The sequence below is a fragment of the Gobius niger genome (genome assembly GCF_951799975.1).
Source record: "Gobius niger genome assembly, chromosome: 10".
Taxonomy (NCBI): Eukaryota; Metazoa; Chordata; class Actinopteri; order Gobiiformes; family Gobiidae; genus Gobius; species Gobius niger.
In genome coordinates, this window is record NC_136861.1 from 35937441 (window position 1) to 36009529 (window position 72089).

At 43.9% G+C, this 72089-nt stretch overlaps 1 protein-coding gene across 1 annotated transcript; it reads right to left on the reverse strand.

Moving 5' to 3' along the window:
* Nucleotides 1-8700: 8700 nt before the first annotated feature.
* On the reverse strand, nt 8701-29751 carry LOC306969144 (carbohydrate sulfotransferase 12-like; the record flags this gene model as incomplete). The annotated part of the gene is made up of 6 exons (XM_079564744.1): nt 8701-8992; nt 9459-9766; nt 11572-11715; nt 12816-12991; nt 13533-13635; nt 29647-29751. 6 exons carry the CDS (start codon nt 29749-29751, stop codon nt 8701-8703), a joined length of 1128 nt encoding a protein of 375 aa, XP_079420870.1.
* Nucleotides 29752-72089: the final 42338 nt, after the last annotated feature.

Sequence of the window (72089 nt, forward strand, 5' to 3'; positions counted from 1 at the left end):
TTTGCCTGACAGAGCGCACGGACAAAGACCAGACGGGGATATATTAACTCGACTAAGGCTAGGTAAGAACATATCTTAGTATGTAAAAACGGTGGCCTATTCCTTTAATTTGCCCATCCGAGTACGCATGGAGTCGTACCACACCTTGAGTTCTTGAGCGGTCACTCCCATCAATTCGGCTTGCTGCTCCCACAAGACTTTTTTTTTCTGCACATCCTTATAGCCTGTCAGACCTTTTGCGTAAATGCAGGGGTTGGCCTTCAGGAATTCGATCACCTCCTCTTTTTGCTCCTCGGTGAGACCCGTTACAGCGCGAGGAGTGATCTTCTTTCGCCGGGTTGGAGGCGGAGCAGACACGTCTTGCTCCGCCGTGCTCTCCCCTGACTCATTGGGCTCTTCTGGCTCCGACTCCCGAACATCAGGAACGAACGCAGGAGGCAGAAAAGTTGGAACAATTTCAGCACCCCGGGGAGCGGCAGCGGCAGGTGCGGTCCGCGGCCTGGAGCGAGATTGGCTGAGTTTGGGACACTTTTCGTTGGCATAGCTAGCTACTGCAGGTACGAACATTAACTTTTCGGCGTAGCGTGTGTTTCTGTCAATTTTGAGCGCGAAAACAGTGATTCTGCTCTACGAATGCTGTACGAATGCTCTCACGCTGCATTACGAAGTGCCACGACTCATCACGAAAGGACACGCTCCGTTGCGAACTCCACGAACAGAGGGTGATTCGTGACATTCGTGGAAGATTTTTTGACAGACAAAAACTTTCTCCACGAATGTCAGGAACTGATGCGTTCTGTTAAGAATTCCAATAAGTTGCGTTAAGTCATGTTACGAATGTCACGAATGACGAAAAAATGACATTGGTAACGCATCGTGCCTATGTGTAAACCCAGCATAACATGATGGTTAGCTAGTATTAGCTAGATGACTACCCTATAGAGTACTTTATTTAAATACTGGCTTGAATTTCAGAAATGAATGTTAGATGCCTTCTATTCTTCTTTTTCAGATATCTAACTCTTGGTGTATTTGTCTCATTCTCCTCATGTCCTGTGTTCTCACCTCCATGTGGCAACATAGAGTTTGTAAGTAGAACTGAAAAGTTGTACACATCAAAATGTAGAACAGCTTAAATATAGTTCATATTAATTTATAGTTCATGTGTAGTTAAGTTGGAAACATTTAGAGTAAGTATAGATAAAAGCACAAATGATTGATTTTTGATACCTTTGTTACCATGGTTTCCGTACACATGTGCCAGTTTCAAAACCAGGAAGGGGGGACGGTTTCATTTAATTTTCCTGTTAACAATGTGAACAGTAAAGAAAGGCAATTGCTGGGTTTCAGGTTCTAGAATTTGATGATGTCACAGGAGCCAGTGGGGGGGCAAGAGCCAGTTTTTCCAATGAATTGCATTACACTTTCACAAGTGGTATCTAAAAAGTCACATGTAACCCAGCATATAAACCTTATTTATAAGAAAAAAATACAGCATCAAAACTGAACTCATATCAAAGTGCCGTCCTGTTCTCTGAAGTCGAGTGAAGTTTTTGTGCGGTATATTTCTTTTACTGTTAGCAGGACCAAACAATGTGGACCTTGACTGCTTGCTGACTGGTCTTGAAACTGGCACAGGTGTACTGAAACCATGTCAACGAAGGTGATCAGGGTATTTCAGAAATGATCTTTTAGGCATGGGCTGCTTACATTTTGGTGGTTAAGGTAAGGGTCACACAGCCCATCATTCTGTTCTCTTTATATTCCAGGACAATGGCCCTCATTTATCAAACTTGCGTACGGTGAAATCAGAGCGTATGTGGGGTGTACGAAAAATTACCGCCTGTTTTGGCATTTATCAATCTGAGCGCACCGTACACCTGGCGTACGGTGCGCTCAAATCCTACACCAAGTCAGGAGGTGGTGCACATGATACACCAGTTTTAACTAAACACTAAACCGCGCTGGGAAACAGTTTTTAGCAGCATGAATTGCACTGCCACACCGCATATAATCCACATTGATGATTTAAACATGAAACAAGGCTACAGCGTTAATGTTTATGGGCAGATTTGATTCAATGTTGCGCTGCATCGACCTGCTCCTCCACGTCACGGGACGAGCTCAAAGGCTCAGCCGGACCAGAGACACTAGAACCTGGACTGCGGGCCATAGAGACACTCATGGTGTTTTTTTTTTTTTACATGTTTTCTTTTTTTAACAAAAAAGACCGCTGCTGCTGCGCAAACTTTGTGTGGATGGCTGCCCCGCCTCACATGCCGCTGCCGTCGGGACACCTTGACTCACCTGTGTCTTCGCAAGGCCCTGCTCCGTGTTCTGGTTGCTTTGAGCGTCAGGTCTTTGGACCGTATTCCGTGGCGCGAGCAACCCGGGTGTCAAATAAATCCTTCGACCACTCCACAGCTTTCTTCGGTCCGGACGGGTTCGTAAGGTCCGGGAGTGGCGCGCGCAGGATCTGCTGACCGCGCGCTCTCCTCTCCTCAGGGGGAGGATTGTCCCGTCGTCGTGCTGTCTTCGGTCCGGACGGGTTAGTTAGGTTCCGGTTGGCTATGAGCTCTCCGCGCACCTGTTCCCTCCGGAGGAAAGCTCTGCTCAGGCCAAAAGACGTGCAGTTCTGCCCCCGGCTCCAGCGCTGAGTCCGCGGAGCTGACCGCTGCTTTTCACTGGTTCAGTTCATGGTCCAGAGTTCGCTCAGACTGCAGCGTTACATCCAGGCTTTCTTCTTTTTACTACACATTATTTTTGTGTGGTTTAATTTTATACCCTTTTTTACATAGGCTATTTAGGCCTACAGCGTATTTAATAAACGTGTTTTTTATTATTATTATTAACCTATATCTTTTTAGTGAATGTGATCTTGGATTGGCTATAAGATTATGTGGGTTTCTAATAGATTCTTTAATTTTTCTCATGCGCAAATATATCATATTTGTTGTGTTAAAAACCATTCTTAATCATTTCCTGGTTGGAGAAATGTTCCCTTTTTGCCGTGTTTCGTGCGTGCGTGCCGCAAAACCCGTGGTTGAGGCCTCCTGATTATGAATATTTTGGGCGTTTCATTCAAATGACGCTGGGATTTCTCCGTGGCATTTACCATCAGCTGCTTTTGCATAAGGAGAGATCTGAGCGTAAAGCACGGGTTCATAAATGCCACGCGCACTCTGGCGTATATCGCAAATACACCTACACGTACACCGTTTTTGTACGCAATGTTGATAAATGAGGGCCAATGAGTCCAGAGAGGCTGAGGCAAACATTGGAGAGAAGACCATGGGCATCTACACAGTCCAAGCAGAAGATCATGGTCCTGATGTTCCAGGTGATGGACACTTTGATGTGGTCGATGTTGTGCTGGAAGGTGTGAAAGTTCTCCATAATCTAGAGTGTCAGCCATGCTTGTGTGATGCTTTATGGATTGATCTATGCACTCAACTTGAGCCATCCAAAAAGACTGAAGAGTACATTTGAGCTATACCAGAAAATCCTGATGGACCTTGACTCAAGCAAGCAAACTCAAATTGCTCCAGTGATTTGACAGGCAATAATGCACTTACACAGCCCGTACCTGAGTTTCCCAGGGAAATGTCTTTTTTTTTTTTTTTCCTTTTGGTGTCCATACCATATTTATCTTGCATTGTTACCAGATTCAATGGGAGCTAGTTATGTGTTAAAAAGATATTTGTTCCAAAAAGGTGCTTCAATTCCTATGAAAGCCTGTCATCACTCAAGTATTTTTTCTTTTTTATTATATTGAAGGGAACTATGGCCAAAATGCCTTCACAACAAGACTCTAGGTTGCATTTTGGCAATATTTTCTCTTTAACAACACCACTTGGCGTCAAATTAGGGTCTGCTTAATGTAAACGTAAAATTGGTATTGTAAATGTAGGTTGTCAGTATTGTAAAGAAAAAGAGAAAACTGTAAATGCCCATAAACAAAAACTGTATTGTAAATGTAAAACTTACATTTTACACTTCTCTATTTCCTTCTTCACTTAAGCCATGGTTATGATACATTTCTTCATCCCCAAAGATCTTTAGTAGATGGGACATCTCGATTGGCAAGCTCTGACAGCCATCTTGTGAGCGGCCATTCTCATTGATTATTTGACTTTCAGGTGCATATTCCTGATCGAACCTTTACGTTCAACATTATTAATAAGAAAATATCTAGAAAATAAATATTTTGAAGTTTGACATGCAAAAATAGCGTATAAAACAGAGCCCAGTGCAGTGTTTTTGGAGGTTAATATTTTCAAAATTCAGGAACAGGAGGTCCTGATAAAGACAGATGCCCTTCTCTGTGTAGTTAGGACTCCAACATAATCCAATCTTATTTTGCTTTTATTTTATTCTTTGACATTTCTGCCTAGAGTTTTTTTTAAAGGGCTTTGAGAACGTCAAACAATAAAAAAAAATGTATGGTGACCATAGCTTGTGAATTGTAGACCTAACTCCTGAAGTGAAGAATGAAAAGGGGAAACGTAAATGTAAGTTTTACGTTTACAATATTTCCTTTGTTCAAGTTACATTTACTGTTTTATCTTCATGTTTACAATACTTACAAACTACATTTACAATAGCTTTTACGTTTATGTTCATGCAGACCCTAATTCGCACGCCATAAAACCATCAGAAACAAAACTGAAAAGACCAAAAGATCACAAGTGGAGTATGGATTGGCTGGATAGGAAGTTTTATAGCATTTTTGCAGTTTTGTACTTTGCTCTGTTGAGTCGAATTATTTGACATTTTAGACAGATTTATTGGACTTGTTTGTGTTTTATACATCCTTTTTTTTTCTTTTTTTTTACAGTTTAGTCACTCCAATGTGGAACCAGCAAGGACTATTAAGGTTAACAGTGGTTGGCCCAGTTCTGGATGGAGGAAAAAGTAGGATGGAGAGACATGAGATGGACTAGAAAGATTTTCTTTTGTTTTTCATGAACATTGAAGTGGACCACAAGGATGTTATGCTCTGTCCTATAACAGCTTCATGTCTTGAACTATTGAGAGGCTTTTTTTGATTAATTTGGTTTATTACACAAGCATAAATAACAATAGACTTTATGTATTTTAGATAATTACTCTCCGTATGAATAATTTAGAGTAATTATACTTTATTAATGCAAAACATAAACTTGAGGATTATGCATTTCAAATAAATAGGCATTATTACACAAATGAATATAAACAACAACAACCCCCGTGAACTGCTACCTTAACGTGGTGGGGTTGTTTGAGTGCCTGAATGATCCAAGGAGCTCTGTTGTCTGGGGCTTTATGCCCCTGGTAGGGTCTCCCATGGCAAACAGGTCCGAGGTGACGGGTCAGACGAAGAGCAGTTCAGAAGACCCCTATGGACGTGACACATTCAAGGACCGTGACATTGCCCGGCATGGCGCAGCCGGGGCCCCACCCTGGAGCCAGACCTGGGGTTGGGGCCCGAACGCGAGCGTCTGGTGGCCGGGTCTCTGCCCACGGGGCCCGGCCGGGCCCAGCCCGAAGGGACGACGACGAGAGGGTCGCGTCCCTACGCCTTCGGGTCGGGGACATGTCTCTCACCGTTGTTTCGGCCTACGGGCCCAACATCGGTGCAGAGTACCCGGCCTTCTTGGAGTCCCTGCGAGGGGTACTAGATAGTGCTCCGACTGGGGACTCCATTGTTCTGCTGGGGGACTTCAACGCCCATGTGGGTAACGACAGGCAGGAGGTCGATGATCGACTTTGTAGTTGTGTCGTCTGACCTCCGGCCGCGTGTCTCGGACACTCGGGTGAAGAGAGGGGCTGAGCTGTCAACCGATCACCACCTGGTGGTGAGCTGGATCCGCTGGCAGGGGAGGAAGCCGGTCAGACCTGGCAGGCCCAAGCGTGTTGTGAGGGTCTGTTGGGAACGTCTGGCGGATCCCTCTGTCGGTGGGGTCTTCAACTCCCACCTCCGGAAGAGCTTCACCCAGATTCCAGGGGAGGCGGGGGACATGGAGTCCGAGTGGACTCTGTTCTCCTCCTCCATTGTCGATGCGGCTGCTCGTAGTTGTGGCCGTAAGGTTTCTGGTGCCTGTCGCGGCGGCAATCCCCGAACCCGGTGGTGGCGCCCGGAAGTAAGGGATGCCGTCAAGCTGAAGAAGGAGTCCTACCTGGCCTTGTTGGCTTGTGGGACTCCTGAGGCAGCTGAGAGGTACCGGCAGGTCAAGCGTGCTGCTCTGCTCTGCGTGCTCGCGGAGGCTAAAACTCGGGTCTGGGAGGAGTTCGGGGAGGCCATGGAGGAAGACTATCGGTCGGCCTCGAAGAGATTCTGGCAAACCATCCGGCGCCTCAGGAGGGGGAAGCAGTGCTTCACCAACACTGTTTACAGTGCGGGTGGGGGGCTGCTGACCTCGACTGGGGATGTCGTCGGACGGTGGAAGGAGTACTTCGAGGACCTCCTCAATCCCGTCGTCACGTCTTCCAATGAGGAAGCAGAGGCTGGGGACTCGGGGGTGGGCTCGTCCATCACCGGGGCTGAAGTCACCGAGGTGGTGAGAAAGCTCCTCGGTGGCAAGGCTCCGGGGGTGGATGAGATTCGCCCTGAGTACCTTAAGTCTCTGGATGTTGTAGGACTGTCTTGGCTGACACGTCTCTGCAACATCGCGTGGCGGTCGGGGACAGTACCCTTGAATTGGCAAACCGGGGTGGTGGTCCCTCTCTTTAAGAAGGGGGACCGGAGGGTGTGTTCCAATTACAGAGGAATCACCCTCCTTAGCCTCCCTGGCAAGGTCTACTCCGGGGTGCTGGAGAGGAGGATCCGGCCGATAGTTGAACCTCGCATCCAGGAGGAACAATGCGGTTTTCGTCCTGGTCGTGGCACACTGGACCAGCTCTACACCCTTCGTCGGGTGCTTGAGGGTTCGTGGGAGTTCGCCCAACCAGTCCACATGTGTTTTGTGGATCTGGAGAAAGCGTTCAACCGTGTCCCTCGTGGTGCCCTGTGGGGGGTGCTCCGGGAGTATGGGGTCCGGGGCCCTCTGTAAAGGGCTGTCCGTTCCCTGTATGACCGCAGCAGGAGCTTGGTTCGCATTGCCGGCAGTAAGTCAGACCTGTTCCCGGTGCGTGTTGGTCTCCTCAGGGCTGCCCTTTGTCCCCGGTTCTGTTCATTACTTTTATGGACAGAATTTCTAGGCGCAGCCAGGGGCTGGAGGGTGTCCGGTTTGGGAGCCTCAGGGTCTCATCTCTGCTGTTTGCGGATGATGTTGTTCTGTTGGCTTCAACGAACCAGGACCTTCAGCTGCTCTGGGGCGGTTTGCAGCCGAGTGTGTAGCTGCCGGGATGAGAATCAGCACCTCCAAATCCGAGGCCATGGTTCTCCACCGGAAAAAGGTGGCTTCCCCTCTACAGGTCGGTGGGGAGTCCTTACCCCAAGTAGAGGAGTTCAAGTATCTCGGTGTCTTGTTCACGAGTGAGGGACGGATGGAGCGTGAGATCGACAGACGGATCGGTGCAGCGTCAGCAGTGATGCGGTCGCTGTATCGGTCTGTCGTGGTGAAGAGGGAGCTGAGTCGGGGCAAAGCTCTCGATTTACCGATCGTTCTACGTTCCCACCCTCACCTATGGTCATGAGATTTGGGTAATGACCGAAAGGACAAGATCGCGAATACAAGCGGCCGAAATGAGTTTCCTTCGCAGGGTGGCTGGGCGCACCCTCCGAGATCGGGTGAGGAGCTCAGTTACCCGGGAGGAGCTCGGAGTAGAGTCGCTGCTCCTTCACGTCGAAAGGAGCAGCTGAGGTGACTCGGGCATCTGTTCCGGATGCCTCCTGGTCGCCTCCCGCGGGAGGTGTTCCAGGCATGTCCTAGTGGGACAAGGCCTCGTGGAAGACCCAGGACACGGTGGTGGGACTATGTCTCCGAGCTGGCCTGGTGTCGCCTCGGGGCCCCCCCAGAACAGCTGGAGGAGGTGTGTGTGGATCGGGAAGTTTGGGCATCTCTGCTGAGACTGCTGCCCCCGCGACCCGGCCCCGGATACAGCGGAAGAAAATGGATGGATGGATGGATGAATATAAATCATTTAAGGTTTATATGGTTGGTTTGTTTTAAAATTATCTAAAAAAAAGTGAATGGGAATTTGTCATGTAATAAAATTACATAAATCTTAAAAGTTCGGGTCACATATTTCTGTGTGTGTGTGTGTGCTTTGAATCACCCACAAATCTCTTATCAGTACGATGATTACACTTTCATGAAATATTGAAGGTTTTCATACCTTGACCAAGGCATTCAACTATTTCACGCTTTCATCAGCAGAGAGATCCTTTTTCTTTCCCATATTGCTTGAAAATGGTGGTCTACTTAATAATGTGGAACGTCCTTTTTCAGTAGTTTTTCCCTTAACTGGGATTAACCTGAAAACTAGTCATCACAGGCGTCTGAGATTAATGTCAGTGATTCAAAGAGCCTGAGACACAATACCAACCATGAGTTTCATTGAAAAAAAAAAGTTTTTTCTTTTTTTTTACCTTTATGACACTGAAATACAATTTGTATTATAATTTGGAGCGCAGTGTAGTTGAAATAATATTTACAAGTCTAGGTTGTGTTTCAAATCCCAGCTGTGACCTCTTCAGTGATTTCCACTACATAAAGGCAGCTGTAGTGATGATTGTCTTTGCAGTTCAGTAATCGCAGCCACCTATGTGCAGACTTTCTACTTTCTCTTGTTAAGCCATTTGAATTGGCCAATTGAAAGGTCAGTTCCACTTTTGTCCAGCAAGGCGTATGGTTTTGCATAGCCAAACAGCTGAAAGTCCAACTCGTAAATCCTGTAGAGCCTCCTCCTGTCCACTAGGGGCACCGCCTTAAACCAGTCCCATAGTTGATCGGTGTCGACTGGAGTTTGAGGTGCAGGCGGGAAGGAGATATCACTGTCTAGCTTTAGCATCTTCAACAGCAAGTCAGCATCTTCCTGAAGAGTCTCCAGATGCCCAATGAAGTCATACCTGGGTATAAACATTCAGAATTACTTTCAGATAACAAATAAGCTTTCATTTATCTCTAAACTCGGTTCCAAATGGATTTTGTCATGTCCTTATGTACTTTTGTGTGTGTCCAGTCCGAATCACGGTGAAATCAATGTAATGGCAGGAGACCTGCAGTGTGGAGCAGGAGACCTACTGTATATAGGAGACCGACTGTATAGATCAGGAGACCTACTGTGTGGAGCAGGAAACCTACTGTACAGAGCAGGAGACCTACTGTATGAAGCACGAGACCTACAGTATAGATCAGGAGATCTTCTGTATAGATCAGGAGACCTACTGTACAGAGCAGGAGACCTACAGTATAGATCAGGAGACCTACTGTACAGAGCAGGAGACCTACAGTATAGATCAGGAGACCTTCTGTACAGAGCAGGAGACCTACAGTATAGATCAGGAGACCTACTGTACAGAGAAGGAGACCTACTGTATCGAGCAGGGGTGGCAGAGGCGGTGAATCTGTCTCCAGTGGGGTTCAAATGGCTCAGTCGTCTCTGTGCGTGGGTCTATCAGATATTGGACAAAGTGTTGGAAGGTGGGTCGGATGCCAGACTCAAAGGCTTTGCGTCCAGTGTGCGGGGGGTGGGGCATGTTACCGTAGCGCTTCAGGATGTCCCGGCCATAATCTTTGTAAAAGTCGTCATTGTAGCGTACAAACTTGTTTCTGTACGCTGAGATGAGGCGCACAAATGGGTCACGCACAAACAGGAACTTAGTGTAGTGCTTCAGCCTGGCCTGCAGGGGGCACATGAGACGTAGTGAGTGTTCAGTCAGCTGTAACTAGTGTGTTTTCTGTTCCATTTGTACTCGGAAGTTGGAATTTCCGAATTGACCATTCCCCGATGTCGGATTTCCCACTGGGAAAGTCGGACGATCCTCACAAGCCCAGTTGGTAAAACAACATGGCAATGTTAGCCGTAAATAAAAACACCTGATGACAATATTTTATAATTATTTCTTGTGTTCCTTACTCTTTAGTTGTCCGCTCGCTGTCTGTCACTCCTCTTCTGCACTAGAGTTGAGGCTCTACGGTCGGGGTGAGGAACCTTTTTCACATAAAGGGCCAAATCATTTTTATATAGTACTCAAAGGGCCTTGCAATTTAGCTACATACATTCTAGAGACTGAGGCAGGACTTATAGCAGGGGTGGCCAACAAGACCTTGATCCGGTGAAGAGCCACAAAGGTTAGTTAGTGAGTTAGTGAGATCCCGGGGCGGTAGTTTATTGTGATTAAATATAATGTGACCGTTTCATTTAATCACAATAAACTATAACTTAATGCCTGTCCTTTTACTTTTTTGTTCAATAATTGTGTCAGATTTAATGGTTTTACTCCTCACCAAGATTGAAATAAATGTATATTAATTATTATTATTTTTAATACTGGGGTGTGTTTGTATGTGGGGCCCTGTCCACTGAGCCCCCTCCTGTGATTCGCCCCTGGCCTGTGCCTCAGTGCCTGCAGCTGCGTCCTGACTGGACTGTGCAGAGGACGCACTTTAACCAGGAGCCTCTGGACGTCTGAGATTGTGTTTTAAGTTGCATTTGTTACAGTTACTGTCACTTGTGAAAGAAAAGTCAATGACTTTGCGTATTTCTACGTTACCATGTCGCGCTTCGCATCATATGCTACATACGTAAGAGCTCCGCTTTTTTCCATTTCCTAATTTTATCTTTTTCTGTGAATATGAGGCCAAATTACATCAAATAAAGAGTAGGCTGATCAGAAACCTGAAAAGCACAGAAGCTAATCCTAGTACCACGATCTGCCTGACTGTTGTTTAACCCACATCCCACTTTGAGTGAGGCTGCACGGGCACCTTTTACACGCCGCCTCCAAAAGGAGACATACAGACTCTCATTCATGTGGATTTTTGGTCAAAGACTGTTACAGTTTATGGGAAATATTTTCCTTTTTTTTTTTACAAAGAGTCGTATGTATGTATGTATTAAACATATCCAATCATGCAAAGAGCCGCACTCTGATTGTCTGACTGATCGCCACCCCTGACTTATAGTATGGAGGATCATCATTTCTGCATATCACACTGTGGAATTTTGTACGTTTGTTGAGGCGTCTGATGTCAGCTGCAGCGATGATGATGCCACTCGAAGCTGGTTGTCCACGTTTGGGTCAGTCTTGTGAAAGCTGCTTGCTAGGCACCCAAACTCTGACGAAGAGCATTCACTTTATCCAAACGCATTTGTAACCTTTTCAACTCGTGGAGTTAAGCATGTTTCGAGGCGTAATGGCGTAAAATTACATGACCCTGATCTAGACTATTATAAATATGAAAAATGCCTCGGGGGGCCGGGCATACGGCCCTGAGACCTGAGGTTCCCCAGCCCTGCTCTACAGTTATAAATGTTTGCTTAGCGATACTAATGTTTCTCACGTCCACCCTGCTATCGATTATACATCTAAAAAACACACCGTTTGGCTCTTTGTCCGATTTTTACCCAATAAAATATTTTTTAAAAACATGTTTCCCAGCTCCGACGTCCGAGGACAAATGGAACGCAGCGTGAATCCCATACCCGTCTCTCAACTCTGGGGAAGCTGCTGAGCAAAGTGAAGGAGCTGTTTATGTGGACAATGTCCCTGTGTATGGTCCTGATGTCCGGGTACGGCTCACTTTGGTTCAGAACAAAAAGAACTCTCTTCCAGTTGGTACATGCCACCTACAGGGGACCAAACACATGATTCAATATTATTATTCGAATAAACATTAAATGAAGTTCACACGGTTGGTTCACATTTGCTGGCACAAGCCTGCTTCCTTCTTGATATGTCCACTTTTTTTTAATGCCACCATCAACCCCGTGAACTGCTACCTTAACGTGGTGGGGTTGTTTGAGTGCCTGAATGATCCCAGGAGCTCTGTTGTCTGGGGCTTCATGCCCCTGGTAGGGTCTCCCATGGCAAACAGGTCCGAGGTGACGGGTCAGACGAAGAGCAGTTCAAAAGACTCCTATGGACGTACAACAATCAAGGACCATGACGTCGCCCGGCATGGCGCAGCCAGGGCCCCACCCTGAAGCCAGACCTGGGGTTGGGGCCCAAACGCGAGCGTCTGGTGGCTGGGCCTCTGCCCACAGGGCCCGGCCGGGCACAGCCCGAAGGGACGTGGGCCCACCCTCCTGTGGACCCACCACCCGCAGAGGGATCCGTAGGGGTCGGGTGCGGAGAGGACTGGGTGGCAGTCAGAGGCAGGTGCCTCGACGACCTGGTCCACATGCGCAGTCCTGGTCACCTCCCGCGGGAGGTATTCCAGGCATGTCCTAGTGGGACAAGGCCTCGTGGAAGGCCCAGGACACGCTGGTGGAACTATGTCTCCGAGCTGGCCTGGTGTCGCATCGGGGTCCCCCAGAACAGCTGGAGGAGGTGTGTGTGGATCGGGACGTTTGGGCATCTCTGCTGAGTCTGCTGCCCCCGCGACCCGGCCCCGGATAAAGCGGAAGAAAATGGATGGATGGATGGATAAACCTAGATGCGCTGCTTTTTTGAAATTCATCCTGATCTTTCGACAGTTTCACTCAAATAAATAAAAACCATAAAGTCACAGCGAGTCATTGAGAGTCATTGGCCTCAAGTCCAAGTTAAGTCTCGAGTCCCAAACAGCAAGTCCCAAGTCAAGTCTTTTTGGAGCTTTGGTCAAGTCATTTGACTCGAGTCTCCCACTTCTGTCAGTTTTACATCTACATTTTCAGAATAATGGGTCGTCGGACTAATGGGCGGACCCGGGAGCACAGTGCTCCAGTGTGTCTGGTGTCCCTCTGACCTTGGGGACATAGCAGTAGATGATGCCGTGTTTATCGTCCACAATCAAGTGTTTGAGCTCTGGGTCGGTCAGTTCCTCCACACCTCTCACTGTTGTGTTGTGACACGCCTCCTGCAGGTGGGCCTTCCTCTGCTCCTGGATCTGAGAACCTGCTGATAAACACACGCCTTCATTCACTGTGGCAAACACGAAGAACCAAAGAATCATTCAAAACAGATGCAAAATATCCAGGATTGCTAATTGATACAAACAAATAAGACTTCACTCGGGAACTGCACAGACTACTCCGAACTACTCCTGGTATTATTATGCCTTACAATATAGTTCCCCTTTTTATCCACTTAGAAAATCCACATTGTTTAATTTTGTGTAATTATACTTTATAGTGCAACACTTCACGTATCCATAGGCCTATTTAAATAGGAAGGCGTGGAAGAGCTTCGTAGCTTCTATCTTCGCCTGGTTTAGTGCTATAGTGGAGGAGAGGCTAAATGCTAACGCCGTCTGTGCTGTGTTTACGTGACTGAGGACACGCGTGAAGACCAGACAGGTACAAATGAACTCGTCTAAGGTAAGGTAAGAACATTATCCCAGCATATAAAAACAGTGGCCTATTCCTTTAATTTTGAGCCTAAGACAGTCTGTGTGGCGCCCTCTTGTGGTTTGCATTTTGAATCAGTTGGCTGATTACTTGATCAGATGGAGGTCAACACTTACGGTCCGGAGGGACAGTCCACAGCAGCCACAGCATACAAGCAGCCACATTTCCCACCCCCACCAGCAGGAGGCGGTACAAACAGGTCTTCTCTCTCATGGTGTTCTAAGACAAAGAAGAAACATAACACACAGAGATTGTGACTTATCATAGGTACAGACGGCATCTCTGGAATCGTACATACAGTATATTGTCATGTTTGAAAACAGTTAAGGGGGAAAACAGTTTGGAGAAAAATCTAAACCTAAACCTGAATCTAAACTTCTCTTATTATTAAAAACTACTTTAAAAAATGCTGAATTATGAATATAGTTTTCTACTAAATAAAGATACAAAGACATGGGGAGGAGCAAAGTGGTTCAACAGCCCATAATACTGTAACAGAATGCTAACATGATGCTACATGCTAGCATCGTGCTAATGCTAGCTTGCACTAGCAACGACTGCCGTCTTTTTTTTTTCGCTTCTACTCGCTTCTACTTGACTTTATTTGTATGTGATAAATAAGTTTATATTTAACCAGAAAATGGCTAAAAAGAGTGAAAAACTGTGTTTTCCATAATTTTCTGTTTTCCCTCTTGGCGAGGCCACGCCCCCTTCTATGACGAGATGCCGTCTGTATAGGGACCATTGAGAGTTTTCCTCTGGAGTTCTTTGGACATCTGTTTAGATCAAGGTGCAATATTTCTTCCAGCTTTTGTCATTTCGTGAGTGACAGAAACATTGAACAGATTATTTTTTGCCAATATAGCCGTGACAACAACATGTTTAAAGGAACAGGCCACCGTTTTTACATACTAAGATATGTTCTTACCTAGCCTTAGTAGAGTTAATATATCCCCGTCTGGTCTTTGTCCGTGCGCTCTGCCAGGCAAACGGAGCACATACGCAGCCTCTCCCACATGTCACATAGCTCCAAAAAAGCTCACAATAGAAGCTACCAAGCTCTTCCACGTGTTCCCTATTTAAATAAAGTTACGTGAAGTGTTTTCATGCGAAGTATATTTACACAGAAATGTAACATGTCGATTTTATAAGCAGATAAAAAGGGGAACTATATTGTGAGGCGTAATGATACAGGAGCACAGCGTCCGCACAGTAACTCCTAAAGACTTCCCCCGCTCACTTCCGTCAATAGAAGCTGCGTGACTTGTACAGAGCCTTTTGCAACAAGCAGAAAATATATTTTGGGAAAGTGCTCATGCATTCCTACCTCATGGTGGAGCTCCTGAGTCCTGTGTCGTCGTCCGGGGTGAGTTGGAAATCTGTGAAACATTACTACACTATATACTTTCTGCTTGTTATCACAGCCCGGTACGATGCACGTAAAAGATATCGTTCACAAGTTATCCACGCTTCTTCAACTGTTCTCTGCTGCTCTACAAGTCACGCACGGACAAAGACCAGACGGGGATATATTAACACGTCTAAGGTTAGGTAAGAACATATCTTAGTATGTAAAAACGGTGGCCTATTCCTTTAAGACGAGTTCGAGCTAAAGCCTACAAACATGTGGATGCAGACAAAAATGTTTTTCCGCATGTACTCTAGATTGGTTCATTGTTAACACATTGAGTGCCAAAAACGTTTTTGCGTTGTTGTTTTTTATTACGAAATTAGACACTCTAATACACCTTTTATTTTGGTAGCTCTGTGATGAACAGACCTGAAATAAATGATGATTAAAAACCTGTGAAAAGTCACAATCTGGACTTTTCATGTATATTATTGCGTTTCTTTTCTTTTTTTTTAGTCCGAGGGGGCGTGGTGTTTCCATAGACATATTATCAATAGACTGTCATTACGCACTCCTTCCCGTTTGAGAAAATAACTTCCTTCAAGGGGGAAATCATGGTGGATTTACAGACTCCTCCTCCCCAGCTCTGATGAAGCATGTTCCTAAAAAGGGCATAAGGGCGGGATCTTCAATGTAGACTCCGTCCTTGTATGACGTGTAGTTTGGTCGTAGCTGCGCAGCTCCAATGCTAACAGTCTGGCCCTCATTAGTATAAAGGATTTCTACAATTTTTCTTACGAAAACCAGCCTGGTTTCTTTAACTGTGCCTAACCCAGTGTTATCACAGGAGAATATCAAGCTGTAGAAAGTTTTACAAAAATAGGCACCAGACTTTACAGTTCAATCCAATGCTATGCAATGTAAAACTAGCTTGTTCTGCCGCCGCTATATGGAGTACTGCAGCAATGGTGGCCCCTAGCGTCGTCGTGGTGAATCTCTGCTACAAGCGGCCATTGGGTGTTGCGCGGCGAAAAGTTGTAAACCCGACACTTCTCTCTCGCTCTCTGGTTTGACGAAGCCGAGCGGCTTCACATGGACAGATCGAAACAGTTGAGATTTTTACATTTCTCTGAGTTTTTAAACACGCAGTGTTTCAAAACGTGTCAACAATGTTGTCGTTGAAAACTGACTTGAAACGGAGATATTTAGGCATTTGCCTCTTCACATAACGTTAGTGTCTGTCCAGAGAGAAAGGAGAGTGTTGTATAAAAGACGCAATATCTCAGTTTGTAGGAAAAAAATCTGTGATTTTGAGCAAAACTAGCCTCTGTTTAGGAACTGAGGCACGTAGAATGAAACGGTTTTCACTTTCAAACGAGCCATAGCATGTGTCCATAGCTATAGCATAGAATTTGCAGTGGTGCTACAAATATCATGAAAAATTGTCTGGATTTTTGGGACTACAGCTAAATCAATAGAAAGGCACTCAGTGTGTTAATAATAATAAACAATAATGATGTGTTTTCCTATTCAAAGCTAAATAAACGTGTCACATTGTCCTTTAAGGCAGTGGTTCCAAAAGCGGGGTCACAGGACACTGAAGAGTCGGTCGCAAGATTGTTTGTTTTTGTGCCACAAATGATTCTAAATGCCAATTACATTTAACAGAAATGACGGAGTTGTTTGTAGAGTCATTCTGGGGATCGTGGGCTGAAAAGTGTGGGAGCCTCAGCTCTTGGTGTCTGTGAAGAGCGGGACAGCATTATGTGGCCACTGCAAAAGAACCTCAGGCCTCACATAACAACACAACTCTACACACTCCACTCTGCTCTCACACGTCTACAAGACAAAAGTTGCACTGATGCGCCAGGACAGTGGGGATTTCTCCTTTAAAGCAGGTAAAGTGCTTTATGAAGAAAAATCAGGGATCGATTTCTCAAACTCTGTCAAGAAACAACATGATGCAAGCGACCGATCCCAAACAAGACAGTCTGGGAGGAAAAGAGGTCTAACTCAGCTACAGGGATCTGGAGGTTGCAGTCACAGTTGACCTTTCGCAAAAGCCCCGCCCACTTAGTTTGACAGACCGAGCAACAGTAACTTCCTGATGCCGCTGCTGAAACTGTTGATTTAGCCATGCCTAATGTGTTTGTTTTCCGCATCAGTATCCAAAATGCAAATATCACACTTGAAATGAACTCTGGACGTCTCATCTGTTCCTTAAACATGTGATAATGAGGGAAGAGCAGACACCGGGTCATGGAACTCATTCCTACAGCGTTCATCTGATTTGAATGTAGAGACTCTCATATGAAAGCTGACAGGCTACAGTCTGAGCACATCTTTGGTGTTTTGTTTGAAATCCATTGTGGTGGTTTATAGAGGCAGAAACATAAGAATTGAGTCGATGTCCCAATACTTATGGACCTGACTGTATATTCAAGATATTATACTATCTAATGAAGGGTGAAGTACAACTGAAGCTACAGGTCTCAAGCGAAATCAGAGAAAACTCATGATCTCTTCTGAAATGCAACAGCACAGGTTTTCTTTTGCAGCAGTAACTACAGAAAAGGATCAGCAAACATTTAATACAAGGGTTTACTTTGCATTTTGAGGCGGGAGGTGATGAATGCAGCTCATAAAGTAACTTGCAATCTAACTTCCTGCTTTACTGATCACTTGATTTTAAAAGTAACTAAGTTACTTTTTAAAGGAGAAATTAGAAATCAGTAATCGGATTACTTTTTCAAGTAGTCTGTGGCAGCACTCTTCCTAACTTTCCTAATACATTTGTTGTATCCCAGTGGGGATGACGGAAAAGTCAGAGATTACAATATTCCAAAAAGGACAAAACAAAGGTGTAGTGCGTTTTAATTTACAATCACAGGAAGTGGTTTTCCCTGACGTTTGAGTAAAAAGGAAATATATTGATGTGGAGTAAATTAGCTGAGACTGGCCTGTAGAACAGCTTGTGCTAAGTAGTGAAAGCAGTCCGAGGCACTCGAGTCATGTGGTAAAAATGAGAAGTCCTTTATTAACAATGGACCAGCCTGCGTGATTCGACCGCACAGGTCTCCGTCATAGCATGTAAAATGATCACAGGTGTGGAGATCATGTGACCAAGCATGTCACGTGATTAAGAGCCTAATGATCAAGGGCCGACAGACAAACAACAATACAATACAATACGTTATGTTATTAATTAATTATTAATTCTAACACTGGAGACCCAGAGGAGAAACATGAAGCATAACATGAAGACAAGCTACACCCACGAATGGAGGCAAAGTAACCCAGTGAACAAGAGTAAGTACATGCATCATCATAAAACACGCCTTAGTCATGACCAACATGAGACAGAATAGAACAAAATAAATCAATGTAAAAACATCCACAATCGCAGTCAGTCCTGTATACTACGTAGGTAGAGTTGCAGTTGTTTGAGCTTTGTTAATGTGGGAGCAGTGGGAGCATGCCCCACACCTGAAGGTTCCCATCGGTTTTTTGAAGAAAGTGGTGGGTTTTTTGGGAGGAAGGCAGCTGGTCACAAGTGTATCTCTTAGGGTTGGAGGACGTTTGAAGGAGAACATGGGTGGTTCTGGGAACAGAGAGCCCAGAGTGTGGTCACAAGATAAAATGCTTTGATATGGTGCGCCATATTGCTTTATTGTATTGGACAGAATATGTTGGTGTTAGAGGGGTCGCTACTCCACCTACTGATGGAGCAATGTCTTTTTCAATTTTTCTTTAAAAGACATCGCTTAAGGCAGCTTTAAAGTAGGTTTTTCTTTCGATGCATTAACCTCTAAGTCAGGGGTGTCAAACTCATTTTGGGTCGTGGGCCTCATTTAATAGAGAACATTTATTTTTCAAATAAATGAATAATAATGAGCTGTGATTTGGTCAAAGCCCCAACTTGACTGTAGCTTCATTAAAAACAACGGCTTACACTTGTATTGCACTTTACAAGCCTGTGTCACAAGTTCCTCAAAGTACTACACAGTAGCCATTATTCAATCACTCCACACTCGGTAGTGGTAAGCTGTTGTTGAAGCCACAGTCGCCATGGGGCAGACTGTCCATTTACCATGTGGCTATATAATGCGTTGTTCATATCCTGAGCTCTTGTTATGTCAGGGCCCTCTGCTGGACATGTGTGGAACTCTTTTTTATTTAATGCCCCCTGGTGGCTAGAATAAGCATTCTGGCTATTCTTTAAAAAATCATAACTCCGCACAGGAATGGGCAAGAGACTATGCTATACAGGGCAGGGGCCGAAGTAGATCATCTTGCGGGCCGGATTAGGCCCGCGGGCCGTATGTTTGACACCCCTGCTCTAAGTGAACGCTTTTGTATCTGTATTTGATCAAACAGGTGAAACTCGGAAAATTAGAATATTGTTAAAAAGTGCATTCATTTCTGTAATTCAACCTAAACTGTGAAACTGATGCTCTCATTACATGCAGTGAGATATGTCAAGCCTTTATTTGTTTTCATTTTGATCATTATGGCTCAGCTTGTAAAAAACACAAATTCAAAATCTGATAAAATCAGAATATTTTGAAAATGGACTGTAAGCCATAATCATCCATTTTAAAACAGGCTAAAAAAGGCTTGACATATGTCACTTTGCAGGTAATGAGTCTACATCAATGCTTCACATTTGAAGCTGAATTACAGAAATAAATGAACTTTTGCACGACATTCTGAGAGTTTGACCTGCAGTAAACATTGAATGACATCATCCAAAAGAGAACTCACAGTTGTGCGAGGCCGGCTGCTGTGAGTCGCGGTGCTCTCCTCTGAACGCAGTCTCAGGGAAATGACAGATCAGGTTTGTTGTTCTCATGAAGAGGACGGACACTGACTCAGACACTCCCATATCTCAGACTCCTCACTTCACACTATCATGCACTTTCACCAAACAAAGGAACAACACATCCTCACACGGTCTTAAATTTATGATACCAAGCAAAGACTCCCAAATGTCCCCAGTGCAGCCCCCTGTTTACTGTTATATCATTAGGGTCTATGTTAAACTAATCATTTCAATTGGCCTAATATAAGTACAATATTTCACAACCAATTTAACCTCTTAACCAGTTCGGCTTTACCCAAATCTAAAAGCTTACAGCCTGTACATGCTTTTCAGTCACGTGACTTTTGTTGTTGTCGGGGCAGCCATATGCCCCAGAAGAATCGCAGAAGAGAAAATTGATAACCTGAGAAAGAAGAAAAAAGTGACGTATGCTGAAGCATTGAAACAGATCGAAGAAGAAAATGATGTACCGAAACGAAATGACAATGTAATTATGATTCATCTGAAGGGATTTTTGGCATTTATGGTAATGGTGTTAAATTGTGCGGCAGATTTACAGAGTAAAACAGACTGCATTAATAAGATTCTTGAAGCAGCAAGGACGTTCATGAATATGGATGGGATTACTGAGGAGGAGTTGGTTAAAACTCTGAAGGAAGGGCGCGAAGGAGGGTCAAAGTAGTAATCACTGTTGGGTTGAAGCAGATTGGAAATTATTTTTAATGCAATTTGGCTTGAACGATGTTATTTTACACTAAAGCCAGTAGGTGGCGGAAATGCACTTTTGAGTTTGCATCCGCCATTAAACATCCAAAGAAAAAGAAGAAGACTTTTGTTATTTTGAAGGGTGCGTACCGATGTTCCCCGGGTCCGATGTTCCCCGGGTCCGATGTTCCCCCACTTGTATTGACGGGGGAACATCGGACTCGGGGAACATCGGTACCTCGCATATTAAAAAGTCCCGATGTTCCCTGGGTCCGATGTTCCCCCGTCAATAGAAGTGCCAACGCTGCACGCGATCAGGGTAGACTTACGCACAGGCATAATGCAGCGCTCTTCATTCATCAGGCAAAACTAAAACAATCATCAGCAAATATAAGTAGGCTACTCATGCCCCAACACTACGTTAGCCTGTAGTGTTCTCTGGAGCCGGTCACAGCGGAGGGTGCAAGCAGGGATGACATGTCGAGGCACAAGGAACTGGTACACGATGCAACATCTGCACAGAGACAGCCAGATGTGCGCGTCCTGCAGACAAAGGTACAGACCGCGCAGATGTCTCTGTCCTGGAGAGGCAGTGAACACTGAATGATCAGGACCGTGGGGTGGGCTTGGACAAAATTGGGTGTTCGCAGGTCCACCCGCGGTGCCGCGTAATTGTGCCATAAGCCCCGAGCACTTTTCCTTTGCTGCGCTTCCTCAGCGTTCTCATTTAATATAGGCTATGGATCGTTTTCATGTCAAAAAACAGCGGCACAAATACAGTTCAACGTCATTCAGTGTCAGTGGCCTCAGTGGTGCCTCTCAGAGCGTCTGATGGCCAAAGCACAGTGCGTAATGCGCGCATGACAGGCAGCGGCACTGGGAGAGGAGTGAGGACGCATGTTGCCCCATTCGTAAAAAGACCCCTAATTTAATGTGTATAAGGCTGGAGTGTAGCCATCAGAAAAGACTTGCTGAGAGTTAGGAGCAGCTATGGCACGAGCCGCTGCACTGGCTCTCCGCACGATGGACTACGCTGGGGCTCACGGACAATCACAAGAAAAAAACATGGATTTACGCACGATCGAGCTACAACAACGAACCAATCAAGCAGGTTGCGAAGATAAACGGGGGGAGATCTGTTTACAAAAAAGAAAAGCGGCTGTGGGTGAGTTTGGTGTTGCTAAACTGCGACACGTTCTTATTCTGAGGTTGTACAAAAATGTTGTAGGCTATTACAATGCGAGATCTACAAGACTTATAGTATGTTATAAAGTAGCCTAATCAGTAGGCTAGTTATGAGCGAAACCAAGCCACTTGTTGCTCCATTATCCGCGCGTACAGGGCCGCTCTGTGCCAAGCGGTGAAGAGAGAGGCGGGGGGCGTGTTCACTGCTTGTATCGGTCGGGGAACACCGGGCCCTCCGGCGTTCGGAGGGTCCGATGTTCCCCGAGGTACGGGGGAACATCGGACCCGGGGAACATCGGACCCGGGGAACATCGGGCCGACCCCATTTTGAATACCGGAGTAGAATTATGCAGTACTACAACATGTAACAATATCTCCACTCAGGATATAAAAGAAAGACAATTCATTGACATTGGCATTTTTATGACTCGTAATCATTGCTCAAGAAGATAAGAGTAAAAACACGGCCCCAGAGGCGCACTTTTACGTGAAGAAACCAGTGAGTCAGTGTTTAAGACGTTACCATGCTACCGGTTAGCATTTAGCTTCAACAGTTCAGCTCCGACCTCTCCAAGAGAAAGCCTTGAACCACACTCCAAACATCTAGCCTTGGATACAACATGTGACAGAGGTCAGAGCTGAGCTGTTACTGTAGTATTTCCTCAGTGTACATACTGTAGATGTGAGCCACACATGTATTTATCGTGTTGAAGTCATTGACAGTTGCTAACTGGTAGCATGCTAACTTCTTGAGCAGCTTAAACACTGACTCAGACTGAGACTCTGTTGACAAACTGTAAACATCACAGAGAAAGGTTTTCTGTTTCCTCTTTGATGTGTTCATTTAGTCTTCAGAGTGAAGCAGATCTTTAGTAAATCCTGCTGTAGCTCGACAGACAGAGCTGCTACATCTGTGCCACATTTGCTGGTTGTATCACACAAACGTTTGTCTCTGGGGCCGTGTTTTAACTCTTATCTTCTTGAGCAATGATTACGAGTACATAAAAATGCCACTGTCAATGAGTTGTCTTTCATTTTCATCCTGTGTAGAGATATTGTTACGGGTTGTAGTACTGCAAAATGCAACCTCGGTATTCAAAATGGCCTCCGGAACTATGTGTGATATAATTGGAAACGTATGTATAGGCCAGTGTAGTGCCTCATTTGAAAGCTAAGACCTACAAAACTCATCTAAATGGATCTTTTTCCTCACGTTGTTGTCACTTTTTTTACATTTTTCCATCGTTTTTTATGGGTTTTCATCACTTTTTTTGTTCACGTTTTTGTTACTATGTTGACACTTTTTTCAAGAAGCTTTTAGAGGGTTCAGGTGGGGGATTAAGAGGTTAAACATCTATATATCAAATTTAAAATGAAAACAGACATTTTTGTAACTGCAGGTAAGCCAGATGGTGTTTAAATCAAATCAAATTCACTTTATTTATCCGTTAGGAACTTTATTTGCAGAAGTGCCAGTACGAGCCCGATAAAAGCAGTACAGGTAGGGAGGAAAGCGGAAGGTGATAATGGACCCCAGGAAGAGTAGTCTTTGCGTTGGTAAAGACTAATGGGGATCCTTAAATAAAGAAAGATAAAGGGACCTGAACCTGCGCCCTGACGAGTGTGTGAGGAGTCTGTGGAGATCTGGGTTCCTCTCCTTAGAAGTCTGGAGTTATAGATGCTCCTGAGTGAGTCTTGCTCCTGTCCTGACCGATGATTTTACTGAGCACGTTGCGGTGGGTGAGAGTGAGTGAACCAAACCAGACAGTGATGTTGAATGCAAGGATGGATTCAATGAAACATTTGCAGAAAGAGGCGAGAATGGATGGGTGGACTTTGAGTTAAAGTTAAACATACACAGTAAATAAACCACACACTAAGTATACAGGCAGGCCCGGATCTACAGGAGTACAAAAGAGTCCATTGTAACCTCATTTTAAAACAAACATGCGCGCGTGTATGTGTGTATGTGAGTGTGTGAGTGTGTTGGGGGAGGGGGTCCAAAAAAAATAGTTTTGTACGCTGGGCCCAGGTTGGTGCTACACCCCTTGAGACGACGGCCGGGCAGGAAGCAGCAGCAGCAGCAGCGTGAAGTTTCAGAATTAACCCCGGGAGGAAACCTGCCGTCCCTGGAGAAGACGGATCTCCTCTGTGCCTCACAACCACGGTTATGGGACAGAAACATGGTAGACAATATCCACTGACTGTGAGTGGATATATCTGATACTGAACCGACCTTTTACCATTTTATAAACACAAACATTTTTAATCGCTGCGCAAAATGCCGCGGCTAGCAACAGTATGCTATTTCTAGTGACAGTATGTTGTTGCTAGTGACAGCATGCTAATGCTAGTGGCAGCATTTGATAGACAGCAGCATGTACCCCTACAGGGCTAGTTTTTTCCCCAAAGCTTTCTCTTGTCTTCATTAAAATCCCCTCTCTAACATGTGCGATATTTTCCTCCAGTTGCAGCACTTAGGGCCATCAGGAAGCTGACCCTCCCTCTCCCTCCCACCCCTCTTTCCGCTCCCCCGCTCCACAATCAAGGAGAAACATAATTTCAGTTTGTACGTGACTAGAAACGCACATTTTATTCATTAAGACGGTACATGATTGTTATACAAATAGTTAATGCGTACTTTTGAAGCTTTGGCACCTGATTTCCCCTGTTTTCAAACCATGAAAGGAGGAGGTAGAGCTGTGTACTGTGAGCTGCTGCCCTAACTCGTTTCTAGCTCTTACAATACCGATGGTGACAGGATTCGATCCTCCAGTCACAAGACCTGCTCTGCTATCTGTGCCACTGTCAATAGACTGAAGCAGAGCTCATGTTTGGCAGTGTCTGTGCTGGATAAGGCGTCTGAAATCATGTGTGCATGAAGAAAGATTAACCAATGAGCTTACAGCAGCGGCCTCAAGACCCACCCCCTGAATTGCATCCATTAAGAGAAATACACAAAATAAATACAGAAATAAATGAATGAATACAAATACATACAGAAAAAAATAAATACAAAAATAAATACAGAAATAAATACAAAAATAAATATATAAATAAATACAGAAATAAATACAAAAATAAATATATAAATAAATACATAAATATATAAAGAGAGCTGAGGGTTGGAATAAACAAATATCACAAAAATTACACTACTCCTCAGCCTCCCCGGTAAGGTCTACTCCGGGGTGCTGGAGAGGAGGATCCGGCCGATGGTCGAACCTTGGATCCAGGAGGAACAATGCGGTTTTCGACCTGGTCGTGGCACACTGGACCAGCTCTATACCCTTCATCGGGTGCTCAAGGGTTCGTGGGAGTTCGCCCAACCAGTCCACATGTGTTTTGTGGATTTGGAGAAAGCGTTCGACCGTGTCCCTCGTGGTGCCCTGTGGGGGGTGCTCCAGGAGTATGGGGTCCGGGGCCCTCTGCTAAGGGCTGTCCGTTCCCTGTATGACCGCAGCAGGAGCTTGGTTCGCATTGCCGGCAGTAAGTCAGACCTGTTCCCGGTGCGTGTTGGTCTCCGCCAGGGCTGTCCTTTGTCACCGGTTCCGGAGATCGACAGACGGATCGGTGCAGCGTCAGCAGTGATGCGGTCGCTGTATCGGTCTGTCGTGGTGAAGAGGGAGCTGAGTCGGGGGGCAAAGCTCTCGATTTACCGATCGATCTACGTTCCCACCCTCACCTATGGTCATGAGATTTGGGTAATGACCGAAAGGACAAGATCGCGAATAAAAGCGGCAGAAATGAGTTTCCTTCGCAGGGTGGCTGGGCGCACCCTTCAAGATCGGGTGAGGAGCTCAGTTACCCAGGAGGAGCTCGGAGTAGAGTCGCTGCTCCTTCACGTCGAAAGGAGCCAGCTGAGGTGGCTCAGGCATCTGTTCCGGATGCCTCCTGGTCGCCTCCCGCGGGAGGTGTTCCAGGCATCTCCTAGTGGGACAAGGCCTCGTGGAAGACCCAGGACACGGTGGTGGGACTATGTCTCCGAGCTGGCCTGGTGTCGCCTCGGGGTCCCCCCAGAACAGCTGGAGGAGGTGTGTGTGGATCGGGAAGTTTGGGCATCTCTGCTGAGACTGCTGACCTGTGACCCAGCCCCGGATAAAGAGGAAGAAAATGGATGGATGGATAAAACGTATTTATACTAAAGAAATGAAAAATCTTGTTCAAAACATCTTTTAATTTACAGCTATTTTAATTTTTATTGTATTAGCCATCCATCCATCTATCTTCTTCCTCTTTGGGGCCGGGTCGCGGAGGCTTCCCTCTCTTCGCAAACTTCCTCCAGCTGTGCTGTGGGACCCCGAGACATAGACCCTCTTTACTTCAACAATAGCTAAATTATGAATGTAACAAAGTGGCGCAACAACCCATAAATACATAAATAACGGAGGAGGCAAACCATGATTCTGACGTTAGCTTCATGCTCAATCTAATGTGTTTGTCTGGCAGAAACCGTCCATATTGTGCCTTTATCTGCACAAACCCGAGTGTGCTCTCAATCATCCACAAATCTCTTATCAGTACGATGATATTCATGAAATATCGAAGGTTTACATACCTAGACCAAGGCATTAAATTTGCATAATAATTTGGAACGCTGTGTAAACTTGCCTTGCCTATGCGCTGTCTAGCGTGCAGTCGACCGCCTGAAGTGACAGTGCAAAGTTTATATTTCTGAATATACGTGTCAGGCGTTTGTGCGTGCACCTAAACAAAGCACATGTGTGTCCTAATCCGGCCTACAAAGCCTTTATTCCAACAAAGTACAAGCACAATGTTGTCCAAGAATAGCCAAAACACGAGCCTCGCGCTCCTCCATGAGCGCTTTAGCTCCGTGTTTGGAAAGTGAAACTGAAACATATCTCACCGAGCTCCCTGAGAGACCTGAACCATTACCTCCAGATTCCACATTCTGCGTGTTCGCCCCGTTCCACTCCGCCCCGAGGTTATTTCATCTGTTCAGAAACACATCGTCCACTCCGCTCCGAGGTCTGCGTGGCCTCTCCGCCTCGCCGCGATAAAAATACAGATCAGCTCTATTTTCAGCTACGTCTGCGCCCGGTCAGCTCCGGCCAGATCAAGTCAGTTCAGATCGCACCAGAAGACAGGACACAGGGACAACATCCGGGTTTTCGAAGTAAAATGTCCAAGTATACACAACGCATCCAACATAAAAATATACATGAGGTATTTTTCTGTATATTTACATTCAAGTTGAACTATATCTAATCTGTATTAAATGTACACTACTTGTAAATCTCAAAATTACATTAAAATTCATTTGTATTGATATATAATGTATTTAAATATACATAAATGTGTCACTTTCTTATGTGCATACCGTATTTTCCGGACTATAAGTCACACTTTTTTTCATAGTTTGGCAGGGGGCGGTCTTATACTCCGGAGCGACTAATATGTTTTTTTTTCTTTTCTTAAAGGATCTGTATCATGCTATTTTAGCCATTCCAAAGTTAAGTATAGGCATGTATATGATATATTGTACCTCTACCATTATGGATCACTCATTTTTGTGATAAATATAAGTGTTTTCTGGAGGTATTTTTCAAACCCGGAAGACACAACGCTTTGATTCAGTTAACTCCGCCCCCTCTCTCCGCACATACTTTACTGTAATATAAATAAACAGCAATAAGTGAAGTTACTTCACGATGCAGTTATACGGAGTTGACATCTGCAACACAGCTTCATAAATGGCTAACACACAAGCTAATATGCTAACACACATGCTAATATGCTAACACACAAGCTAACACGCGCTTGGATTGACTCACCGCTCTGCTCCATCGCTGTTTACATTATGGGACTCGCGTTGGTTATAAAAGTTAATCCACTTTGATTCAGGCAAAGGTTCATTAAACATCCATCAGTGACAGTCACAGAAAAACAATATTTTGGTGAAAGTCGCAAAATCCCGGAGAAAAAACAACTTTTGACGGGAGTGGCCTCTTCTTTAGGAAGGTTGAATCATAGACTGTATACACTCCTGTCCTCGTAGCCAAACGCGCTTCTTTTTCTCAGTTTGTGACATTATCGTTAGGTAAGAATAAAGAACAGGTGTGTGAGTAGGTAGCGAGCTCCATCTTCAGCTGCAGCGCAAACATGACTGATCTGTTCAGACGCTCAGGGGATTTTTTTTTTTCCTTTTCCTTTATTTATTTATTTCTTACAACAGAAATAATGAAAAGGGTGGTTTACAAATTAAAATCAGGGCGTAAGCATAGACTTAAGACATTGCATTACAGACGTCGAGCACTTCCGTTCCGCTGTGACGACACAACTGAACACTCAGTCGTTCACCAGGAGAGAGAGGAGCAGCTGCTCAGAGAGCAGGATTCAGGAGGATTACTGAGAGCTGCGTGAATGAAGTCACAAACCACTCTGGGGGTGTTTTTGATAAGGAAATAGCATAACAACATGGCTAAAAGCTCTAAAAAGTCGATTTTGCATGATACGACCTTTAAATTCCAATACATAATATCATGCCACTAGAGGGCACTGCAGGCTAATCGAGCAGCAGAAGGAAAGTTTGGAGCAAGCTAGAAGCGGAGGTTACACTTAGAAGAAAACAAAACAAAGCTGATCACGGCCTTAAGGCTCGAGCCACAGCTAGAGGGACGACTTTGCAAATGAAAGATAGAAAAACATGCTGGTGGGAGAGGTTTGTCAACGGTGCAGAGGTTTGTTCCTTATGCTTTAGTATCTGAACTGTTTATGTGACGTTAACATAACAGACACCTATTTAGTTCGTTGTGTAATGTGTCACGTTGGTAAACCGCACTCTATTCAGCCTGTAGTTTTTTTCTCATTACGCATTTTAGGGCTAGTGCGTCTTATACTCCGGAGCGACTTATAGTCCGTATTCAGTACATATAGTTGCATTGCGCCTGAAATAATACTCAATAAACAATTTCCATACTGTAAAGTCCTTTTTTTTATGGTTATTCTGTAAATGATGTCTTTGTCCTTTTCATTCAGCATGCAGCTTGTTTTCGGACGGCCTCAATGAGATCACATCCTGTCGCACATATCGACACTTGCAAGCAGCAATGGACGAGGAGAAACTCATTGTTGAAGTGGAGAATCGAAAGATTTTATATGACCCAGGCCATCCTTTTTATAAGCATATATATAATAGAAAGAAGCACATTTGCGCGAGTTTTGGAGGTAGAATATGGTAAGTTGACTGTTCTTCCATCCTTGTAATAAGTGTTTATTACTTACATTGTGGGGGTGGTCGTTTGCGATGGGATATTTTTTTCGTTGTTGTTGAAAATAACAAGAGGCTGAGTTATGTATTAAATTAGATATTTGTTTTGTGGCAGTATGAATGATGCGTAGTTGCCTGCGGGGTATAAATAGGGCAGCATTCCCCTTTGTTCGTCCCACCTGACCTCTCCCCTCCGTGACGTCACCCGCCGACCAGAAGCTAGCATGGCTGTCGGAGCTTCGTAGTGTAACGTGTATGAAGATTGTCGCTAAGAACGAGGAAATGTCACTGTCTCAAGGCGTCAGTTCCAGTCGACTGAAGAACACTTTCATACACATCGGGAGGCTGAACTCTCTGTGGCTCAACCAGGACTTTTATTGATACTCCTTATCGATCCGGTACTTTAACGGTGCTCTTATCGGTACTTACAAAGAAGAAAAAAACGTTAGATAGAGGCTACTGTATATAGGCAATGTAGCCTAGGCCAATATTTTTATTACACTTTTTATTACACATTTACTCTGCATTTGGACCTAATTTATTTCCAATTTGTGCAAACACTTAATATATGGGAGGTAAAATACAAGTATACACCAAAATGTAAAGTGTAATATTTTTGAAAATAATCTAGTAAGTAAAGGATTAAGTGTCATACATGTTTGTTAATCAGGCTGTTGGTTAGATTTGGCTGGAGCTATTGGGACTGAGCCTAAAGGAAAACTGCTGTAAAATAAGGCTCGCACTGACACGTGTGCGCGTTCACGCCACTGTGTGCGTTGTTTGCGGAAAAAATAGACTCTACTCGAATCGGGTATTTGTGACAGTGCGAGGCTCTGTTCAATATGTAGGCGTGACGTTTCGCTTTTTACAACGGTTTGGCGGCAGCAGCTCGCGGGGGGGTTACGCAGCGTGACTTTCCGTGCACACCTGTCTCACCGCGTGCACGGCTGCAGAAGGAGGCACGGAGCGGGGCAGGTCTGACACCGCGCTCTCCTGCGGGGCACCGGGGATGGACAGATCCGATGCAGGGAATAAATTCATGTGAGCGACAGAGCCTTTTGGTGCTTATTTTTGCGCGGGTGATGAGGGCGGCAACACAGCGACCCCGTTAGCCCGACTGTACTCGACAGAATACATAAACTCTACACTCACTGTGGACCAGTCGTAGAACCTGCTGCTCTTCGCTCTTTATCCGATGATTCTCACTGGTCTGGTCATTGTGTCCATTTGGCAAAACTTAATCCATAACAAAAGGCCTGTCATCACCTGCCCATCGCCGCTTCTTTTACGTGTCTAAAGTTGTAAATAAGCCATTAACAGTAGCTTCAGCGTCCGCGTGGCAGTTGTTTTGGTTTCAGAGGAATCACGTAACAGCGAGGCTGAGTGTGAGATGCATTCATGGACCGTGAGAAGTGCGGGAAACGCAAGTCTTTCACAAATGCGCGGAAAAATGGGACAAATAATTTGCAGCACTCTTTGCTTGCACCAGAGGCCGGACCTGCCCTCAAGCCTGAAATCCGGCCCCAGGCCAGAATACTTTAAGCCCTGCGGCTGGACAGTGCAGGACCATTTACAGCAGCACCATCTCCTGCATCACCCGTTTGTTTGTTTTGTTTTGTTTTGTTTGTTTGTATACTTTATTGTTCCCGTAGGGAAATTCGTCCTCTGCATTTAACCCATCCTTCGATGCCGCTGGGGCAACCCGTAAGGAGCAGTGGTCGACGGCAGTGCCACGCCCGGGGACCCATCTCCATGATGTGGAGCCAGGCTGATGGTCAGAATCACCTGGCTGGAGGATTCACCTTTTGTACATGTTTTTAGTGGTAGGGGAAACCGGAGTACCCGGAGTAAACCTACGCAGACACGGGGAGAACATGCAAACTCCACACTGAAAGGCCCCGTCCTGGTGGGAATCGAACCCGGGACCTTCTAGCTGTGAAGCGGTGGCGCTAACCGCTGCGCTACTGTGCCGCCCGTGTCCATCCAGCTGGGTCCTACTGAAAGGCGGTCCCAGAGCCCACGAGAGAGGGCCAATTGGCTTGTTGCACCGGGCAACGTAAATTCACTTCCGCATTCCACGGTGTGATTGCTTGCACTTCCGGTTCAGTTCTGAGCCAGCTGAAAACAATGGCGCAGTTTTACACCCGCTGTCTTCAGGACCTGCCAAAAGTGTCTATTAATGACGTTCATCGCTTGATTCGGGCTTTATCATCGGCTCCCCGTTGCAAGAAGGAGAAGGGCTTCAAATTTTATTTGTCAAACTACATCGACAACTATGAAGGTAAGTAAAACAAAAGAACGACCTGTCACTGTCAGGCTAACTAGTTTTAGCGCTCATTAACTTTTTTTGTGTGCCTTTCTTCAGTTGTAAAATTTATGTTCCAAAGTAACCTCACCAACCACACCAAAATGAGCAAAATTGCTAAGTTTGATTCTCAAACAGAACAGGAACAGTCCCCTTTTTCAACAGCCTCTTACCCCATGCTGTAACAATAATATCTCGTGGCAAAAAATGCCGGCTGCAAACTCTCGTGTCCCTGCTTGGAGTAAAGCTAGCTCTCCGGATTCGAGCTAGCCATAGCTGACGCGCTGCAACATCAGCAGGAAAGCAGTGGAAACTCAAACTAGAATTATACCGTGAAGAACATGTACATTTAGGGACACAACAATGTAAAGACGATCCTCCAACCCACTGAAAGGACGTTTGAACTCTTTTGAACTCTGAACAAACTCATTTTCGCTGGCTAGCTAGCTTACTCCGATGACAACAATCCAGGTTGATTGGCAAGACGGGAAGCAACAGGAAGTTCCCTCCCCCACACCCCGTGACCGGAAGTTAGTGGCCGCCATATTGTGCACGTAGCCAATACAGCGGCACAACGACCCAGAGCAACAGCAACAAGAGCCAGTAGTACTGCTACTTTAAGTCCAGCTGGTGCTGCTGCTGCGCCAACAAGAGGTCAGGCCAGCTGACAAGGTGACCTCGGGGATAGACTCATGAACATGCTGCAGGAGACACAGGCACATTATGTCCCAGACACAGAGGCTGATGAGGACGATCATTTCACTTTAAGCCTTGTGCCCATGCTGAACAGGCTCAATACAATGAGGATGCCAGACAGGAGGCCAAACTGTCTATTTTAACGACTGCACTCTTTGGAATGCAGATCGCGACAGCTGCCAATCCTCCATCCTGCAACAATTAAGATGCTCCCAATTTACATAACACAAGAGGTCTGTGAGGACGGGAGAGCGTCTCCTGCGTGTACATAAAGTTTAAGTTTAATGGTTTTGTATAGCCCAATATCACAACAGAAGTCGCCTCACAGCTGCACCAAACATTAAGGCAATAAAACAGAGCAATAAATATGACAATTAAAAGTTCAGGTGAATCCAGGCAAATATAATGTCCAATAGGAGGTAGCGACAAGCGGCGTGGGCGTCCCCCGTCCTTAGACTCTCCAGCACGGCAAGGAAAAACTCAAAACCCGGCAGGAGAAAAGAGAAACCTTGGGGAGAACCACAGAAGGAGAGATCCACTCCCATGGACGGACAGGCTATAGAGACCCAGGGCCGAAGGATCCCTCAGCAGACGGGCCAAGATCACAGACCGTCCAGTCCTCAGATTCCAGAATGAAGGCTTCCTCCGTTCAGCCGGGTTCCTCCGTTCGATCTAGACAGGCACTCCCGGGGGGAGTCTTCTGCAGTAAGAAGAAGAGGATAGCGCTCAGTGGACCGTACTTCCCACAGCAGTGTTCCTCCTAAGGCAGCTTTACTTCAGGCTGTGGGTCAGGGCTTTACCAAACTGACCTGGTTATGAGCTAATTCTCAGAGGTACGTTTTGAGCCTAGTCTTAAATATAGGGACTGTGTCTGCTTCTTTAACGTGGCCTGGGAGTTTATTCCACAAAACCGGAGCTTGGTAGCTAAAAGCTCTGCCTCCAACAGTAATTTTGGAAACTCGAGGAATCACTAGTCCCTGAGTTTTGAGAGCGGAGAGCTCTGATTGGCTGATATGGAATGACAGCGTCTTGGAGATAGACCCAAACCCTTTATGGATTTAAATGTGAAGAGCAGGATTTTAAATTGTATTCTAAACTCAAAAGGCAGCCAATGGAGAGACTTTGGCACAGGTGTGATGTGTTCTCTTCACTTTGTCCGCGTTAACAATCTTGCAGCTGCATTTTGAACTAATTGAAAACTTTCCAGGGAACTTTTAGGACACGCAGACAGTTACAGCAGTCCAGCCTTGAAGAGACAAATGCATGAATACGTTTTTCTGTATCCCTTTTACTTAGGATATTTCGTATTTTAGCAATGTTGCGCAGGTGAAAGAACGCTATTTTACAAGCCTGGTTTATATGTGTTTTAAAAGAGAGGTCTTGGTCAAACAGAACTCCAAGGTTATTAACTGTAGAAATCATTGATATGCTAACATTATCCAGGGAGATGATCTGTTGAGATAAAGACTCTCAGTTTTTGAGGGCCTAATATAATAACCTCGGTTTTGTCCGGGTTTAGAAGGAGGTAATTTGCTGTCATCCAGGTCTTAATGGCTTTTACGCAGAAGCTAAGCGTTTCTAATTTATCTGTCTGACCTGGTTTCATTGATAAGTACTGCTGAAATCAGGTGAGATGTTGCTTTATAGGCCAGACTTCTACAGTTGTTAAAACCTTAAATACCCTGGTTCTGCAGTGAAATAGCCGATACGCGAGTCCCTGTCCTGTCAGCGGCTCTACTAAAGCGCACGGGAGAACGAAACAAAAGTGAAACTACCGTCAGGCGCAGCTCATGGACATTATCCATGAGCTGTGAAGAAATGAAGCAGCTGGAGAGGACATGGAACCATGCGGAAAGAGCATTTCACAACAAAGCTCATGGCTTGTGTTTATGTTACGGCGAAACAGAAACAAGTCAGAGACAGTGGCCCTCATTTATCAAACTTGCGTACCCTGAAATCAGAGCGTATGTGGGGTGTATCTCCGCATGTTTTGGCATTTATCAATTTGAGCGCACCTGGTGTACGGTGCGCTCAAATCCTACACCAGGTCAGGAGGTGGTGCAAATATACACGTATATCACGCCGAAAAACCAAGAGGTGAACAACAAAACACCTCATAACATGACATCAACATAACAATATTTTATTCACACCACACTCATTGCAAAAATGCAATCTAATTGTTCGCGCCAAGATAGTCACTTTCATTAGATAAGCTGCAAGATGCAATTTGATGGATTAAGTCATTAATGAGGCTAATTAAAATACATTCATTCATTCATTTTTAAGTCCCCAGCATACAGTGCGGAAAGGCAATTGGTCAATGCGGGTCCAGCGCAGCCATAGATAGAGGAATGAAGTCACAAAAGACCCCCTCTCAATAATGGCAGGCCTTGCGCTGTTAGAAGATGCAAATGCTGCATTAAGATGAGAGAGGGCCTTCCGTGACCGAAGTGACGCGAGACCACCTCCTGTGCCATTTCAGTGCCGCTTCAGGTGCTGCCCACGCTGGGTTTCCTGACCACTGGGTCGTTCCAAAGGGAAATAGCAGACAGGTCTGGAATAGCCCAGCCAACAATGAGCTTCATCCTACCGTCTGTGCTGGCTGCCATCCGAAGTTTGACCCCACGCTATATCCGATTCCCATATGACAATGCCCAGCAAGAAATGATTAAGAGGGAATTCCATGAGATTGCCGGCCTTCCTGATGTCATTGGGACAATTGACTGCACACATGTGCGTCTGAAACCGTCATCCGTCAATGATTACGCATTTGTGAATAGAAAGAGCTATCACTCTATTAATGTGCAGCTCATCAGTGATGCCAAGCTGCATCTCCTAAACATTGCAGCTCGGTGGCCTGGGAGCACCACGATGCATTTATTTTTCAGCACAGCAGCGTGGGCCAAAAATTGCAGGAGGGAGCTCTCAGAAGACAAAGTTACCTTCTCAGTGAGCTCGGCAGCTCTTCAATAAATGTAGGTTACATTTCAATCAATTAATTAATTAATTTTCATGCTCTAGGTGACAAAGGCTATCCACTTTTGGAGTACCTAATAGCTCCTCTTGCCGATGCGCACACGCAACAGGAGCAGCGCTTCAACCAAGCGCACACAAGGACGCGTGCCACAGTGGAACGCTGCATTGGTCTCCTCAAGGGAAGGTGGATCTGCCTGGGACATGCAGGGGGAACGCTCTTATACTCCCTGGAGAAAGTGTGCCATATAATCCTGGCCTGTGCCTGTGTGTGCTGGTCCCACCTATGGCGTCAGATAACTATCTTTAAGTTGAGGGCGCAAATACAACATCAACGCGTGCATTACACAGGGATCGAGGGTGCATGCACGGAAAGTGAGCACAAAAACTATAACAGAGGCTGATGTGTCTTCATACGCCCGGAGTTTGCATTTCAGCCACTGCGCCCTCTCTCTTCCAAAGTTTGACCGCTCAGTTTTCTTCTTCATTCAGCACGTTACGTCATCAGAATAAGGCTGACCAGTCGATCACAGATATAGTAAACAACAGTACAGTCTGTACTGAACAGATGTACAGTGCCTCTCGTAAGTATTCATACACCTTGAACTTTTGCACATTTTGTCATGTTTACAACCCTTAACATAAAGATTTTATTTTGAATTTTTTACTGAATGTGCACACAGAAGCAATAGACAATTGTGAAGTGAAAGCAAAATGATACATGATTCTGTTATTTTTTTTAAAATAGAAAAGTGAAAAGTGGGGCGTGCATAAGTATTCATACAGCATTTTCTGAGTGCATTAAATTGCCTTTATAACATTCCTAATGACTCCAGAATGTTCACTCCTTGGCGTAACGGTTAAATAGAGGCACCTGTGTGTAATCTACTCTCAGTATAATTTCAGCTGTTCTTTTAGGCCCTCAGAGCTATGGTCGGAGTGTATTGGTCACTAAACAACATCATGAAGGTCAAGGAGCACCAGAGAGGTCAGGGATAAAGCTGTGGAGAAGTTTAAAGCAGCGTTAAGTTACACAAAGATTTCCCAAGATTTAAACATCTCCCGGAGCACTGTTCAATCCATCATTCGGAAATGGAATGAGTATAACACCACTGCCAACTTACCAATACGCGGTCGTTCACCTAAACTAACAGACCGAACAAGGAGAGCGCTGGTAAGAAATACAACCAAGTGCCCCAAGATAACTCATGAGGAGCTGTGAAGTCCTGCCGCTGAGCTGGGGGAATCTGTACATGGGACAACTATAAGTCGTATCTACACAAATCTGGCCTTCATGGACGAGTGGAAGAAGAAAGCCATTATTGAAAGGAGGCCATAAGAAATCCCATTTGAAGTTTGCTAAGAGTCATATGGAGGACACAGCTCCATGTGGAAGAAGGAGCTTTGGTCAGATGAGACAAACTTTTTGGCCCAAATGCAAAACGTTATGTATGGAGCAAACCTAACACTGCTCATGGTCCTGAGTGCACCATCCCCAGTGTCAAATATACGGGGGGGAGCATCATGCTGTGGGGCTGCTTTTCCTCAGCGGGGACTGGGGAGATTGTAAGAGTAGTTGGGAAGATGGATGAAGCCAAATACAGGGACATTTTGGAGGAAAACCTGCTGGAGTCACAAGAGAACTGAGGCTGGGGCGGAGATTCACCTTCCAGCAGGACAATGGCCCTCATTTATCAACATTGCGTACAAAAACGGTGTACGTGTAGGTGTATTTGCGATATACGCCAGAGTGCGCATGGCATTTATGAACCCGTGCTTTACGCTCAGATCTCTCCTTATGCAAAAGCATTTGATGGTAAATGTCACGGAGAAATCCCAGCGTCATTTGAATGAAACGCCCAAAAATATTCATAATCAGGAGGCCTCAACCACGGGTTTTGCGGCACGCACGCACGAAACACGGCAAAAAGGGAACATTTCTCCAACCAGGAAATGATAAAGAATTGTTTTTAACACAACAAATATGATATTTATGCGCATGAGAAAAATTAAAGAATCTATTAGAAACCCACAATAACCTTATAGCCAATCCAAGATCACATTTACTGAAAAGAAATAGGTTAATAATAAAAAAAATGTTTATTAAATACGCTGTAGGCCTAAATAACATAAAAAAGGGTATAAAATTAAACCACAAAAAATAATGTGTAGTAAAAAGAAGAAAGCGTGGATGTAACGCCGCAGTCCAAGCAAACTCATGAACTGAACCAGCGAAAAGCAGCGGTCAGCTCCGCGGACTCAGCGCTGGAGCCGGGGCAGAACTGCACGTCTTTTGGCCTGAGCAGAGCTTTCCTCCGGGAGGGAACAGGTGCGCGGAGAGCTCTCAGCCAACCGGAACCTAACGAACCCGTCCGCACCGAAGACAGCCCGACGACGGGACGAGCTTCGATCATCCTCCTGAGGAGAGGAGAGCGCGCGGTCAGCAGACCCTGCGCGCGCCACTCCCGGACCTTACGAACCCGTCCGGACCAAAGAAAGCTATGGTGCTGTCGAAGGATTTATTTGACACCCGGGTTGCTCGCGCCACGGAATACGGTCCAAAGACCTGACGCTCAAACCAGCCAGAACACGGAGCAGGGCCTCGCGAAGACCCATGTGAGTCCCGGTGTCCCGACGGCAGCAGCATGTGAGGCGGGGCAGCCATCCACAAAAAGTTTGCGCAGCAGCAGCGGTCTTTTTTGTTAAAAAAGAAAATATCCCCGCAGTCCAGGTTCTAGTGTCTCTGGTCCGGGCTGAGCCTTTGAGCTCGTCCCGTGACGTGGAGGAGCAGGTCGATGCAGCGGAACATTGAATCAAATCTGCCCATAAACATTAATGCTGTAGCCTTGTTTCATGTTTAAATCATCAATGTGGATTATATGCGATGTGGCAGTGCAATTCATGCTGCTAAAAACTGTTTCCCAGCGCGGTTTAGTGTTTAGTTAAAATTGGTGTATCATGTGCACCACCTCCTGACTTGGTGTAGGATCTGAGCGCACCGTACGCCAGGTGTACGGTGCGCTCAGATTGATAAATGCCAAAACAGGCAGTAATTTTTCGTACACCCCACATACGCTCTGATTTCACCGTACGCAAGTTTGATAAATGAGGGCCACTGACCCTAGACACAAAAATAAATCTACAATGGAATGGTTCAATAAAAACATATTAATGTGTTAGAATGGCCCAGTCAAAGTCCTGACCTAAATCCTATTGAAAATCTGTGGAATCATCTGAAAACTGCTGTTCACAAACGCTCTCCTTCTAATGTGACAGAGCTTGAGTTGTTTTGTAAAGAGGAATGTGCAAATCTTGTAGAGTCAGACCCCAAGACTTGCTGCTGTTATTGCAGTAAAAGGGGGTTCCACAAAGTATTCATTCAGTAAGGATTAAACAACTCGGAGCCGTGCATTACACGGTTATAATGCACGACGCGGAGTCAAGAACACCACGACGCGCAGCAACTTATTTACACAATAGAAATATACTACAGTATATAAATATATTCAACAATTTCTTTTTCTTATACATTTACATGTTAATTTTATTTTATTTTTATTTAAATAGGAAAAAAACACAGATTTTTGGAAATATGAAATTAATAGTCGTGGTCCTGAAGAGCTGGTGGCCTGACCCTTGGGGTGGAAACTGCTGCTGCCATGCGTCCACGCAGCTCCTGTCCGCACTGCTGATCAGGCTGGTGCTGGTGATGCTGGTCTGGCTCATCATCAGGCCCTGGCTCCTCTTCCACTGGCTCCCAGAGATCACCATCGCTGATGCAGATGTTGTGCAGGATAGCGCAACAGGCAATCACCTGGACTGCAAAGGTGGGTTTTACTTCCAGAGCCTTGAAAAAAATGGATCGCCATCTTGCTTTCATCATGCCAAAAGCTCTTTCTATTACAGAACGTGCCCTTGCATGATGCCGGTTGAAGCGGGCTTCCACTGGGCTCCGTACAGGCTCTCTGTATGGAGTGAGGAGTGTGATGGGCTGACGGAGGCAAGGATAACCACCATCACCAAGGAGGATGTGTCCATTTGGGGGATAGAGGCGGTGGACGTACAGGGGACTATTTTTAAGCACACGAGAATCGTGCACAGATCCGGGGTAGCCAACAAACAAATCAACAAATAAGCCGAGGTGATTACACACAGCCTGCATTTGAATGGAATAAAACACTTTCCTGTTAAAATAACACGGTGCATTTTCATGAAGGGGCTTGATTCTGATGTGGCAGCCGTCGATTCTCCCCACCACATTACTGAAAGCAGCTGATCCAGCCAGCAGCTGAAATCCAGCAGCAACTTGGGGCAGTTCCTCCAGGGAAGGGAAATGAATGACTTGGCTCCGCATCTGAAGGATCTGGTTGGCCACCCTGTGGATCACATCGTGGACCGTTGACTGAGGCATGTCAAAGGCCCTGGCGACGACATGGTATGCGGTGCCACTGGCCAACCAAAAGAGAAAGACCAGAACCTCCATGTCCTGGCTCCAGCCCTGGTGATTGGTGGTCTTCAGGTGGTTAACCAGACGGGTGATTGTGGTTCGAGTGAGCCGAAAATCAGGGCGGAGGTCAGACCGGCTGTTTAAATACATGCCGAGCAGGGGTACATGGCAGTTAAGTCGGCAGTACAGAAGTGGTTCACCCTAAAACATGATGAACTTCTTTAATAGAGGAAATTGCTTGTTACTACATCTCTTTACAACATACAGGGCTGCAGATAGAAAATGTGCTATCAAAAAGAACAAGATATGTATTTTCTTTTTGATAGCACATTTTCTATCAAACTGGTACTAATGAACAAAAAGTGTTATGTAAACTGATTTAATGAACACAAGGGAAAAATATATTGTAAATCTAAATGTACATAAAGTAAAGTATAAATGTAAGAAAGTAGTAAGGTTTTGGCAGGCAAAAATATATACACTATAGATGTTTACAGTCAGTGTGTGTGGTTGTGATTAATAAAGTGGAATTAATATAGTGTGTAGCGGGCCCCAGGAATGAATGAGACGGAGAGTTTCGAACGGGTGCAGTAGTTTTTACTGTTGGTTGCATCAACATAACGCACCGTGAAAACTACAAAAATAAACACAGAAAATATGCTAATTAAACATGTGCTCACATGCACTTGACACACACAAATGAAATAAAATTGGAGTAAAATGTACAAAAATTATAAAATAATGTCCACCACAAACACAAACCTCGCTCCGCTTTCCTCAGGGCAGCTATCTTGCATTAAGTTGTCCAAACCAGACAAAAAAGTCCACCATTGCCGTCACCGCTGCAGTCCATGTAGCTCAAGACGCATGGGACGAAAAGTCTGTTGACTTCCGGGTAAGCGAACAAGTAAAAACTAGGCGCGAGCGCCCTCTAGTGGACAACTAACATACATTTACATAGTGTATACATAAAATGAGTGAAATACATGCCCATTGAATCTGTGGATCCTGAATACAGGCTCAACGTCTATAGCTCCTGTCACATCTGTATAAATCTGCTCAGTTTTAAAAACCGGAGTCCAGGTCCAAATCAAAGCAGGTGGTTTGGACCTGCGCGTTAAATCCTTAAATACTCTGACTTTTAACGTACATTTTACAGAGGATACTTTTACTTGAGTTGAAATTTAATCTGATACTTTTCTATTTTAGGTACAGTTTTTGTCCTGTATCTGCACTTTTAGTTAAGGATAATGAGTACTTCTTTCACCACTGCCTTTAATTAGGAGCCAAAGATAAAGTGGGCATGTGTTTTTAGTCCCTTGCTATGTATTTTGTGTTCTTTCAACCAATAAAGTTTTTAAATTATCTTGCATTTTAAGTGTATATTCAATGTGTTTTTTTGTTTTAATATGTTTAAATGTATATAACATTGGCTAATGTGTCTCCCATTGGTTGAGAATAGTATTTTTAATTAGAAGATACACTTACAAAGTACTACTTAACCCAGTAGATGGCACTAATGCTAATGCTATAGACGATGGACGAATACAATACTTACACAGCGCCTTGCCAATGAAACGAGAGCCATTCTCATTCTCCTCCTCCTGATTGCCTGTCTTCGTCTTCTCACAATTCAACGGGTTTTGATTCTCATTATGAGAATTTGAATAATTGTTAGCATAAAGACTGCAAAATTCAATGGGGGTGCCATTTCAGCGGTGACAGAAGAGGCCGGTCAGGACTCGGGTGGTGGGAATATCAAGACGTTAATTAAATAAGTCGACCAAATCCACACATATATATATATATATAAAAAAAAAAACTCTTCCTCACCCTCCGCGGGCGGTCTCTTTTTCCTCCTGCTTGGGTCCTCTACCAGAGGCCTGGGAGCTTGAGGGTTCTGCGAAGTTCTTTGCTGTTCCTAGAACTGCACTTTTCTGGACCGAGATGTCTGATGTATTTCCTGGGATCTGCTGGAGCCACTCCTCCAGTTTGGGGGTCACTGCCCCGAGTGCCCCAACACAGAATAATATTTAAATACATATATATATATATACCTAAAGTATATTGAACCAATGACGTCATGACGGGGGAGCCGCGGGCCGCGGCTAAAAATAGTGTGCAGCGCGTCCGAATCGCCAACAGAATGAGTGGACCACTCACTCACTAGTGCGGGCCAATGTAGTGAATGAGGGGTTAGGGAATAGTGTGGACATTCGGATACAGCCCCAGTGATTTAACTACCGGACTACGAGTGCGGTTATACGGAAATAATGCACGCTTGTTAGCACCCACCAGCCAATCAGAATTGAGTATTCACCCAGACCATGGTATAATGCTGTATGAAGACTTATGCACGCCCCACTTTTCACTTTTCTATTTTTTGAAAAATAACATAACCATGTATCATTTTGCTTTCACTTCACAGTTGTCGGTTACTTGTGTGTGAACGTTCAGTAAAATAATCAAAATAAATCTTTATGTTTAGGGTTGTAAACATGACAAAATGTGCAAAAATATAAAAGTAGTAAAGAATTATTACAAATATATTATTATATTATAAATAGGAAAAGATCGTGAATACAAGTGGCCGAAATGAGTTTCCTTCGCAGGGTGGCTGGGCGCACCCTTTGAGATCGGGTGAGGAGCTCAGTTACCCGGGAGGAGCTCGGAGTAGAGTCGCTGCTCCTTCACGTCGAAAGGAGCAGCTGAGGTGGCTCGGGCATCTGTTCCGGATACCTCCTGGTCGCCTCCCGCGGGAGGTGTCCAGGCATGTCCTAGTGGGACAAGGCCTCGTGGAAGACCCAGGACACGGTGGTGGGACTATGTCTCCGAGCTGGCCTGGTGTCGCCTCGGGGTCCCCCCAGAACAGCTGGAGGAGGTGTGTGTGGATCGGGAAGTTTGGGCATCTCTGCTGAGACTGCTGCCACCGCAACCCGGCCCCGGATAAAGCGGAAGAAAATGGATGGATGGATGGTTTATTTTTAAACCTCCGAGGCCAACATTTTCTGTGTTATGATTTACTCCCAAACCACACATGCAGTGCAAATTTCACGAGAATATCTTGTACTATTCTGAAGATATTTCATTTCATATGACAGAAAGTGCATGGCTGAAAATGCGACTTTTTGGTAAACATTTTTCTCTTATTTCCTCAATAAAAAACAAACAAAGGCGATACGCGATTGGCATATTCATGAAATATGTTCCCAACATCTTATTTTAACATAAAAACAAGGTTGCCAACCCCTGACATTCCGGAACCACAAAAGTTATATTTTCAGATTTTCGTACTAGACTAAGACTTAAATATGTTACTCAAGCATTAATTCAATTATCTTTATTAACCTCTTAACCACCACCTGGACCGAGCACATTATCTCCAGTTTAGCTTTACCCAAATCTAAAAGTTTCTTGAATCGTCAAAGAAGAGACAAAAACAGGTTTTGGCCGACGTTGTGACGCGTAAACGCTTCAGTGGAGGTGAAGCCAGAACCTTTCTACTATGTTTTTGAATTATTAAAGTCTCTACATCTGGCTTTATCCCTCGTGCTTTGCCGTACGTGCTGCGCAATGTTTTATCAACGAGGAAAAATATTCTAATTTCTTTGTGACATAAACAATTAAAAATGCGACGGGACTCTGAGAAAATGATTCACTCGCCTGAGACGACCACACAGCGTTTGAACGGCAATTTGTTGCAATTTACTAGGGCCAGACCGATATATCGGCCGGCCGATATTTGCATATTTTCGATACGGCCGATATCTGCCCTTTATTGGCCGATATCTCCAGAACCAAAAGTTTCTGCCTTTCAAAAATGGCTCAGTCTGGGCTTTTAAATGAGCCCTCCCTCAACTTCCTTTGAGGCCGAGGAGGGGGCGGAGAAATATTGCAAAATATCTATTTTACGCACTTTATGTTGTCGACTTTTGTATATGTTATGAGATAGAGACTTAAAGTTCTCTTGTTTTGGAATCTACTGATTTTTTTTTTAATATATCAGTGGTGCATATTGGCATTAGCCAATCAAAATCCCCCAAAATCAGCATCGGCCTCTGAAAAACCCACATTGGCTGACCTCTATTAGAAATATTTTTATGATTTAAACTTTTAATATAATGCTAAATGTTTGCCAACCTTGCCTGGCTCTGCCGTACTGTTCCCTGTCCATTCCACGCAGGGAGTTAGTCTGGTCACGAAGCAGTTTGAACGGGCCTAATGCGCACAGATTGTCAGGGAAATAAACCAATTAGCAATTAGCGAACATGATGACAGCTGTCCAACTCACAAAATATGAACTGAATATAAACTCACGCGAAGAACGCGAGGCAAAATCCTCGACTCCTTCATCCATGATTAGTTTTGGCTAATGTTAATGTTAATTGAACTAACAACATAGTGGTGCAGCAACCAATCAGAAACTTGTTTACCGTGTGTGGCCAGACCCGCCTTATCTCGCGGCGAATGAAGGGTGTGGTTTATCAGGCTAATGCCAACCCCCCTTCATATCGGTATCGGACCCCAAAAATCCATATCGGTCAGAACATGTAGATGCTGCTCTGAGCAGGTGAGACGGGGCAGACGAGTCGTCCACTAGAAAAACTCTGCTCACTAACTCACTAACTAACTCACTAACTCCTGCGCCGTGTGAACCAGGAGCCTTTAAACCAGTGATTCTGGATAAAAATGTGATTAACTGTTTTCTTGCTTTCTTGCAGGGCTCGTGTCAGTACGGAGACAAATGCTTTTACTCCCACGACCCCGAGCTGCTGAACCAGAACAAACCGGAGAGGACACGCTTTTGTTCATTCAAATACTGCTTTTACAGATATGTGTTTATTTTAAGAAGGGGGAAACATGGACTAAGTGAGACGCCTCCTGTTGGATGCTGTATATACACTGCTCACAAAAACACTCAAAAAACACAATGTCACTCCAAGTCAGTAAAATTTCTGGGATAACAGACTGTCCAGTTAGGAAGCCACGCTTATTGTGAATCAGTTTCACCTGGTGTTGTGGAAATTAAACAGACACAGGTGGAAATGAGAGGCAATTAGCAAGATCACTCCAAAAGAGGAATGGTTTTGCAGGTGGTGACCACAGACCATTTCCCTGTCTTCATCCTTTGTACCGTATTTTTGGAACACTTTTGCATTTGTCCAGTGTTCTCACCACTAGAGGCATCATGAGGAGCATCTACAACCCACAGAAGCTGCTCAGGGAGTGATGCTCATCCAAAATGGCATGTCCATTCGTGCTGTGGCAAGAAGGTTTGCTGTGTCTCCCAGCGCAGTGTCCAGAGCATGGAGGTGATACCAGGAGACAGGCCAGTGCACCAGGAGACCTGGGGGGGCGACCGAGGTCAACAACCCAGCAGCAGGACCGCTATCTGCTCATTTGTGCACGGAGAAACAGGAGAAGCACTGCCTGAGCCCTACAAAATGACCTCCAGAGGGCCACAAATGTGCATGTTGGTCCTGTAAGGATTCTAACGAAATCTGAACAAGCCTCTGACTCATGCTTTGCTTACACGCTACACAAAAAGAAGACCATGTCACTGAGATGAGCTGATAGACAAATGGTCCACACCATAATCATTCTGAACATAACGAGAAGTACAGATAATATACAAACACATAGACACAAACAACTGACTCACTGATAGGCCTCATCCTCTCTGCGTAGAGAAGTGCAAGACTAGGATAAAAGGAGACTGTCAACGGAGTTCTGGACTTCACTTCTTCTCTTTCTCTGAAGTCACCAGCTGGTTATACAACTTTGTAACTAGGAACAATGGCAATAAAAGCCTTATCTTTGAGACGACTTCTATCTCCAGTGTATGCTTTGGCTATATCCAAAAACTGTTCTCGCGTAATACAAAATAACCAGATCCTAACAATACTCAAGCGGTCAGAAAGCGACTCCATGAGGGTGGTATGAGGGTGGTATGAGGGGGGTATGAGGGGGGTATGAGGGGGTATGAGGGTGGTATGAGGGTGGTATGAGGGCCCGACGTCCACAAGTTGGGCCGGTGCTTACTGCCCAACACCGTGCAGCCCGATTGGCATTTGCCCGAGAACACAGCGATTGGCAGATTGGCCAATGGTGCCCTGTGCTCTTCACGGATGAGAGCAGGTTCACCCTGAGCACATGTGACAGACGTGACAGAGTCTGGAGACGCCCTGGAGAACGTTCTGCTGCTGCAACATCATCCAGCATGACCGGTTTGGTGGTGGGTCAGTGATGGTCTGGGGAGGCATTTCATTGGAGGGCCGCACAGCCCTCCATGTGCGAGCCAGAGGTTCCCTGACTGGCATTGGGGACCGGGATGAGATCCTCAGACCTATTGTAAGACCATATGCTGGTGCTGTGGGCCCTGGGTTCCTTCTGATGCCTGATAATGCCAGGCCACATGTGGCACGAGTGTGTCAGCAGGTCCTGCATGATGGAGGTATTGATGTTATGGACTGGCCTGCCCGTTCCCCAGACTTAAATCCAATAGATACATCTGGGACATCATGTCTCGGTCCATCCATCAACGCCACGTCGCACCACAGACTGTCCAGGAGCTGACTGAGGCTCTAATCCAGGTCTGGGAGGAGATCCCTCAGGAGGACATCCGTGGTCTCATCAGGAGCATGCCCAGGCGTTGTAGGGAGTGCATTCAGGCACGTGGAGGCCACACACACGACTGAGGATGATACAGACTCGTTTGGAGGAATTTCTACAGAATTTGGATCAACCAGTGACCTGATTTGTCCCTTTGATTTTGACTATAATTTTGGATCCAGACCTCCAGGGGCTGAGAATTTGATTTCCATTTATCATTCTTATGTTATTTTGTTCTCAACACATTGCCCTACACTATGAAGAAAGATTTTCATCCGAAAAATCAAATTGATTGACATCTAGGATGTGTTTTTTGAGTGTGCCCTAAGTTTTTGTGTGCAGTGTAGTTTAATTTTTTTATTTGCTGATGGTTCAGTCCAATAAAGTCCTGATGGCGACTTTAGATGTTTCCCTGGATTTTATTAAAGGGATGATTTGTAAAATTATTTGAACTCATTTAAACATAATTTAAATTCACTGCGAAAGGGACAATCCTGCCCTATATGTATTGTTGACTAATGTGAGATTTAGAGATTACCACATTTACATAAAACTTTGATTTATGCTAAATTATATTGTCGTGGGTTTTCTTGACCATTCTCCAATCAAAAAGTAAAATGATCCTTTTTTCTGGAATCAACTCTTGATACGAGTAACATCATCTCTGATACAAGTAACATCATCTCATCATCATCACCTCTTCCAGAATCACAGCCCATGTTCCCAATGAGGACCAGAAACCAGAGCAGCCCCTATTTAACTTAAGCCCTTTTCACTGTAATGGAATTTTGCTGATTTTAACCGGCTCTAGAGCTGACGACAAGGCTCTTTTTAAACATCTGATCACACAGAAATATTACATTAACTTTCTGTAGTAATGCTTTTCTGGCATTAATTATCAAATTATGTTTCAAATACACAACGAAGGCCTGTTTTAAATGTAAAAACAAATTATTTTTTCCTGGTTAAACATATTATTTGGTGTATAACAGTTTTGGGCCGTTTATCTGCTGTTATTTCAGCAGGAGATTCAGATTAAATCGTTTTTTGTTGTATTTATGGAACTCTCAACATAAAACACACAAACTTTGTCTTTTCGATCAAAGCAGATACAAAGTAATAGTAGTTCAGTAGTTCGTAAACAACTTAATACACTATAAACAAATACATTCATGTGATAATATTTTATTTTATCACTTTGCGTCGACAAAAGCACTTGAACACAACGCTCTCGTAGTTTCCACTTCACAACTGGAACATCTTTCCCTGGGCACTTGAAGGCAGCACCTTTTACTGTCAAGGCCCCATTCCTCTGGTGGACACGAGGTGTCGCTAAAGTGGACGGTTTAGAGGCAGAGAAAATCATCCTCTTCAGACAGAAGGTGATGCTTTTAACTTATCTTAACTACAACTTAACTTATCTTAACTACAACTTAACTTATCTAAAACATATCTTAACTTATCTTAACTACAAATTTACATTTCTAAAACATAACTTATCTTAACTACAAATTAACTTGACTTAACTTATCTTAAAGGAATAGGCCACCGTTTTTACATACTAAAATATGTTCTTACCTCACTTTAGTCGAGTTAATATATCCCCGTCTGGTCTTTGTCCGTGCGCTCTGTCACGCAAACGGAGCACATACGGAGCCTCTCCCACATGTCATATAGCTCCGAAAAAGCTCACGATAGAAGCTACCAAGCTCTTCCACGTGTTGCCTATTTAAATAAAGTTACGTGAAGTGTTTTCATGCGAAGTATATTTACACAGAAATGTAACATGTCGATTTTATAAGCAAATAAAGAGGGGGACTATATTGTGAGGCGTAATGATACGAGGAGCAAAACGTCCGCGCAGTAACTCCTAAAGGTTATTGACGGAAGTGAGCGGGGGAAGTCTTTAGGAGTTACTGCGCGGACGCTGTGCTCCTCGTATCATTACGCCTCACAATATAGTCCCCCTTTTTATTTGCTTATAAAATCGACACGTTACATTTCTGTGTAAATATACTTCGCATGAAAACACTTAACACGTAACTTTATTTAAATAGGGAACACGTGGAAGAGCTTGGTAGCTACTATCGTGAGCTTTTTTGGAGCTATATGACATGTGGGAGAGGCTGCGTATGGGCTCCGTTTGCGTGACAGAGCGCACGGACAAAGACCAGACGGGGATATATTAACACGTCTAAAGTGAGGTAAGAACATATCTTAGTATGTAAAAACGGTGGCCTATTCCTTTAACTACAACTTAACTTATCTAAAACATATCTTAACTACAACTTAACATATCTAAAACATATTTTAACTTATCTTAACTAAAACGTAACTTATCTTAACTACAACTTAACTTATCTAAAACATATCTTAACTTATCTAAAACATATCTTAACTTATCTTAACTAAAACGTTACTTATCTTATCTAAAACATATCTTAACTTATCTAAAACATATCTTAACTTATCTTAACTAAAACGTAACTTATCTTAACTACAACTTAACTTATCTAAAACATATCTTAACTTATCTAAAACGTATCTTAACTTATCTTAACTAAAACTTAACTTCTGTAAAACAAATCTTAACTTATATAAAACATATCTTAACTTATCTAAAACATATCTTAACTTATCTTAACTAAAACGTAACTTATCTTAACTACAACTTAACTTATCTAAAACATATCTTAACTTATCTTAACTAAAACGTAGCTTATCTTAACTACAACTTAACTTATCTAAAACATATCTTAACTTATCTTAACTAAAACGTAGCTTATCTTAACTACAACTTAACTTATCTAAAACATATCTTGACTAATACTTAACTAAAGCTTAACTTCTCTAAACCATATCTTAACTTATATAAAACATATCTTAACTTATCTTAACTAAGACCTAACTTATCTAAAACATATCCTAACTTATCTAAAACATATCTTAACTACAACTTAACTTATGTAAAACATATCTTAACTTATTCAAAACATATCTTAAAGGGAGTATAAGGAGTTTAAAAATGTTAAAATTAAGTACTTTCCTCCCCTTACATGTTCCAGCAATGTCCTAATGTGTAGAATGAGCTCAGACCTGTTCACCACAACTGCCTCTAAAATCCTGTACGGTCACTCAAAAATGTGTCACTTCGGCCCGAATTGCCGTCATGCACGAGCTTAATATAGAAGGTGCAGTTACACATATGGCCTGAGGTGGCAGTAGTGAGTATAAAATGGCGAACTTGCTTCCAGCCCCTTTAAGTTATCTTAACTAAAACTTAACTTCTCTAAAACATAGCTTATCTAAAACATATCTTAACTTATCTTACTACAACTTAGCTTATCTAAAACATATCTTAACTTATCTAAAACATGTCTTAACTTATCTTAACTACAACTTATCTAAAAAATATCTTAACTTATCTTAACTACAACTTATCTAAAAAATATCTTAACTTATCTTAACTACAACTTAACTTATCTAAAACATATCTTAACTTATCTTAATAAAAACTTAACTTATCTAAAACATATCTTAACTTATCATAACTACAACTTAACTTATCTTAACTTATCTTGACTACAACTTAACTTATCTAAAACATATCTTAACTTATCTTAAATAAAACTTCCATCCATCCATCTTCCACTTGTCTGTTGCCGGGTCATGGAGGCAGCTGTTGGAGCTGCCCCCATGACATTGCACCAGCCCCTTATGGCTTCTACTGCAGGTGGTGGGTCCACAGAAGGACGGCCTCATGGGTCTAACCTGGCCTGTTGGTTTCTCATAAGAGGCTTCTGACCCGCTCTTTGTCTGACCCGTCACCTAGGACCTGTTTGCCCTGGGAGACCCTACCAGGGACACGAAGCCCCCGACAACATAGCTCCTAGGATCATTCGGGTGCTCAAACCCCTCCACCACGTTAAGGTGGCGGTTCCAGGAGGGGTTACCTTATCTAAAACATATCTTAACTTATCTTAACTACAACTTAACTTATCTTAACTACAACTTAACTTATCTAAAACATATCTTAACTTATCTTAACTACAACTTAACTTACAAAAGACAAATGCAATATTAGAGGAGCTATTAAATGAGTAAAGGGGAAGAGCAACAGCTTCTCACTTTCCATTGTGCATGTTTTTAGTGGTAGGGGAAACAGGAGCGCCTGGAGGAAACCTACGCAGACACGAGAACATGCAAACTCCACACAGAAAGGTCCAGGACCTTCTTGCTGTGAAGCACGAGTGCTAACCACTGTGCCCTCTCGTGGCAGGATCAAACCGCCACAGATCCAGGTCCAGACGTGTCCGGGTCAGAATAGGGATGGGTACCGTTAAACCGGGGGTGTCCAAACCTTTTCACTCAGGGCCACATACAGAAAATTACAAACAACTGGGCTGCACTCTGTAGAGGTCAGATATGTAACTTCACCTCTATTGTAATAAGTTTAGCAAATAAAATAAAATGTTAACTATGCTCAGTGTTTCCTTTAGATTTCAAGGGGACTATGGTCGGAGAGAGCGCCCCCTAGGGGGATCTGGGGGACCTTTTTTTTCATTTAGATGCTTTTTCCTGCATTCTGGTGCATTTTAAGCAATAAATAATAACTATTATGCTGCTATGAAAAGAATAATTTATGATTATTATACACAGGGTACAGCTTTTTTTTAGCACAAACTAATGTATTGGGGGGAAACCCTGATGCTTTTTAATTGAACGTGCTTAAAGTTAAAAAAACAAAACACATCACAGCTTTCTATTAATGGATTTCATATATACCGTAAATGCTCTAATATAGGCCGGGGCCTTTATTTACTCAAGGGCATTTCGGACCAGGCCTTTATTGGAACCAGGCCACAATTAGAGACAGGCCTTTATTTCTATTTGAGCAAAACGGACGACCAGGAAAACGAAAGAAAAACGAGATTTGTGTCCTTGTTCGTGATCGATCATGAGACTGACCCGAGAGAAGACGAGACGCTAGCGCTGATCGGAGTTATTTTGAGGTGTGGGACTGACCTGCACACGGAGCAGCTGGACGTGCTTTGAAGACGCAATGGTGACTTTATTAAAACCCTGGAGGGTCACACAACATTTGTTGCCCTGTTTCCAAATATAGTCTGTGGAGGTTTGAAAAGTGGCTAAATCTGTGTCAAAGTTACGCTCGGATCAGCTCCTCCGCAGCATCCCCCTCGGCCCGGGTTCCCGTTTGTTTACTTCCTGCATGTGAGTAATCATTTACACGAGCATGAGACAAATTCCTAACATGGGGAATATTTCTGCCGCTATAGTTTCTAATAAAAGCCCCGGCCTGTTTTAGAGACCGGCTTTAATTTGCCTCTGCCAGCCGCGAACCCGGCCTCTGTTAGAGACCCGGCCGCTAATGGAATACAGGCCAGTATTCGAGAATTTACGGTATTCAATTAAAGCAAAAAAAAAAAAAAGAAGAAAATTATACTTTTTAAATTTTTTTATTATATTTTTAGAATTTGCCGCAGTTGGCCCTCGGGCCGTAGTTTGGACACCCCTGCGTTAAACTGTGCCAACTTGGTACTGACCGAAAAGCTCCGGTCGGGGGCGGTATTGAAAAACTAAAATTCTATCGGTCCAACTTTCGGTTCTTTTTCTCTCGAGATGTTACTATATGACTCGTAGCGAGTCTAAAAAAAGAAACATGGGGCAGATACTGAGCCGCTTCAGCACAAATGGAGCGAAGCAAAGATATAACTTACTAAACTTTTGTAATGGCAGAGCAGGACTAAACCAGGACGTAGACTACACCGGTTATAAAACCCAGAGCTAAACTAAACCAGTTATAAACCACGACTGAATAAGAAACTTGACTTTTTAGGCAAATCGAAAAGCAAAAGAGAGCAGTGACAACAAGAAAGACGTCTTTACCTTCTGGACAAAGCTGCAGTGAGGGGAATATCAAAGATTGTTTGTGGAACAGTAAGCGCTAACTCTGTATTACACATTTTTGGTACAGTTTTGGTAAATTATTAGTGGCAGAGTGAGCGCTCACACCATGTAAGGATCTTTGACGTGTGAAGTGCTTTTGCTTCGTCAAAGCGCAGTGTGTTTAGAAAAGTTTAGCTGAAAGAAACTGTGTCATGATGTGGATCTGTCTCTGCTGCTCAGGAGGTAACAATGTCCTTTCTCTCTTTTTATTGCTGCTTAAAGGGACTAGACGGAGTTTAAAAATGTTAAAAGTGAGTATTTTCTTCCCCCTTCATATTCCAGCCATGTCCTAATGTGTAGAATGAGCTCAGACCTGGTCACCACTTCGGGTCCGAAATGCCGTCATGCACGAGCTTAAAATAGAAGGTGCAGTTACATGTATGACCTGAGGTGGCAGTAGTGAGTACAAAATGACCAACTTGCATATTTCTCCTTTAAAGGAACAAGCCACCGTTTTTCCATACTATGTTCTTACCTGAGCTTAGAAGAGTTGATGTGTACCTGTCTGGTCTTTGTGCCTGTGGAAGAGCGTGGTCGCTTCTAACTTCACCCCGTTGGGAGAGGCCAAATGCTAACAACATCTTTAGTCGTTTTGTGTAACTGAGCGCACACACAAAGACCAAACAGCTACATAGCAACTCATCTAAGCACATATCTCAGTGTGTATAAACGGTGGCCTGTTCCTTTAACTGGAAATTCTGCTCAAAACATGTCACAAGTTCCAGGTGACGCTGCTGCGGCCTGTGCAGCTTCTGTTACGCTGTTTTAGGTCTTCTTCTGAACGATTTTATACATGTTATTTTTAATGAATTAAAAATTGAGTTTTTCAAGCTTTACATCATGTTATTATGTCATTCCCTCATTAAAAACATGCCTGAAGTGTTGCCTTGGCACATTCACGTATTTTTGAGTAATCTGTAAAAACTCTGACGTGACTCTGACCATTTTAGGGATAGGTTTGCCTGAGTCCTCCTAGGAACGCCCCCACCTCCTGGAGACGCCTCCGAGCTTTCGTCACCAGCCGAGTAACCAACCACTGCTCCTCAGCAGAACCCCCTCCCCACTGATGCCACAGACAGCGTGTGGAGGGGGCGTGTCGGAAAGGCTCAGAGGTTCTTAAAGAGACAGAGGCCTATTTCAAGACATTCACTACAGCCATTTTGAGAGAGACATTTTATACAAGGCAGTTATTCTAATTTACTGCATTTACAGACCAACAGAAGGTTTGGTCATCATTGTAGTGTGATATAGACTGATGCTGTGTAACTGAAAAGAGCATAATACCCCCTCTTTAAAGTAACAAAGGCACTGGAAAAAGTACAGTAGAGTAGGGCTGGGCAATTAATCGAATTTTAATCTAATCGTGAAGCTAAGCAGGGAAGGGCCTGGTCGGTACTTGGATGGGAGACCGTTTAGTAACACCAGGATCGAGGAGAATTGGCCGGTCCTGTCTGAAAAAACATATGGACGGCGCAGCTGCAGCGCCTGTCAGGTCAATCCCAGGGAAGAAGAAGAAGATCTTTATTTATACAGCGCCTTTCACAGACATGGTCACAAAGCGCTTTACATTAGACAATTATACATTCACGCATATACATTCGGTGGTGTAAACTACGTTTGTAGCTACAGTTTCCCCTGAGGGAGACTGACAGAAGCGCTGTCGCGACTGCACACGTCTGCGCCAACGGACCCTCTGACACCACCATACATTCACTCACACACATCATTCATCCTGGCCTATTGTACATGTTTTTAGTGGTAGAGGAAACCAGAGTACCCAGACACGGGGAGAACATGCAAACTCCACACAGAAAGGCCCCCGTCCTGGTGGGAATCGAACCCTGGACCTTCTAGCTGTGAAGCGAGAGCTCTAACCGCTGAGCCACCGTGCCGCCAAACACTCGGCCCAAACAAACAGGAAGCACAGGACGGCACACGCAACGCTACAGGAGAGGACCTGCTGATGCTACTGTAAAATCAGCTACAAAGTGGCATTAACTCGTCTAAGGAGCCAAACGAAAACACGCGTGAGCTGTGAGAGGAGCAGGACGCACACGGGATGAAGAGTTCAAGGAAAACAATCGCACTAATGAATGCGCTCTTCAGGCCCCGCTCGTTTTCTGCTTGTGACATTCTTCAAACATGACATTTTTTGCGTCTCTTTTGCAGATGTTTGTGTGTTGTTGTGTGTTGTTGTGAGGGGATGTTGTGCTGTGATGTTAGAAGTGTGGAGTTTGTTTTCGCTGCTGAATTAGCTGGAGTTTTCAGTTTGGCCGCAGCGTTTACATGCTAGTCCAGGAAAGACCACATTTATTGTTTTTTTTTTCCTTTGAAACAAAAAATTCAAATCGAGATCGGTCAATATGGGGAAAAGGCACTGGCGCCGAAAAGCAGGTATCGTTAAAGTAGTGGTATCGATACGGGTACCGATCCCTGGGTCAGAAGCGATTCTTTCTCTGGGAACAGAAAATGACGGGTCAGAGGTGGGACACGTCATCCCTCACACACACACAAGGGTTTTACACCAGTGCTTTCAAAACTCACAGGGCATTTTTGGTTTAAGGCGAGACTCTACAGGCAAAATCTCTTAACATACAAACCTTCACCTGGAAACAAAATAAAACACCTAATCTTTGCAATAACATGCTTCATTACTGCAACGATTAATGTTTCCAGATAGATTTGTTTGGAAAATTGTTCTTTCAGGGGCCATTTTCTCAAAAATCATCTTTCTCACACTGTTGCACCAATATTATTAGCAGCACCGACACAATAACCATTTTCAATAAGACTTTATAATAACTACACCTTATTTTGCCTTGAGAAGTATTGAGCAAACTCTTAATTCATCTTGAACAATTCACTAGTTAAGTGTGACTAAAACTTAACTAATGTTCATGATTAATTAACAGTTAATGCATCATTTATTAAGGCTATACGGTGTAGTTATTATAAAGTGTTAGACAATTTTCCAATCTAGGACTTATAATGTAGTATTATAATATAGTATGATATGCTATATTTATTATATTATAAGTATATAATATCTTATATAATATATTCTAATATATTCTATTCTAATATATAATTCCCTGCCTGGTTTATTGACCTGAATGACTAAACTAAAGAAGATCCCAGTCTTTGATCAAGTCTTTGTAACTAAGGGCGTACTCACACTTGTCCATCCGAAGCCCCTTCTGCGCGGTTCGTTTGTGCAGTGTGAGTGCAATCAATCCGTGCCCGAGTCGGACTCGGTTCCGGACTTTGGCCCGCTTAGAGGAGGTGGGCCAGAGCGCGGCTCGGTTGCTCGTGTTTGCGCACACGCACAGATACAAGCGGCGGTTGTGTGGGCGGGTGCATTTGTCACGTAAAACAGTGAGAAAAGGCTGTATTTATCAAACAGAGCAGCGGATGCCTCGCTCTCGTCTCCCCGGCCCCGAGCGCTTCGCTCCCGGGCGGCTCCCCCGGACCCCCGGCCACATACCGCTGGTCTCCCCGACCGATCACTCCCGACGCCCCGGCCGCTTCACGCACGTCTCGGGCTGACTTTACGGGAGCGGCTGTGCTTCTCCCGCCCTGTGTCCGAGCTTCTCTGCTGCTGTACCTGGTTTGGCCGCAGGCTTTAGTCGGACAGATAAAACCTGCGGGTGCTTTTATCGCTTGTGACTTCGGTGCGTGTTCGTGTTAAGTGCTTTGTCGCAATGTAGCGTATACAAAGTATTGTCTATACTTCCAGGAGTTCACCAACATAAAGCTGTTTAACCAGTGGCCGAAGCAGCAATGAATGACATAAACTGAGCGTCAGATCTTCGGTTCTCGTAGCCTTTTTTGAAGGCTGTATATGACTCCAAAGAAAGGCTCAGAGCGGCAGGTGCTGCTCCACCCCCCGCCTCAGCTGAGCGGGACAGAGGGACGAGCACTTCTCTATTTCTCTGCTTTATTAAAATCGACTGTTATATTCACCATAGCCCTTTTTGTTAAACTGTAGTAAAATGCAAAGAAAAGTGGAGTGAAGAGATTTGACAGGGCTCATAGTAGACATTATTTCATGCAGCTGCTATAGGTTTTTTTTTTCTTCCACATTATGTTGCGCTGCTGCTGCTCACATACACTTGTAAACAACTCCTCGTGCTCGGCCACGGCTCGGTTCGTTTGTGTAAGTGTGAGCGCGGGCCGTTCGGGGCATCCAGGCCTTTCCTCAAACGAGCTGGAGAGTGGCACGGTTCGGATGTCAAGTGTGAGTGCGCCCTAATATAAAAACAAACTAAAACCATACATTTAAACCTGACTCCACCCATTATACTTTTTGCAGTGTAGGAGCCACTTAAAGTGAGAAAATTCTTAATCTTAATCTTATAAAACACCTAATCTTTGCAATAACATGCTTCATTACTGCAACGATTAATGTTTCCTGATTGATTTGTTTGGAAAATTGTCCTTTCAGGGGCTATTTTCTCAAAAATCTTCCTTCTCACACTGTGAGCACCTACACAATAACCATTTTCAATAAGACTTTATAATAACTACACCTTATTTTGCCTTGATAAGTATTGAGCAAACTAGTTAAGTGTTAGTCACACTTCATTAGTTAAGTGTTAGTCACACTTAACTAATGAATTGTTCAAGATTAATTAAGAGTTAATGCATCATTTATTAAGGCTTTACGGTGTAGTTATTATAAAGCGTTACCCAATTTTCCAGTCTAGGACTTATAATATAATATTATAATATAGTATAATATGCTATATTGATTATACTATAAGTATATAATATCTTATATAATATATTCTAAAGACAGAGGGATTTTTCAATATATAATTCCCTGCCTGGTTTATTGACCTTTTACATTTCAAAAAACAAGGCAGTTTTTTGACAGATTTTTTCACTTAAAAATGACTGAACTAAAGAAGATCCCAGTCTTTGATCAAGTCCTTGTAACTAATATAAAAACAAACTAAAACCATACATTTAAACCTGACTCCACCCATTATACTTTTTGCAGTGTAGGAGCTACTTAAAGTGAGAAAATTCTTAATCTTAATGTTCCATCTCTAATCCAGAAAGCTCTCTACATTACGAAGTCGCGCTGATACGAAAACGTTAAGTACGCCCCAGGAGGAAGTGCTAAACCACGCCGCCATTTCCCCTCCTCCGCCGCTTTTATCGCGAGCGGCGGATGAGGGTTTTGTGCGCGTCTGACTCCTCCCCTCAGCCGGGAAACACCTTCTCGCTTTCTGGTCTGCGCAGCACCAGAACCTGAGGAGGCTTTCCTGGATGAGGGGCGGGAGATTATCGAGCCAAAGGATGACCCGGAGAGCTTCGAGGAAACCGTAGCACCCGCGAAAACAAACCCTTGTGTGTGTGTGTGTGTGTTTGTGTGTGTGTGTGTGTGTGTGTGTGTGTGTTTGTGTGTGTGTGTGTGTGTGTGTTTGTGAAAAGGATACGGAGGTCCGGGTGGGCCTCAAGCGTCCTGAAGCCAGACGTGGAAGCAGGTGAAGGCTGTGTCGCCCCAGTTGGAATCCATGGCCAGCCGCAGGGTCCTGTAAGCCTCCTGGCCGGGGACAGTGAAGCTCTGGGCGGGCGTGCCGTTCTCGTTGTACGTGAAGCGTCCGAGGAGATGCTCCTTGCCGTCTTTCATTCCCTGGAAAAACAGAAACAAAGCCGCAGTTAGTTCACTGTACGGGACAAAGACAGACTGTTTTGTGTTTGTGACTTTCTACAATGAAACATGGTTAGCCTAAAGTGTGTTGAACAATGACATGGAACAGGTGGGACTTACGTAAAGTGAGAAATCCCGGGGCGCGGTGGCCAGTGCTCCATTCGCCGCCTTCACTTTTGCGATGTGTGCCAGCGTCAGATGAGGTGTGACCTTAGTCTGAGGGAGGTTGAAGTAGATGTTGTCTTTCTTGCCCACAACAAAGAACTTCCAGCCAGTGATGGTGCTGTGCAAGATCGCCTGGTCCTCATTTAAGATCTTCTTGTCCTCATTCAAGATCTTTTGGTCGTCCTTCAAGATCGTCTGGTCCTCATTCAAGATCTTTTGGTCGTCCTTCAAGATCGTCTGGTCTTCATTTAAGATCTTGTCTTCATTAAAGCTCTTCTGGTCTTCTTTTCGCCACGTCTGATCTCCATTTAAGATCTTCTGGTCTTCGTTTAAGATCTTCTGGTCTTCTTTTCTCCACGTCTGGCCTCCATTTAAGGCTGTCTTGTCTTCATTTAAGATCTTCTGGGTTCCACCAAAGATCCTGTGGACTCCTGCCTGCTGCAGCACTAAGAGAAACAGAGACACTGGTTACAATCGTGCTTCAAGCTGCTAAACAACTATGTCTCGCCTTAAGGGAAGAAAATACTTACTGTAGAAAACGACCATAGTCCACAGGAGAGCTGCAAGCATCCGCAGAATAATCATGCTCCAGCTTGACCTCCTTTCCTCAGGCCAATAGGTTTGCGTTGCCTTGTCCACCAGACGCTTAGGCTGGACTGGGCGGACATGGGCAGAGGTACCTTGAATTCTCCTGGATGTACAATCTGCTTTGATATTGATATTCATCTCATATGAAGTTGCTTGATCCCTCCTGGACGTAGAAACATCTGGTGAAGTTGCTTGATCCCTCCTGGACGTAGAAACATCTGGTGAAGTTGCTTGATCCCTCCTGAACGTAGAAACATCTGGTGAAGTTGCTTGATCCCTCCTGGACGTAGAAACATCTGGTGACGTCCCAAAGTCTCTCTGAAAGATCGATGGATGAGGTGAAGTCCCGCGATCCATCCTCATTGGCTCCGGCTGCAAAGGCTGCTGTCTTTGGCGACGTCGTGGCCTTCAAGAGAGGGGAAAGAAACGGTCTTTTTAAGAAAACACACACTTTCTGGAACATATGCGGTCAATGCAAGTGAGGAGCAGTTTAGTTTTGGACTTTCAGTTTTAGCCAAGCTTTAGCTAAACAACTCTTCAATAGCGTACCGCACGATATACGTCACCTTTCCTCATAAATATTCATTAAGCTAGCAACGGTTGCTCGGGGGGTCAAACTCGCGCCCGTCACTCTAGCTAGACGAATGTAAATAGTTTACGGACGAGATGTCTACTGAGCTAAACCTTCTAACTCGGTCCGAGAATGATGTCCCCGGTGCCAGATTCACTGGTATAGAAGTAGAAGAACATACAAATGTTCAATTAAAGAGATGGCTTGAGTGCAGAGGGCTGAAAAAGACAGGGAAAACAAGGCGACCTGATCCAGAGGTAGATTGTTATCAACACCATTGTTCCCCCAAAAAACATCAGCGTTCGCCACTGATTGTGACATTTTGCAGTTTCAACAAGCTATATTTTACCCCCCGATCGCTAATGCTACTCGGTCACAGCCAACACTTTTAATTAATATCAATTCTCTCAATCATTTTACCCTTCCCCTAAGGCTGTTTCCTTACTACAGAAAAAATAAATGTGTTGGATCCACCTGCAGGCATGAACAGGCTTGCTAGAAAAAGGCGGAGGCTGAACATGTCTTCCATTTTTAAATAAGAGTGTTTTAAGAAAGTCGGCCTGTGTAGAACTGTAGTAGAACTGGTCTTTTGGACGCCCGCACAAGTTGACCCATCGTTAACATTTATCCCTCTGGGTTTTTGGTTTCGGGAAACGAATAAAGAAAACATCCTTCATATGTGGACGGTCAAAGTGTCTGGAGTCGTTTCTGACAGCTCCACAGCAGCAGTGTTTACTCGGCATGTTGTTAACTGAGCGATAACCGGCAGAAAACAAGCAGTTCTAGCACGAGTCGTAACCGAGCGCTTCTATGTCGACCCCCTTCCGGTTTACGTTGCTGACGTCACGCGGCCTTGCGGTCTTAAAAAGGCACTATATTCTGATCAACTAAACTTCAATGCACATGTGAGATTAATGTAGTCATTGTGAGAACTGCGCGAAACTCTGACCATTTGCATGTGCAGAGGCTTAATGCATTGATATTGTGTCTTCTCCCGTCCCGCAGGAGAAAACACAGCATTCCTGTAAAATCCGTGTGAAATAAAACGTATCCGACTAATTTCTATCCATAAATATTCAAGTGTCTCTTAAGTTTTATTGTTTTTTATCGCAGAGATACATTATTCCCGGAGTTTAGCGAACTACAAGCAGACGTAGTGCACTCTTTCTGCATAACTAGGATTATCATACCTAAAACAGAGCTTTTGCACATTTTAAGGTCTCATACGTGTTCGTTTATGCGTTTTCAGAGATGTTTGTGTTACGTTGTGGCCGTGTTCAGTGTCGCAAAGCCGATTTGTGAATAGAAAACACGTCTAAAGTGGAAACTTACCTATAAGGGGTCTCTTTGTAGCTGATGACGGGCTCTTGCAGACAGCGACTCCTCAGCTGGAGCTCGGACTCGTCGAAGTCCTCGCCTCTGTAGTAGCCCATCTTCTGCAGGCGGATGCTTCGACGCACCTCTGGAAAAGACAAACAGAAAAACGCAATCATTAGTCGAAGGTATTCAGTGATATTTGGGGATTTTATTATAACGTACAGAGCGTTTAAACTGCTTTTGCACAAGCTAAGCGAGCAAATCTAACAACATTCTTGACATCTTGTGCCTTTCAAAGCAAACTAGTGTGATTTTAAACCAATATACAGGGAAATGTGACTGTTTACCCAGAGCTTCAAGCAGAAAGGAGCCCTAAGAAACCTTGTTCACTGCTTAAACTCAGATCAAACATCACCAAACGGGTTTATAAACAGGGCCCAGCTTTTTCTGAGACACCCGTGTTACAATATCTCTGTTTTACTTGCAAAATAAATGAACACGACATTGAAAAAACATCTACTGGAACCGAAAACTAAACCATTTTGGACCGAACTGTCAGATTTTCGGCACATTAACAAAACATGTATGATAGGACGATACTTACGCGTTGCAAAACTTTCAATCCACGTGTAAAAAGACATCTTTGACGAGGATTTGAGACGACTTTCGACGACTTTTCCCTCTGCAAATCACAAAATGCCTGTGTGTTAAACAGCTCCTGAGATAACACTGGAGAACGTTGACCTGCGGGAGCCATAGTAACGAGGTCGCACCTGCCGTTGCCATGGAGACGTCCCATTCAAAAACGCGGATTCCGTTCTAGCTAGGGAAGTAACTCTGTCATTCAATCATTTAAACTCTTTTTACACATTTTCTGGCGGACTATGAGTATATTTAGCGCACAGTAATAAAGCAAAGTCAAAAAATGTGGTCCTCACGGGTGTTTTCAGGTCGCAGAGTGTCCATTAGAAGTGAAGAGCCTAGCTAGCCGTTAGCATGCGGCGGGAAGCTAATGTTAGCATTACGTTTAGCATGTCAACATAAGGCTTTTGAACCACTTTCTCACCGTTTGTGTCTCTGTACCTTCATTTTGTAGAAAATACATCCGTAATCCAGCGTTAAAGTAGTGGTGCAGTAAAGTACGTGTGGCAGCTTTTGTCGGTCTGTGACATCTATGCGCGGAAAGGAGACTTGATCTGTGTAAAGTCATATTCTAGCTTATGTAATGTAACATTAATGTGTCACCAGTCCATTTTAATTCTCTGTCATTGACGCCACATAATGCACATATTTAGGGCCAGGGCTGCCAACTCTCACGCTTTCACCATGAGACACACGCATTAGAGTGCCTTCACACGCTCTCACGCCACACTCCTCATATCACACGCTCAACTAAAAATCATCCCTGACTTTTTGCAGTGAGCGGCTGCAGACGCTTTATCTCGTCTGTGTGCCTGTCCACGGCTCTGTCGGCGGCTCTAGTGAAGTGTTGGTCGTGAACGATCCGGCTCTGAACGAGTCTTTACAGTGAACGATATAACGGCTCATTTTTTTTCTATTATTATTTTAGTCCTTTTCGGAGGAGGGGCGTCACTTAAGTTGTGCTTGCTTATTTTGCAAAACAAAAGTCACTGCTGGAGTGGGGCGGACGGAGAGAGGAGTGGCAGAGGGACTGCGAATGCACGACCCGCGGGACGCGAGCACGGCCTGCGGAGAAAGGGTTTTAGAGCGCGGCTCCGGGGAAACGGCGAGAGAGCGCGCCCGAACGAGTGGCTTATGGGATGGCACATAGTTCTTAATCACTGGTTAGTTAGATACCGTATTTTCCGACTACAAGTCGCGTCTTTTCCTCCGGAGCGACTAATATTTTTTTGTCCTTTTTAAAAATTCAAATATATAATTTCACATGCCGCTAGAGGGCACTGCAGGCTAATGGATGAGCAGAAAGAAAGTTTGGAGTGAGCGAGAAGCGGAGGTTACTCACAAGGTGCGTTCACACCAAACGCGGCCAAGTGCCAGGTTTACATGTAAAACACATGGAGGACGCGCCTCAGGGAGCGTCAGAATGTCCCGCAGTGAGTCACGCGCCTCCTGTGCGGCGTGTTCTGAAGCTTTTCGCACATGGTAAACTTTTGACGCACCTCCAGGGCGTCCAGCGCGGCCGATGCTAGAGTTGGGAAATGTTGAACTTTTTGGAGAAATGTGCGAGCGTCGACCATCAGGAGCTTTCTCCAACAGTGATGTACGTTGTAACTGAGCCACCGGGGCAGATTTTATGCCGGCCCGCAGATGTAAACAGGTCACGGAGGTTTAGCTTCAATGTGAACCGGGGCCTCGAGGATGCCTGTTGTAGCTACGAACACACGCTGACCTGCGGCCAGAGCGTCAGTGTGACAAGCGTCTGACTACAGGTCAGCACTTCAAATCTAATGAAGTTTAGAATGTGTTCTGGCCCAGTACTGGTTCATACACTGCAATCCTAATGAAATGATAAATTATGCTCATATACATATCCACTGAATTGCAGGCTTACAAAAATGTCAACATAGCTGTCTCTAAATGTAGAAGGAATCATCTAAAAACTACCTGTAAATACAAACCAACCAACAGGCCTACAGTACATTTTATTTGTCACAAATGATTTCTCCATTCAAACATTCGCAAAACAGAATAAAACAAGGATCCATGTTGTCAAAACAAAGTTTATTCTCCACCATAATGCAATTACAAATTACAATGCATTTTAGGTGCTAATTCAGTCATTTCACACTGCATGTCCTATTCTCAGTTCAACTCATTTGCTATTTTGACAGTAATATTTATACTGACTTAAACTGATATTTAAAAAAAACTCTATGAAGACTTGATTAATCATGTGCTGATATTTGCATTGACTAATAAACAAAACAAAAAAACAAGCAAAAAAACAGAGGGAAAGTATGAAAATAAATCAAAGCTTTCAATTCATTTCCATTGATTTCAAAGATCCTCAAACTATTATACCAACTGTACATCTCAGGAACAAGTTTGCTCCTTTGTCCATTTGCTTAAACATCCCTGATGCTACATATTAAAGAATGCCTAAAATATGGATCAGTCGTTCATCTCATGTTAAGTCACTTATTCAACCAGAACCCCTGTCTAAATGCATGGTCACAGCAGTATTCTGTATGTGACTTAAGCACCGTGAAGAACAGATTCATATAAATGAATATTCAATATAAATGTTTCAGATAGTAGATCTCTTAATTCTCTTGAAGCGAGTTGGGTTTAGAGTTACCATAAAAAAGAACAAGTTACTTCTTTATTATTATTATTTTAGAACCACTGCTAAATAAAAATAAATAGAAATCAGATGTTGATCTTGCTGGCTCTCAGTCTCCTACCTCTGCTCTGGTCATGGGCCACACATGATGTTTCCATCATTTTTCGAGCCTTTCCAGATCACGTCACAGACGGCGTTGAGGATTTCTTTTTCTGACAGCACCTGAACTGATGGAAACAAAAAAAGAACTCAGTATAGTCTTTGAAAATTGTTGGAAGTTTACAAAGATTTTGAGTTGTTGGTTGTTTTACTCGGCCCAAGGATTTTATAAACTCGGGCATATACCCTAATGGAGCCTGTGTGGAGCCGATATATGTAGTTAAGTGTTATTGTAATAGCAAGTCAAGCAATATACGATGGTTGTACAGACAACAATAGGTATATAGTTGTGTATATATATATATATTTAATTGATTGTTGATGTTTACCCTAAATCTGGTGACATGACTGGTTATTTTATGAAACCCACCAAAATATTTAATAACCTAAAGAAAATGTTTACTTACCAAGTAAAGTGATTGGCGCATGAATTTTGGACGTTTATTACTCTATAAATAGAAAAAGGAAAACATTCAATAAAATGTAATTTATGCTACTATCTCTAGTTAAATCAGTGCATCCTGAAGTAATCTCTGATGGTACATTAGATGAACGTGTAATGTGGCTTTAACAACTTTGGCATTCAACAGTTTTCAATACAATGTAAACTTGCTAGCTGGATAACCTAGCCAACAGGTTATCCAGCTTTGGCATCACAGAAATTAAATAACGTACATAATATGGCACAACACAACGGTAGCTCAAAACATGTTCACTTATACACTAATGTAAATGTCAGTCTGACAAAAAATCATAAGAAAAGTTACAATAATTACTCACTTACCGGCAGAAAATAACGTTTGTGGGCAGATCCAGACGTCCGCTTGAAAGGTCGCTAGGCAACCACACTTTCAACGACGTACGACGTGACTTATGGTTTGTTGGTTCTTGACGCCAGTGTGTCCCAAGCGGGCGGGATCATGTAATAAAGACAAACTCTAGTGTCGTTGTAAACTTATTGTCACTTTTTGCGTTCAATCAACAATGACAAACTGCAGAATGATGGCTTTTTAAATAACATATTTTGATTACGGTAATCCCCGCCCGCCTTGTTTGTCAAGGTAATTCAAACCCAGCATCTATTCCAAAACTTGTGGCTCACTCGCTGTTTGTTTGTTATTGGGCCAGGAGGTGGCGCCACGTGTATGCGCCACGACATGTTCACGACCAGTTGTGTCTGTTGTGGCGCAGACACCGCGTGTCCACTTCAGGCCCAGTAATGATTTTACTGCCGATTACTGACATTCGACTTATTGCGTATGGCTCGTTACTGGGCCAGATAAGAACTGTCGGGTCGCCAGTCAGCCACCTGTGCCACAAGAAAGCCAGAACTGGCTCAGACACGACTGCTACCTGGGATAGAGGGCTCCATGTGTCCTTCCTGGTTGCCAAGCTTTGTTCTGAGCAGTTAAGATGTCAGTTACATTGTATGGCAACACTGTAACTGCCTTTTTTCTCTTCAAAAGGCAAAACATTTATTAATGTATTCTTGTTCATTTGATACATTGGTACAGAACATACATTTTTAACGTTTGAATTCTAACCCGCTGAGAAGCCATCATACAAACGGCATCTTTAATGGTAAGAACTGTTATATGATTTTATACCATGGTCTGGGTGAATACTCGATTCTGATTGGCTGGTGGGTGCTAACAAGCGTGCATTATTTTGGTATAACCGCACATGTAGTCCGGTAGTTAAATCACTGGGATATCAACGCATGACACAGCTGAATCAGATAAAGGCGTAATTAGTGACTGACAGGAACGTATGAGATGGATTTTGTTTAATTTCAACGTTTTTGGCCAAAACAAAACGTTTGCTAAATGTTTGTAGAGGAGAGTGAGCAGCTAGGTTAGCTACTGTTAATAACATATGAGCTTTACATTTCTATTGAAAACGGTTAAGGCTATTCATCATTTTCAGGCGTACATAAAATGATCCTGCATTTAAACATATTTGTCTGGATTAGTAAAGTCAATCATAAAAGTTTCAGTTGAATGAACTGTTGAGTGAATGTTGAGAATGACTCGCTCTGAGACCAGCCTTCAGTGACCGGCTAATAACCCACAGAAAATAGTCCCGTAGTCTGGCATATTTAGTGACTTTAGTAAATGAAACAAATATTTATTATAAATGTTACGTTTGTGGGACCCTGGTATAAGCGGATTAAACAACTCGGAGCCGTGCATTAGACGGTTATAATGCACTTCGCGGAGTTCTTGACTCCGCGTCGTGCATTATAACCGTCTAATGCACGGCTCCGAGTTGTTTAATCCTTACATAATAAGCATGCTATTTATGCTAGGCTCTGTTACCCCTGTGTTATATGCTAACATTTTGAATTTCCCTCTGTAGACTTGGAATTGACAGACAAAGCATACCATTTACTTTTTGTTGTGTTCACGATTTCCAGGTTTGTAATTTTTCACTCTGCCATTAAATGTTCATTTATGTTTTTTGGTGGGGTTATACAAAGTAACTTTAGGCTAACTGCTACATGCTAATGTAGCAATCAGTTACACACACACTTTTACACATAAAATCTGGCTTTGAAGTTGTAGGGATTAAGTTTGTAAGTTGACATATATGAATAACTACACAAATAGAGTATTATGTTTATAGATAGCCTACTAAACATATTTTTATGATGTATACATAGCTAATTAAATGTGTTCTAAAATGATGCGTAATATTGAATGAGGTTAACTGTAGGCCAAGTATTTCATATGTATCACTACCTTTGCTGTTTCATGTTTGTTTTTAGGGTCCTCGCCTGGTGTATCCCAGTAAGAACTAAAGCTTTGCCTCTTTAAGGTTGACACCAGCAGGCTGTTGTTTGCCAGTAAATCCCATCTCGCTTACTTTAGTGATGGTGAACACACAAGCACTAGCTTCTAGGCAAGTAACCCAGATGGAGAAAATACTACTGAAGAATTATAAAATATATACAAGGTTTTATACTGTTTTTTATTCTTATTACTGTTTAGCTTGACTTAACAAAATGTATGCAAAGTATTCTCAGTTCTTTGTTACAGAGGAAAAGTGTGTGAGCACAGAACCGCCGTGCCCCATAAAGTAAAATAAACAACTGCCTTCCTCCAGAGTATCTTATCAGTTGCCACATTCCATTGAAGAGATTCCATTGAAAAATTGTTGCAAAATGATGACAGATGTATGGGATAGATATAAAAACTTACTTGAAGAGTTCAGTATTGATCCTGGAACATACCGCCAACACAGAAAGGGACTTAAAAGCAGTCTTAAAAAACGACTTCATGGACAAATTGACTTTGTAGCACAAGAAGACCCCAAAGCGCTACTTCTTCTGTTTCCAAAAGTACAATTCACCATCCTGGTCCAGAACTTGAAAGAACCAACCAACAAATCATGGGATGAACAATCAAATGAAATTAAATCCAGCCAGATATTTTACCCTGACCCTGAAGAACTGGCACTACACAGTCTAGCCTTGCGTATCCGCGAAGACATTAAGTCATCACCAGGCCATAACAACTATTCAGCAATAAACAAAGAAAATGTAAGAAAGATGATCCCAAAGAGTCTTTTCATGCTACTCAGCATCCTTCTCAAAGGAGACATGGATGACCCTGAGACTGAGAGCCACACAGAGAGAGCTGTTCTCAGTATTTCACTAGATATTTTATATGCAATATCAAAAGGAAAAAGTCTAACTCCAAAACATGTTGGGCTTGGCATAGCAATCCATCAATCCACACGATCAAGGTTTTTGGTTGACATTTTCCATCAAGCAGGTCATTGTATCAGCTATGATCAAGTTCGACGCCTTGACACAACTCTTGCCACAACAAATTTGGAATTGTTTTTCAGACATGACAACACACACATACCTTCTAATATTACAAAAGGGCAATTTTGTCACTTTGCAGCCGACAATATAGATGTAATTGAAGAAACACTTGATGGCATGGGTACATTTCACGCCACTCAGATGGTGGCATTTCAGAGGGGATTACACCAACATCAAATGGATGAGGTTCCTCTCGGAAAAATGACAGCTTTTAAAGTTCCAGCTGAACTTCACCAACTTGAAAGTGTCCCACACTTACCTGCTCGAGAAATCCCCACATTTCATCAGGACATATCCACAGACATGTTCATTCCAGATGACATAATTATCAAAAGTGCCTTTGCCAAAGACATGTCTTGGATTCTGAGCCGAATATATAGCAATGAAAGTGATTCACTGCCTGCATGGACTGGATTCAACCAGATCACAATAGTAGATCAGAATGATCAATGTAGTATTGGCTACTTACCACTTATTAATGCCCCGGATCACAACAACAAAACTCTCTGGACTGTCATGATGCGATGCTTGCGCAAAAATTATGAATCCAGGCCAATCCACTGTGATAACATTGGATCAACAGCTGTATTGCAAGGCAAAAGAATTGCAATGGGCTAACCCTGAGGCATGCAAGAGTATATTCTTGCGTTTGGGTGGCTTTCACGTGGCAAAGAACTTCATGGGTGTAATTGGAAAGCATTTTGCTGAATCAGGGCTCCTTGAGGCATGGTCCGAAAGTCTGTTTTTTTGAGAAACAACAGCTCAAAACAACATGGATGCCAAATCATATAATCGTGCAATCCGAGCACATAAACTTACCATTGAAGCAGTCTGGAAGATCTTGTGGCCAATATTTATTGTGTGGGCTGAGGACAATATTGACGAAGTTCATGAAGATCACCTGAAAAACTGGCTCAGTCCATTGTTTGGTCGTTGGAAGAACACGAAGATATCTGTGTCACTGCAGACAAACTGGCGCTAGTGGCAACTCATATTCACAACCTAAACATCATTGAGCTCTTGGACAAATTTGCAGTAACACAGTCTCCTACAACACAATTTTGGATTACTTACATTAAGATGGTGTCCACACTCCTACATTTTATATGTGCTGAGCGTACTGGAAACTGGAAACTGCACAAGTCGGCATTTGCTTCAGTACTTCAATGGTTTGCCCTGTATGATCACACCAACTACACACGTTGGGGAATAATTTACTTTGCTGATGCAGAACAGCTCAAAAACACACATCCAGATGTCTATTCGGAATTTCTCCAAGGAAATTTTGTGGTCAAGACCACACGTAGTTCATTCAATCAGCTCTCCACTGATCAAGCCCTAGAACATGTGAACAAAATTGGAAAAATTGCTGGTGGTCTTGTAGGAATAACAAGAAATGATGGTGCAAGAGATCAGTGGTGTCTTACATTCAATGACCGCACTCAACTTGTAAATGACACAAGTGACTTTCTGGACATGCATCCACACTCAACCGACTTTACACCTTCAAAAGACTTAGGAGAATTACGAATGCAACGTGATAAACAGGATGTTCTGAAAATTGTTTCACAACTGAACAGTTTTGGTATATTCCGACATGAAAACCCCAACATTGTGTGTTTAGCTACACGTGACATTGCACCAGCAAATGTAACTGAATCTCTGTTGACTGCACAGACACGTGGAAGACAGAAGGTGCATCAGTTTGTGGAATCGCGTCTTATCAAGCATGAAATGAAATTTTATGATAAACTCCCCAAGTCAAAAAGCCTGACCCCCAGATTCCACGTTCTCCGTGCTCGCCCCGCTCCGCTCCGTTCCACTCCGCCCCGACCGCCGCAGCAAATGCGTTGCTATGTTGAACGTTCAGAGACATTCCACATCATCCACTCCCCTCCGAGGGGCCTGCGTCGCCTCTCCGCCTCGCCACGAAAAAAATACGGATCAACCCTATTTTCAGGTCCGTCTGCGCCCCGTCAGCTCCGGCCGGATCAAGCTCAACAGCTCAGATCGCACCAGAAGACAGGAAAGAGAACGAAAACAATATCCGGGTTTTCGAATTAAAATGTTGAAGTATAAATACAGAGCGTATCCAACATATAAAGTAATTTGTACATATATTTACATTGAAGTTGAGCTATATGTAATCTGTATACACACTACTGGTAAATCACACAATTAGCCTACATTAAAATAACTTTTTATATATACAGATTTTTTTTTTTTTATGCATATAATTACATTGAGCCTGTAGTTAACACTAAATAAACAATTTAAACACTGTTGTGTATATCCTACGTGCTTTTTGTTGTCAGTAAATGGTGGTTATTCTGTAAATGATGTAGGCCATATGTCCATTCTACATTCACCTTGTTTTTTGGATGGCCTCAATGTGATGACATCCTGTCGCTCATATCGACACTTGCGATGGACGAGGAGAAACTGATTGTTGAAGTGGAGAGCCAAAAAATATTGTATGACCCAAGTCATCCTTTTTATAAGGACACGCATAGAAAGGAGCGAATATGGGTAGAAATTGCGCGAGTTTTGGAGGTAGAAGACGGTAAGTTGACTGTTCTTCCATCCTTGTAATAAGTGTTTATTACTTGCGTTGTGGGGACGTTCGTTTCTGACGGGACTTTTTCTTGTTGTTGAAAATAATAAGACGCTAAGTTATGTGTTAAACTACATATTTGTTTTAAAAACATTCTCATTATGTTGTCAGATATTTCTACATTGTATAACCGTTTTTTTTGCAATAAAGTAACGCTTTGTTGAGGAATGTACAAACATGGCAGACAGGCCTGTTGTTCTGATGCAAATGTGATTAATGGCTGCTTTGCAAGGTGTTAACTCCCCTCAGCTCTCTAGCCCTTATAAGAAGTGAGCTTTAATCATTTGGAACATTTAAAATTGACATCACGTAATAATGTAAAGAAAGAGTAAAAAAAAAAAAGAACACATATTGCATTGAAACAGGTTTTATTTTCAAACTTTAAAAATTTATTAACAAATCAAGGACAATACTTAAATCATCCTGTCCTGCCATGACACACTGCCTTCAGGGGAATTAAAATATGCACAAAATGCATCCCTAAAGTTCCTGGCCTCAGCAGCTGTGCGCTGTCCTGCCATGTTGCCAACAGGTCGCATCCTTCTTCCCTGCTGCTGGGCTTCATCGAGCAGCCGCTGAGAGTCCCTTGGAGAAATCAGGAAGTTGTGGAGGAGGCATGCAGCAATGACAACGGCATCTACATTGTCAGGGAGAAGGTTTATCCGGCGATAAAAAATCCTCCACCTTGAGGCCAAAATCCCAAAAGCATTCTCCACAACCATCCGTGCTCTTGAGAGGCGGTAGTTGTAGATCCTCTTCTCACGGTCTAGGAGTGCTCCAGGGTATGGCCTCATCAGGTAGTTTTTCAGCGGAAAGGCAGCATCAGCAACAATCACATGTGGCATCCTTTTACCAGTGGCCTCACCAGGCAGGGGGGCAATTTGGTGGTACATGTAGGGTACCGTGCTCCATTCCAATACCCAAGGCAGATCCTGCATAGATGCCTCCATCACTGGATCGTCCATAGTCCCCCACGTTTATGACCAGAAACCTGTAGTCTGCATCAACCAGTGCCATCAGAACCGTACTGAAAGTCTTTTTGTAGTTAAAGTAAAGGCTCCCAGATCTTGGTGGTTTCTCGATGACCACATGCTTGCCGTCAAGTGCCCCCAAACAATTTGGAAAGTTCCACTTCTCCCAGAAACGCTGTGCAACTTCTTTCCATGTGTCCTCTGTTGGGGGGGGCAAATACTGGGCCATCATGATCCTTTCTATAGCTTTGCAGACCATGTAGACAGAGTTCCGTACAGTTGTCTCACCAAGCCGATAACTGAAAGCCAGGCTCACAAAAGAATCCCCTGACGCCAGATACCTGTAGACAAACAAAGAAAAATATTAATGTTTCTTTTTCCCTTTTTTCAGTGGAGACTGTAAAAAACAAATGGAGAAGCCTGAGGGATGGCTATGTTAAAACCAGAAAAAAAATGGCAGAAGTAGGGAGTGGGTCCAAAAGTCACCCAGTGAGAGAGCACAAATATGATAAGATGCTGTCATTTTTAATTCCCTACATACAGTCAAGAAGGTAAAATTTTCACTTCTATTATTGATTTTCTATTACATATTTATTTGTATGTCTTTATTTAGTAATATTCATGTCTGTGTTTATTGTTTTATACTCGGTCTATGCAGCTCAAGGAGCAATTTGGATGAAGCGCAGAGACAAACTGCAGTATCTGCTGGACAAGAGGAAGAGCCACAGGACACTGCAGGACCATCTACTGCAGGCCCATCTACTGCAGCGCCATCTCCCGCTGCGCCATCTACCCCAGTGCCATCCCCTGCATCGTCGGTTTCTATCCAGCTGGGTCCTACTGAAAGGCGGTCCCGGAGCCCACGAGATGGGACCAATCAAGCGGCACGACCCAGAGCAACAGCAACAAGAGCCAGTACTGCTACTACAAGTGCACCTGGTACTGCTGCTGCTGCTGCGTCAACAAGGGGGCGGGCCAGCCGCCAAGGTGACCTAGGGGATAGACTCATGAACATGCTGCAGGAGACACAGCCACCATACATCCCAGAGACAGAGGCTGATGAAAGCTACCATTTTGCCCTAAGCCTTGTGCCAATGCTAAAAAGGCTCAACAAGGATGCCAGACAGGAGGCCAAACTGTCGATTTTAACAACTCTGCATTCTTTGGAATGCAGATCGCGACAGCAGCCAACTCCTCCTATTCAGCCAACCCGTTCTACCAGTCAAGCTGGTAGA